We start from the raw sequence: 61,441 nt of genomic DNA, 5'->3' as shown, positions 1-61,441 counted from the left end.
CAAAACTCTCAGCGGTCGCATATTCCCTTGCGGAATAAGAGGATCACAGGGAAAGCAATTCATCCGTGGCTAACTAGAGCAGTTAGGGAAAGCATCAAATTAAAAGAAAAGGCTTATAAAACTGCCAAGAAAAGCGGCAAATCTGAAGATTGGGAGAGTTTTAGAAACCAGCAAAATAAAACTAAAAAACTCATTAAGAGCGAGAAAAAGGAGTATGAGGGTAAGCTAGCTGGGAACATTAAGTCTGATTGTAAAAGTTTTTACAAATATATTAAGAGGAATAGGCTAGTGAGGGTAAATGTAGGTCCACTTCAGTCAGAGACGGGAGAAGTTGTAATGGGGGATAAGGACATGGCAGAGTCCCTAAATGGGTACTTTGCATCTGTCTTCACCCTAGAAGACACAACAAGTCTGCCAACAATAGAGATGCACCAAGGGGATAAGGACAGGGAGCAACTTAGGGAAATGTTCATTAGTAGAGAATTGGTGTTCGGGAAACTGTCAGCACTAAAAAGTGACAAATCAATGGTCCGGATGGCTTGCATTCCAGGGTTTTAAAAGAGGTAGCTTATGAGATAGTGGAGGCCTTATGTCTGATCTTCCAACGTTCCTTGGATTCTGGAACAGTCCCCATGGATTGGAAGATCACAAATGTCACACCACTATTTAAAAAAGGTGGAAAGGAAAAGATGGGGAACTATAGGCCAGTTAGTCTCACATCAGTGATAGGAAACATTTTAGAATCATTGATTAAGGATGTGGTAGTGCGGTATTTAGGGGAGCACAATATAATTAGGCCAAGTCAACATGGCTTTACAAAAGGGAAGTCATGTTTGACAAATCTCATAGAGTTTTTTGAGGATATTTCCAGTAAACTAGATAAGGGTGAATCAGTGGATGTGGTCTATTTGGACTTCCAGAAGGCATTCGATAAGGTGCCGCATAAAAGGTTAGTCCAAAGGATAAGGGCCCATGGAATTGGGGAGAGCATATTAACGTGGATTGGGCAATGGTTAACGGGTAGGAAACAAAGAGTAGGGATAAACGGGATGTGACTAGTGGAGTGCCATAAGGATCAGTCCTTGGGCCTCAGCTATTTACCATCCACATCAACGATCTAGATGAGGACATCAAAGCTAATATATCTAAATTCGCGGATGACACAAAACTAGGAGGAAGTGTCAACACAGAGGACGACATTAAAAAAATGCAGTGAGACATAGATAGGTTAGGTGATTGGGCAGGTAGGTGGGACATGAAGTATAATGTAGGGAAGTGTGAAGTCATCCACCTAGGTAGCAAAAACAGTAGAGTGGGTTATTTTTTAGAACGGGAGAGATTGGAATGTGTTAGCATCCAGAGGGACTTGGGTGTCCTTGTACACCAATCACAGAAAGTTAGTCTGCAGGTGCAGCAGCAATTAGGAAGGCGAACGGTATGTTAGCATTCATTATGAAAGGATTAGAGTATAAGAGTAGGGAAGTCTTGCTGCAACTGTATAGGGCCCTGGTGAGACCACACCTGGAATACTGTGGGCAGTTTTGGTCTCCTTACTTAAGGAAGGATGTACTTGCCTTGGAGGGGGTGCAGCGTAGATTTACTAGGTTACTGCCAGGGATGAAGGGAATGAGTTACGAGGATAGGCTGACCAATTTGGGCCTATATTCTCTAGAATATAGAAGAATTAGAGGGGATCTTATAGAAACCTATAAGATCATCAAAAGGCATGATAGAGTAGATAGTGGGAGATTGTTTCCCCTGGTTGGAGAAACTAAAACCAGGGGTCACAACCTTAAAATCAGAGGCCAGCCCTTTCACACTGATTTGAGAAAGAACTTCTTCACTCAAAGGGTGGTGAATGTATGGAACTCACTACCCCAAAGGGCAGTTGACGCTCAGTCCTTGAACATATTCAAGACTGAGATAGATAGATTTCTTATTGTAAAAGGGATTAAGGGATATGGGGATAAGGCATGATTAGGTTATTAGCTGGAGTTAGATTAGAAGATCAGCCATGATTGAATGGCGGGGCAGGCTCGAGGGGCCGAATGGCCTACTCCTGCTCCTACATGTTATGTTATGTTATGTTATGTTAGAAACCTATAAGATTCTTAAGAGTCTTGACAGGGTAGATGCTGTGAGACTGTTTCCCCTGGTTGGAGAATCTAAAACTAGTGGTCATAGTCTCAAGATTAAGGGTCAGTCTTTTCGAACTGAGTTGAGGAAACATTTCTTCACTCAGGGGGTAGTGAATTTGTTGAATTCTCTACCCCAGAAGGCTGTAGATGCTCAGTCCTTGAACATATTCAAGACTGAGGTTGATAGATTTCTAAAGGATAGAGGGATTAAGGGATATGGGAATAGGGCAGGTAAATGGAATTAGGTTAGAAGATCAGCCATGATCTTATTAAATGGCGGGTCAGGTTCGAGGGGCCAAATGGCCTACTCCTGCTCCTACGTCTTATGATCTAACCTTGGAAGGGTAGTATCTGGTAACCTTCATTTTTTGCAAGTGTGCGGCTGGTATTTATAAGAAAAACGTACTAAACATATCCAACTATTGTCCCTATTTAGTGAATGAGAAAAGTGAATCGAGTGTTTGATACAAAACTTATCAATTGCTGGAGCATGGCTCACATCTTTCGCAGTTTATAACATACACGTATGTTTGAGAGAGCTCTTGCCTTCTGACAATGTGACAATGTGCTGTTCTCAGGGTTTGTGTTAGAGCTTGTACTTTACTGCCATCTGGCAGACATTCCTGTCTATGCATCTTACTGATGCATTGGAACCTCCCTCGCCCTGAATGCATTAATTCCTCGGTAGGTTCACTTGCTTCACCATTAACTTGATTTTAATAATTCAGATATCTGCGAGTTTCTATCATCCACTGATATTAACTCTTTGTGTACCATGTGCAGAATCAATTGGGGGTGCTTAGAAGGGTAACAATTCAGATATCAACAACAACAGCAACAACTTGGATTTATATAGCACCCTCCACGCCGGATGGCGTCTCAGAGTGTTACCTTTAGGGAGGAGAGGTAGACAGGGCATTAAGGGACACAGAGAAAAAACAGGGGAATAGATTGAAAAGATTCTGGCAAACTATGCAGTTTTAGTTGATTAAACTCCTGCCATACTCCAAAGCATACTCAGAGGCCTGCCCAGAATTAGGTAAGGTAGGATGCGTCCTCTAGGGAGACAGTTCACATTCCATTCCATTGGAAAATGTCTTAAAAGTCCGCTTGAGCAGGCAGGTGGACTTTAAGTTGAACATCTCATTTGAAGAACGGCACCTCCAAGAATGCAGCATTCCCCCAGCCCTGCTCTGGAATGTCAGCCTGTATAATAATAATCCTTGCATTTGATATAGCGCTTTTCACGTCGGGAGGACGTCTCAAAGCGCTTCACAGAACACACTGTAAAGTGAATTGACTGTATATTTGTGGGCGAACGCGGCAGCCAATTGCGCACAGCAATGTCCCACAAACAGTCGTAGATTGAAAATGACCAATTTATTATTGTTTTGGGTTTTGGAGGGATTATTATTAGGCTCTGTGTGGAGTAAGGAAACTTGCTCAAGGTTTCGCCCTCTGCCTGGAATTGAACTCAGGTCTCTCGCTTGCAAAGCGAGTGCTCTAACCACTGAGTTACAGGACTCCACAATGAGTTATGTACAATGTATGAGTTATTATTACTATTATTATGATGTGAGTTCAAAGTCCCAACATGGGTCTTGAACCCATAGCCTCTGACTCATAGACAAGAGTGCTACCCAGTGAGCCAGGCTCAGTAATTCTATGCTAAAAGGCATCCGTACGCCTCTGATCTTTCAGAATACAGAGCGATACATCAACATTAATGTATTGACCAGCACTTCATAGACCATCAGCTTCACTAAAACACCATTGGAATTCATAATTACATTTAATCAGAACCATTAATTATTGTTAGCATTAGACATTGCTGGGAATTTGCTTGTGCGGATCACTATAATTTAGCGGTTGGGGCGTGTCAGCATTATTGAGAATGCATCTCTGTCCCACAGCTCAGATTACGATGTATCATGCAGTCTTCAATAAAAGAGCAGTGAAATAAATCTCCAATCCCTCTGATGAATGTAGATTATGTAAGAGACTGAAAAGGGGTAGAAAAATTCTGTCACGTCTATTATTTTGGGAGATAGAACCTCCCCCACAACCTCACCACACACACACATACACACACACATAGACACACTTCTCAACAGCAAATGTCTGAAAATGTGAAGTGGGAAACATAAACCCAAGACAAGGGAGAAAATGTTTCTTCCTAAAGAATTCATTACAAATCCTTTGATCGTTAGTGAAACAATGTTAATCGTGCCATTAATTGCTTCAGTTGACCCTCTCCCCGCAAGAGAGGGCGAATTCCGCTCAATGTAATTATTGTCATTTATTATGCGATTTCCATTTAAATAAGAACCCATCTATAATTTAGTCCAATTATCACACTGACACAGCTCAACCCATTTGGAGCAATGAATGCATGTTCCAATCTGTTTTTTACTATAATTCGCCCCCTCCCGAAAGAGTTTAACTCCTTCTATTGGGCCACAGTTCCATGGGTGCTGATCACTGTTCGTCTAGCACACCCAAGTGGTCATTATTCATCTGTTAGCTTTGACAGTGAGTGTTGCCAATTGAGGCGGGGTAGAGGAGTTGGGGAAAACTTAGCTGAGCTTGAAAAATATATAGAACATTCCTGCATTTGTTATCGCACCTTTCACGGCAAGAGGATGTGTCAAAGCGATTCCCAGAATTTACTGTAAAGTGTATTGATTGTGCATTTATAAGTGGACTCTGCAACCAATTTGCACATATCAATGTCCTACAAACAACCATGAAGTAAATGACCAGTTTTATCTGGGGATTGTTGGTCAGGAACCTTGGTCTATAACATATCAAGTATATTACTGCATCTAACATGATAAATACTATTTACATTTAATAGCTAAAGTGACTTTATTGGAAAACAATGTGGCTCCATTATGGTCTGTTGCTAGTGCAAGATTATTATTATTTGTAATAACTTAAATATTACAACATTTAAATATTTAAAACGACCGTTTGTGGGATACTGCTTTGTGTAATTGGTTGCCACATTTCGCCCACAAAACAATCACTACACTTTACAATATATTCTGTGAAGTGCTTTGAGATGCCTCAACACTGTGATAAGGTGCTATATCAAATGTAAGAATTATTATTTCTATTGATGCATTTTGTATCCACCAGTACAGTGGTGTGCAGGGCTACTGTGATATGCCAGATCAGCAAAGACTGTTCCATGGACAACGTTACTCACATTGCTGCATTTCTGAGGCGTTCACTCGGTATCATTATTTGGCAAACTCGATTTGACTCAAGTGCATTTTCATTAAACCTACTGGAGGAATCAGACAGCCTTGGGACCGTTTTCCAGTTCAGCGACATTAATCTCAATGAAGACTGCTAATATTTACCGTCTGCAGGTTAGCTTGTAACCGAGCAACTCATTTTAGGCGAGCGATGTGATCGGGATACAGCTTCTGATACTAAATGGTTCAAATGAAACCTTTAATACATTTTCAGTTGCATAGCAACACAGTTACAGTTCACATAAAATGGAAATTACTCAGTAACTCCAGAAATTCAACACTTATAAACACATTGATTCCAATTTACATAAAAAAACAACAGAACCATTAGAAAAAACAGCCATTACCTAAACATTTTACATTATATCAGAGTTGAGGATAAAGACATATTTGGCAGACATTTCCAGATAGCTTGATGGAGGATTAAGTGAAATTAGAAAAGTTTACTTTGCCTAGAAGTGAATGATAAAATTACAAAATGGGACACCTTTCACTGGCATCAAAAAGACTAGCGGCCGTTTAAAGTTCATAAAAATTAAGGAATTCAAGTGAGGGCGAATATCGTAACTGACATTTAAGAAAATAATCAATAAGCTTGCAACTGATATAAAATCTTCCTGTCAAAACATCTGACAGCCAGTATGGCAACCAATCTGCACATGGCAAAGAGCCATGAAGGAATGACCAGATGTTATATCATGGTAGACTGTTTGCAAAGACATTGGAAGAAATGCCCTTCTCTTTTCAAACATCTTTAACGTCTACCTAAACAGGTAGGTAGGATCTAAGTTTAATGTCTCAGCCGAAGGACGAGACATTAAGCTGGGGCTTGAACCCTAAGCTTCTGACTCAGAGGTGAGAGTGTGACTAACTGAGCCAAGCTGACGTATAGCATTTGCTATTGAGATTTTGTATCATACAATACATTGGGATGTAATGTATGTCATGTGTAAACAAGTGTGTACTATCTGCCTTGTGCAAACGTGTACAGAGGAAATTTCCCGTAATAATGTGATTAACAACTAATCCTGTCATTACTTGTTAATTATATATTAAAGGTGCCTGTCAACAATAACAACAACATGCAATTGCATTGCACCCTTGAGGTGGCGTAGCATCTCAGAGCGCAGAAGCATTGTCATTCCTTCTCTGGATTTGCATGCATTTACGCATGGTGCACATTAGACCAGTCTATGCCCATTAGAGCCTAAAGAGAACATTGACCCGCTGTAGCACAAAGTGCAACACACTATTAATTGAGATTTAGGTCAGCTTTAATCCATGTTTATGATTACATAGTTGGATGACAATTAAACATTTCATCCCCGCTCTTTGATTAATCCAGTTTGGAGGTTTATGTATCAACAGTCAGATTTTCCCCAATCCAGTGACCATTACTTTTCATTTACATTTCTCTTTTTTTCCACGCTTCAGATCCCGAGCCTTGGAATCATTGAATGATACAATTACAAAATGGTTTCAGCCTTGCAGCCATGGCGACTTGATTGCAAGTTCCTCTCCTTCCCTTGACCTTGGTTTGGGTTCAGGCTTTGGGACATAACATCACTGAGCCTTATGTTGCCACCAGCTGTGGGGCCAAGCTGGTTCTTTGAGACTAATGAGTCATTTTAGAATTCCGCTGTAGAGGAGCATCTGTTCTTCCAAACTGAAAGGACAATCTGTCATAGAAAAGCTCAGGTGGCACAACAAACCAGTGCAAATCTGTTCACTCGCTGCAGCTTTAACTGAAATCAAATTTCAAGCCTCAGCGCAGGTTTAAGTTCTGTCAGCAAGGCTTCCCCAACAAGGTTCAGTTTGTTATTCGGCAGATTTCAGACCTAGTCAAGAAACAAGTACACATATTAAAATACAGGTATTGAATCAGTGCGCATTGCATTGACTGGCAACTGTGTCTGTGCGGTGATCCTCTCTCTTTTAATAGAAGTGAACTTTCCTAGTGTAGTGCCATGTAAAGTGTTGACAATCAACTTTGGTTATAATGGCAAAAGCAGACACTTAGTTTACAAGACAAATGATTAAAGTACGGGAGCGACTGTAGAATGATAATAAGGCAATGTCTGTCTGTTTCTGGGAGCCTGCCAGAGTGTTTTGTATTCCCCAATTGACTCTGGCATGTTAATATGTATTGACACAAGATTCTGCAGCTAACGTCATCTCCAGGTCATAGAGAATTGGCAGTGTTTTGGGTTGGATCCATGGTGCGATTTTCCCATCTGTTGTAACTCGGTCTGTCAATGGTAATTTAATTTTCTATCTGGCAGTACTAATGAAAGTGAGCCACTGCTAGGCTAATGGTTAATTCTTCCACAGCTCTGATTAACAGAGCTTTGGGTTACTACAGCTGTCATTAGTATCTATAGTCCATTGGGACATTCATGGGGAAATCACACACATCTTAATTCACTGCATTCATTGGTCACTGCTCATTGACCACACTTTCATTCATCTTTCCCCTCCCCTCCCTCCTTGGTTCCCACTTCCAGCTCAAGTGCCCAGCCAGCAGTTTCAAGCACTTTGAGACATCCTTCCAACATGAAAGGCTATATAAATGTATTTGTATTGCACTGTAATTTCAGTTTAGGCAAGGTGTGATGCCAAAAAAAATTAATACTGCAAACTACCAAAAAGCTGCTCAATTATTGGGAAAACTATTACTATGATATTAATCACTAAATATCAATCACTAATATAAATATTAAAACAAAGATACAAATCATTTTATAAAATGTTTCTGTAAACTCTCCATCATTGCTTTTTCATATTCTTTTCTTCCTCATTCTCCTTATTTTTTCAAAAAAAATGTGTTCACTGTTCTAACATTTGCTATAAGTAAAACAACAACAACAAAATTACATGTGCATAGCGCCTTTCACATCAGGAGGACGTCCCAAAGCGCTGGACAGTCAGTGTTCGGACCCGAGCTGGCGGTCGGGATTGGGGAGGGCAGGTGGGGAAGGAGGGTGATCCAAAAGCACGGTCGAAGAGGAAGGTCTTGAGATGGGTTTTGAAGGAGGCAAGGGAGGTTTCAATTTCAAAAAGCTTTCAATTGCCCTTTCTATTTCATTCTGCCAGCTTCCACTCTCACAGAATTCACAGTCAATCCGCTTTACAGTGTATCCTGTGAAGTGCCTTGAGACATCTCAATGACGTGGTAAGGCGCTATATCAAATGCAAGGATTATTATTATCACTGGAGGAACTGAAAGCAGGCAATCAAAACATCAAAGGCTGACAATGCATTTTAAACCTTGGCTATGGAAAGGATGAGATTGAATTGGCCAGATGTAACTGCAAAGAGTTAATGGATAGTCTGACTCACATTAAGCCATAAGGACAATGAATAAACCATAACAGTTAGAATCCTCTTATTGACATGTATTGTGTTTCTCAGTAGAAATACCTAATAAGTGGTTCGCCAGATGCTTCAGACTGCTGTTGAGTGATTTGAAGGAATATCAGCAGAATTATCCTAGAACAAAATAAAATAAAACCTGTTTGATTCTACACATAACAAACAAGAATACAAAAATAATCCTTGTGGAGTCCTGTAGCTCAATGGTTAGAGCACTTGCTTTGCAAGTGAGAGACCTGAGTTCAATTCCAGGCAGAGGGCGAAACCTTGGGCAAGTTTCCTTACTCCACACAGAGCCTAATAATAATCCCTCCAAAACCAAAAACAATAATAAATTGGTCATTTTTAATCTACGACTGTTTGTGGGACATTGCTGTGCGCAATTGGCTGCCGCATTCGCCCACAAATATACAGTCAATTCACTTTACAGTGTGTTCTGTGAAGCGCTTTGGGACGTCCTCCCGACATGAAAAGCACTATATCAAATGCAAGGATTATTATTATTATTATTATTTGGTACAACATCTTATCACGTCTTCGAGACTTCTCAAAGTGCTTCACAGGATTCACTGTAAAGTGCGGAGACTCTATTTTGAAGGCACATTTGGCAGCCAATTTGTGCACAGCAATGTCCCACAAACAGTCATGAAGTGAATGATGAATTTTATCTGAGGGACTGGTGGCTAGGACATTAGGAGAGAATCCCTTCTTTTTCAAATAGTTCCATGATATCTTTAACATTCACCTGAACAGGCAGAATCCAATTGTACAAATACATGATAATGATAATTATAATAATCCTTGCATTTTGTCTTTGAGATGTTTCAAAGCACTTACTGTAAAGTGAATTGACTGTGCATTTTGTGGGCGAAACGTGAAATGATGTGCAAGAATATAATAGTGATGCACGTGGCAATCTATCTATGTGCATATACACTCACTCATGCACACCACACACACAAAACCAATGAAGATCAAAGAAAATAGTCTGAAATCTTTGGAGACATTAAGCGCCAATTTTGCACTATTTCTTAACAATATTTGATAATTAAGAAACTCCTTCCCAGAACTGTTACGTTCTGAATTGAAGGAACCCCACTCTGAAAACAGAACACCTTGAAGGGGCAATTCCAAATCTGCATCAAATGCCTCTGAATATCTTGGTTAAGATATAACACAAACTTCACCCCATTGTTTAACAAAACTCAACAGATGAGAATACTGAATTAATTTCTCCATTCTTCTAAATCAACACATGTCATTTAAGATAAGGAAACAACAACAAGTTGCCTTATATATAGGGCCCCTCACGCATGGTACCATCCCAGAGCACTAAGGAAAAAGTGCAAACTGCACAGAATGTTTACTTTCTTCAGGTAATGGCCAAATGGCTGCTCTTCTTTCGATGCTCCAGGGATTGTGAATGGAGATGCACTATGGGAGCACACATCTGAGATGGGTTTGCAGGACGAGGAGCAGAGTGAAGACAACTCGTCTGCGTCTCCTCCAGTGAGAGAAAGGCTGCTGTGCTCCGAGCTGCTAAAGCCACTCATGCTCTCTGCAGAGTTGCACTGGGAAGATGTCTCTGAACTCTCAGCTGCAGACAAAGAAAGCGGGACAGTACTTTACTGGAAGAAAATAAACACAGATTAAGACTTTCAGATACACTGAGGCAGCAGGACAAAATGGCATCAATTAGGGCTATGAAGTATTAGGGCTATGAGACCAGGAAGTATTTCTTCACATAAATCATACTTGCTGTGATTTGTTCACTTACGCCTGTCATCTGGGTCACACTCCAAGTCATCTTCATCAATGCGCATGTGCATATTATAGAAAGCCCCATTGATGAGAGCAGTGCCTCCTGAGGTGGATGGAGAAGAGGCGTAAAGGTGCATGTTGAGGGAACCGAAGCCTGAAGATGAAGAAGAAGCATGGCTGCCCGAAGAGCAGATACTGCCATTGGAGCCAGTGGAATTCGGTCTTTTTGCCTGTTCCAGAACAGCCCCAGCTAGCAGTGTTGGCATTCTGGCGTCTGAAAGATAAAAGGGGGAAAATATGTTATGTTGTCGTTGAAGTTCACTCAACGGTCTAAGTAAAATGCACGTGTGAGTCCTTTTTGCAATCGCTGGGCTGTAAATCAAAGGCATTAAAGATAAAATAATTATTGTGAGAACAAGTTTATTCCATTTAAAGACATTTGTATTTAATGACCAGTAGAGGGGGAGTGTGAGATGAAGGGATAGAAGAAGGACTAAGAGATTAAGGCCATAGTTGCTGAGACACTGATGGTGGTGTGAATGGGCAGCAGACAGGCCCAGGTTAGCCAAGTAGACGGGGGTGAGCAAGTTAGTTGAGTGGAGAGGGCAAGCAGCAGAGGCGGGTGGAAGAAAATCACCAACATGTGGAGGTGCTCGGGCCTGAAGGAACTTTAAGTGAAGACCTTGAGTTGCTGCAGCCTGGCAACCTACTTAATTCCATTGTAAATTAATATCATCCCAGTACTGTAGCATCATATGTTTCGCTAAACATATCATCACATAGTGCATCACACCCACCCCCTTTGTCAATGTGGAAAAGGACAGATCCAATCCCAAATTCCCCTGCAACCTCTCTGACAGAGCACCTGAATCCCAACAAGGTTAGAGCAAGGTCCGCTACACCAGTGTGAGAATCTCATCCGTAACACGTTGTAGCCTCTGAAAGGGGAATAGGAGCAGTTTAAGGACAGGCAAGTTTTTATGTTGAAATCATCTTCTTGATGGAGAGAAAGATTTCACTGTCTGTTTGGCCTGTGCTTAGACTCAGGCCTAAGCGTGAATAAATGCTGGGTGTTCCAGTCCAGTGCAGTCCCTCTTTAGAGGCTTGCTAACCTGGGTGTTAAACTCATACCTTTCCCTTTTGTGACGCAGTCAACCGCTCGGTCATTGATGGCCGCTTCGCTAGGTTTGATGTCCATAAAAGGCTTACAGCCAATTCCCATAAACACCCTCTCCTGCATCCGAAGCTCTAAAGAAGGAATTTCAGAATTGATAGGGACTGCTTTTATATTTGAGAAAAAAAACTAGAAAAAATTACTTAAGCATAATAATGCACTCCATGCCAGTTAGTGAACACCCTGTTATGTTCAAAGAGTTAAGTCAGGCATTGATTCATTACCTGTGTGTTCCGATAGAAAACTTTTTTTGAAAGGCTGTAGACTGTCCTTTTAGCTCAGGCATGATTCTCAGTCAATGCTATATACCTGGTTTATCTCGAGACTAGCAGATAAGACTAGAAAGAACTTGCATTTTTATGGCAGCTTGGTTTGGATACTCTTAAGCATGGTGATGGATTTCTGCACATGTCAGATATCTGACTGCCCCCCACCCAAACCCAAAATAATGGCAGCTTATCACAGCAAAATGTCTCAAACCATTCTGCAATCATTACCAGACAAGGTAGACAGAAAGGCTTCAGCACAGTGAACCTCTGGGATGAATAAAGTCCTGGGATTTTACAATGCTATGTCTTTATTAATGGACAGAGTGACAGCTCCATGCTTTATGGTCAGGTTAACACATTCAAAATAGGCCTGGAGTCATTTTTCTTGCCTTGTCCCTTTTTTCCTGAAGATAGTAAAACACGCAAGTGTGCAGATACAGACACTGGAAACCCTCCAGTCCTCCATTCTTCACGTTAGCTTGGCCAGTTAGAACTGGCACCCCGTTCAACCATGAAGGCATCATGTTAGAGTTTAATTTTGGCTTCCCCAACACCAAACAGACACAGTTGCCGCAACGATGGCTGGGTAGCAATCGAGAATGAGAAAAACTGATCATTTCCCTTTCTCCGCAGACCAGAGATGCCAAGTATAACGCCACCCATGACTGTCTCAACACAGACCAGCTAACTCACCAGAGATAAAATATCAGATATTTAGTCTACGTGGTTCAATACCACATGGTGCATTTATCTTTAAAACCATTGTGGGAATTTGATTCAGAAGATATTAAAGAAAATTTAGAGCCTGTATTTAAACAGAAGGGAGAATATAGTTAATTGCCTGCTCATTACTATTTTGAGACATAAATACAAACACTTTGCTGAGTCAAGGGAGAATATGCCATATATTATTTGCAGGGGAGAAAGGGTTAAATACGATGCAAACTTGCAAACAGAATTTAAAAGTTTCAAAGTGTTGTTAGGTGTCATCCAGATCACTTTCTCACCATAGAGGGTACAAGACACAATGCTTTTTGTTAGCAGTTATTTAAATCGACACGATTTCCTGGTAGATATCATTTTCAGAAGGCAATTGATAAAGAACATCATGTGAGATTAAAATAAACAAAATTACGATTCAGGGAAATACTTGCAAATTTTTTGGGTTGGAAAATCATCTTAGAAAGAGATTGAATTGCAGAGTTGGATTTGCTCCGTTCCCCAGATATAAAGCCACTCTATGACTTGGAAGATAGGTGACAATTATGAGGGTGAATAGACAGCATTCAAGAAGGTTCTGCATTAAGGAGAAAGCCTGAATCCTGTACTCAGTTAATCCAAACACAAGTGCGTCCAAGAAAAATCACCAAACGTATGACACTTTCCCAACAAAGTAAAAAAATGTATACAATGTAAATATTAGAAGTGTACGAGAGTATTGAATCTGAACCCTAGGATTGTTAATGACTTTCTATCTTTAGTATATATTTATTTCAGTGCATCCTTCACATTAGTTTACTGACCTCTGTTCCTCAAGGCTTGGTTCCACAGTATTCTCTCCAAGTCTTCTATCCAGGCTTGCTTCACCTCGGGAGATGGGGAGTGTAATATATAGGTATCCTGGGATTTCTGCCGCCTAAACCAAATTTCAAAGCGCAACCCACTCTCACCGGAGTTGTGCGTTATTCCTATTTCGGATGTCTAAAACATATAAGCAACACAGAGCATGCATTAAATCTAATCCATCAGGGAGAAACAAGCTTTTCATCCAAATCTACTTTGCTTGGGCTTATCCCTGGGAAAATGAAGAATTTTCACGCGAGAACGTCTAACAAATAGAATCAACATTACCTAATCAGATATTTGATGTACAGATATAATTCTATACTACATTAATGCAATTGATGTAAATGTGTTACATTACAGTGTTATCCACTTCAGGTTAGTTCAGCTTTCAGTAGCGGACAATTCTAGATTGAAAAACATTCTTAGTACCTTAAAAGATTGCTTGTAAATGTAGATGTCATTGCTTCCCTCTGTTTTCTTGGTCTTGCTGAAGAGTATAAGGTCTTCAAAGAGAAAGACGTGCCTGTACAATTTCTTTCGTCCGTACCATATGATGAATTCATCTTGACGTAAGAGTTGGCCTTGTTCCTTCAGGTTCACCTGGGAATAGATTTTCTGCCATTAGGATTCGGCTTTTTTCTGTGTTCTATCATACAGGAAGGGTTTAAATTGCAGCATAACAAATTAGAGCCAATCTTGCACATTGAGGGCTTTACAACAAGTGTTTTGTGTAATCTTCGAAATTGAATGGAAGCTCCATGTTTGCTTTTGAGCAATGAATGGAAAAGCCTTGAAAGGGACATCTCAAAGGGAACTATATAGAACTGAGTAAGATTTCAAATGACAGTATCGAAACCAGACTGAAAGGTCAACATGTGCATGGAAACTTCTCTTTGCCTGGAAACAAATGGTCCCTTTCTGTCTCTCCACAGAGGGACACACTGTGCCTACCTAGTCAGAATGGGCGGAAGTGAAGCAACACTTACATCACATTCCTGTATATCGTCCATGGCAAGTAGGTCGTTTCCATGTCGAAGCTGGAAGCGGACGATCTCATGAGCTACGAGAAGTTCCTTTCGCTCCTGGCTCTGGGCTGTCCCACACTCTTTGATCATGTCCTTCAGAAGTAAGTTGTATTTGCTGATTCTCTGGATGGGTTTCAGCAGGTAGGAAGCCAAGTCCATCTTATCTCCCAGCTCCAGCTGTTTAGACTGCCAAGGAAGAAGAAGAAGTGGGGAGGTTAACCATTTCAATGCTGAAGTTAGCCCAGTAACTTTTCAATACAAGTCTCTTGCTTCTTTAAATTCCATGCATCAGGAACCTGAATACATACCTAGTTAACCGGGCGTAATTTGAAATGTTTCACTGTGCATGCCTTCTGTTATCCTAAAGGAACACACAGTGAAACATGGCAAAATACAATTCCTTGTTACCATAAGGAATGGGTTACAAAATGCCACAAACGGTCACCCTGATTTTCTTTCAGCAACAACTTGCATTTATATAGTGTCCTTCACTAGCATCTCAGAGCAGTGGCTTGGAGGGGGTAGGCAGAAGAATGGGGCACAAGAAGATCAGAGAGGTAGGGAGTTACTGGTCGTGAAGGAAGTTATATGAGAGAACTCTGTAAAGTTCCCTTAGCATTGTAGACTTGGAGAGGAAGTGTAAAAGAGGAGCACAGATTCAGTATTCCTTTGTTATTGTTCCAACTCAGCATTTACATCAAAAGGGGTTGAATAGGGGTACGTAAAGGTGGGGGAGGGGTGTGGAGGGCTAAGCTCACAGTCCTCCTCAGGCAACTGGACTAGAGTCCATCTCAGGCTGAAGTGCAAGGGTCATGGAGTGGAAGGGTTGAAGTGAAATAGGTATGAACATCTTCACCTTAATTTGGAAGTTGATTTTCCGCAGTTCTGAAACAAAAATGCTTATAAATTAAGAATGAATTGAAGAATTTTCCGTAACATTTTGTGGAATCTTGAATCCTAAGACAAAACGGCTGTCTGTATGAAATTGGATGGAATTGTGAGCCCTGATAGTGTGATTCCAGTATTTACCCTGAAGAAAGTGTTGCCATGACTGCTGAGCAGGAAATCCGATTGAGGCTTGTTCTTGCTGTACAACGCATACAGGGCAAATTGCTCCTCCTAAGAGCGAGAACAGAGGGAGATCGAAGCACTTGTTAAAAGCACACTTGTTGACCCTTACATTATAATAATAATAATCCTTGAATTTGATATAGGGCCTTATTACATTACTGGATGTTTCAAAGTGTTTCACAGGATTTCACAGTAAGTGTAGTGACTGTATATTTGTATGTGCCACAGCCAATTCTCCACACAAACAATCCTGGAATGAACGATTCATTTTCCTGAGGGTTGTTGGCCTGGACACAGGAGAAACTCTTTTCTCTTTTCTCTTCTCTCATTGAACCATGAATAAGATCTGCAACGCCTGCCTGAGCAGGCAGACGGATCTTTGGTCTGGAGGAAGAAGGCTCTCAGCCCACCCGATCTCATCACTCCAGAACCCCGCTCACCCCCCACCACCATCACAGGATCAAGCTGTTTTGTTAAATGAGCGTGGTAATGGGTTTCCGCGTGCTTCACACACCCAGCTGACCAATAACATCAATAAATAATGATAATAATCCTTGCATTTGATGTAGCACCTTGTCAGGTCTTTGAGATGTCTCAAAGCCCTTCACAGGAAACACCGTAACATAAACTGACTGTATATCAATCTGGAGGGTAACTCACATATCTGAGGAAGCTGTGGCCGACGCTAATGGGATCTTGTACACAGGCCTCCAGCTCCTTCAGAAAGTACTGGCTGTGGAAGTCATGCAGCTTCTCCAGGTTCCCAAAGATGGTCGCTCGCTGGCCCCGGAGGTCTTGGGGCAGATCTGGCCGCTCCATTTCGGGGAAGTAGTGAGCGATGATGTAACCGAGAGAGCGCACGTACTTCCTCTCTGTGATCAGCATCTCCTCCATGATTCGCTGCAGTTTAGTGCTTGAAATGACCAAGAGACAAAGAGGGAGCAAGAATAAGTCTCGATGTGACAGTGACTCAAACACAAAGAGTGTAAACCTAGACTCTCCATCTACAAGTGTATTATTGTGTGTATGTATGTTCTGCTCTCACCAGCAATGTCTTTTTGTTTCTGTCGTTGGTTCCTGGATCGTCCCAAGTAACAAGTTTGGTCCTTGAGTCTGGCTCAGCATTGGGCTGACATGGGGAGAGGGGTAATTATTGTTGTCGACCAGCTTAGTGTTCTTAGGTCCTCCGTCTTCAGAGCAGAAACTCTGGTGCCTTGACAGCTGAAAGCCTTGTGCCGCCTGCATGATCTTTCTGGAAGGAAAGCTTTTGCGTCGGATAGGAGGAGAAAAGATGGCATCTGTGTAAGAGGGCAAAGAACAGAACTGTGTTCCACTATCTCTGTTCAACCCTTGCGATGCACGGAGCCACAGGGGCCAATTAAAGGTTGAAGAGATTATCGGTATTCCACTTGATGAATGAACCACATCTTGCGTACTGGTTGTGTTTTCGTTATAGTTATGAACTCTCTTCATAGGCTGGGGCTGATTGTCTTTCTCTCTCTTCCAACTTACATCCTCTGGAGTTATGGAGTCACCAGAGTTATTAATGGAGTTTGTAGCTGGGTTATCACTGCCCTCTTGGACCTTGTCCCCTGGTGATTTCTTGTCACCAGTGCAATGATCGTTACCATCTCTTAAAGCCTTCCTGCAAATCTCCAGCTTTTCTTCCAGGAGTTGCCTGACCTCCTGACACTTCAGCCAGGTCATGTTCCATACCTTTGTGCCCTTGGTGCTGTTCAGGCCGGAAATCCGGACTTTCGTCTGCTGGAACTTGTCCTCAGAGAATTCTCCAAACCTCTGCTGGTAACCCTCGAGCTGCTGCAGCACGGCCGATCTGGGCACTTTGGGCATCCCGACGTCCAGCTGCCTGAGGTAGTGCTTGCACTCCGCTGCAAACCGTGTCGCCTGAAATAGTATGAGGCGATCCGAAATATTAGCAATGCACTTCCAGAATAAACGTCATCAAAATACCACATGGGAGGTGATCATAATATTCTAAAACATGTAATTATTAACATGCGTTATTATATAATGCTGCCAAGGGGAGTGAGACTGGCAATAAGAGCTAAGACAAATGCTGAGCCCACGTTACCACACGTAGTCAAAGTTATTACATGTGCAGCAAGTAGAATTTCTGACTTTCAGTTCCTTGCGTGTAGACAGTATGTTGTATATCAGCCAACAGACAACAACATCTCCAATGCAAGGATTAACACCTGGGAATGAACATACAGACAGAAAAACAAATGAGCTGTGGTAAAACCCACAATCACTGCAGAGTGTGACTGGGGGAACAATAATGCCCCAGCCAAGCATTACTGTTTGACTCACAATAAATGGAACAATAAACTTTTTATTAGAGACAGTCACAGTCCTGTCTCGTCAATGCTCTTAAAAAAAATTAACCAGAATTCGGCATAGCTTAAAGGAATAATTAGCATTAATTAGCTCCATCTGGAGAGAAACCTCCTCAGATCTGCCTGATTATTGTTGAGATGGCCAGCAACACTGGTGTTTTTATTTAATCGGAATCTCTGATACTAGATCTCTGATCGATCGCTTCCGTGGTATAAAAGCAGCATAAGCTTCCTGCTGAGCACCAGGCCCCAGGTACAGACCTGCTCACAGAAGGCGTACAGATGAACCAGGGCCTCCAACTCCTCTTGACGTCTCTTTGCTCTTGTTTGAAGATTATTCATGCGCACTTTGAAGGTTTCCACCATTTCCCTGAAGGCTGGAAACTCAGGATACGATGAACCGTTCAATTGATCAGCTTCTCGGAGCAGCTCTAAACCCTTGTGGTATTCTTTCTATGGTTTGAATGGTGATAAGGTTGAAGAGAAGTAGACCACATACTGGTGCATTCAAGCCAGAATAAATCAGCTTTATATCAGCAGAAGGATATGGGGGTGACCTGATAGAGGTCTTCAAGGCAAGGAAGGGTTGGGAAACAGTAGGTTATTTCCACTGTTGGGCAAGTCAGTAAAAAAAAAGGCATACATTTCAGATAATAAAAAAAGACAACAAAGAGGGTAGGTTAGAAAACAGAGGGTTGGTTGGAATGTGAAACTTTCTCACTCAGGCGGAATTTCAACCAGTGTATATGGATACAAAGGTAGCACAAAAGCAATTGAATAAGTGAAATTATGATAATAAGCCTTGCATTTGACATGGTGTCTTATCGTGTCTTTGAGACGACTCAAAGTGCTTCACAGAATATACTGTAAAGTGAATTGGCTGTATATTTTGTGGGCAAAATTAAGTGAGCGGCAAAGAATTTGCTTCAAACAAAATCAGTGTTTCATAGAATCTTACAATACAGAAACACATCTGATCCATCAAAACTTCGCCGGAGTTTTTCTCCATTTGAAGAAGGGTCCATCTGTTATTTTAATGGGAAATTTAACAGATGCTTGAAGAAGAGGAAGATTAAGGGTACGAGGATCGTGTAGCAAAATAGCGTGAGAATGGCTCATATGGGTTGAAATTTCACCTGGGTCGAGACTTATTCTATTCCTTGGCATTTCAGAGCATCCAGACTACGACAATTTCTTAAATCCAGTCTTAATTTAAAACTTACACTACTACACCCCGAAACTCTGAAACACTCTACCTGTATCCCTTCACCTTGCTACTCCTTCCCCATTTTCGGTCGCGCCTGGAGACTTTCCTCTACTACAGTACCTAGGGTCACCTTTCACCCTCTCTAGCACCCCAGCTCTGTGTCATGTTCCGCCACTGTCAGGGGCTCCGGTTATGCTACTCTGCATGAGGGGCGCTGATATGAATGCAAGTTATTGTTAATTTTGAAGTTTCTTTTTAGGAAATTGCAGAAAACAGGCTTCATAATTAAGACTGAATTCATCAATTTGCAATATTCTGGACACTCAAGAATACTTTTAAATTTTCTCCCCACTCAGAGTATGAACTTGAGGAGAGATGTGACTGTAGCCCAATAAATGGTAAAAGAGATGACTTACTGTGACCAGCGAAAAGAGGTCACTGAATCTTTGCTGTGTTTGCTGTATGGCATCGAGAGAATCTTCACTGGAGTCAGAGTCCTTCACACAGGATTCACCTTCAGAAAGAATCCAGTCGTTGAGCTGCACAGAAAATGAAGGAGTGATGAAGAATTACCTAGTTATTGAATTTACTGTCAAAGTCTAAATTAAATTAAGTACATTTTAATCAATTTTAATGCACTTTGCTTCTGGTTTTAATAATGTGTGAAATGATAATGAGCAATATTATAATTTAACATCATTATGGGTTGACTTGAAAGAGCAATTCTGGACTATTTTATGCAACAGCAGCACAATTTGGATTAATAAGGTGCAGTCACTGTGAAAGCATATTAGGAGTTGTCAAAGCTCCTTGGCTGATCTGTGCCATGAACTCAAAAAGCCCCTTCTCTCATCCAGCACTTTCAGCCTTCCCTCACTCACCCTCTAAAAACACTGCATTTCTAAACATTTGCTTGGTTATTGTCCCTACACAAAATCAGAAAGAATTCTATTACCCTCACAAAATACACATAGTCCATCGCTTTACAGTAAACTCCCGTGAAGCACTTTGAGACGTCTTGATGGCATAATAAGGGAGCTATATCAAATACAAGGATTATTATATTTATTAGTTTTATTGTTTTTTTAACAGGGATTCATAAAAAAATAATTTTTCCTTTTCACATCTTGGGAGGCGAGCACTCTAATCTCTACGCTACGGGACTCCACACAATTGAATTCTGTATTTCTTGCCACCTTTTTTTCCTATTCATTCTTATCCTTTATAGTCTTTTGATCTATTTACTTGGCTTTCACCTGTAAAATACTATGGTATTTTTTTCCCCCTTCAGTCAATCTGTGTTTAATAAGAGTAGAGATGCTATTTCTACTTCTGCTTTTCGGCTTCCTCATTTTTCAAGCGCAAGAGACAAATGGATTAGAAAAATACTACATCTCTTTGAAATGACAAGCAGTATGTGCGGGCTCCAACCAATCACACAGTCGTGGCCTTGTGGCCTAATCGTGTGTGGTCCTGGGAGTGTGGATATATGGGTGAGTGTCAATCTCCAAACGGGCAAAATTATCAAGACGAGGGATGAGGGTGTTGAGATTGGAACATTTTTCACCCATTGTAACCAGCGAGAGTGTTTCATCAGTCCAGTGTGACACAGGTCAGATGCAATGAAAAGCTCATCTCTCAACATGCCCAAACTTCGACAGAAATCTGATCTGGGTTGTCCTTACTAAACAATCCTTCAGGATGGTTCTGAGAGAAGCAATGTCAGTCAACTGAGTTCTATTCACAGTACTTATCAGTTTCTAAGCCCAAAATGATACACGCTAGAGAAATGTGAACTTTGATGCAGTTGCACTGCTGGCTGCAAAGTGACCTGAGAAAAGTCACTATTGTCGTCAAGACTGTAACCTACATGCATTAACCAGTTATGTTATTCAGAGATTTTTTACTACTGTAGCAATATTTTTGTTGTATCTCAAAGAATAAACAGGAAAGTACAGTCAATTTTTCACAATGCAGATGAATAACTAATGCCAGACCTTTTGGATTTTTTCCTCCAGCGTCCTCAGAACCTTTAAGAACTCTAAGTGCTGCAAACACCAATTGGACTTTGTCACCAGCGTATGGACACCCTCCTCAACCTTGTTGTAGAGAGATGTGACTGAATCCATAGCGTCCCTGAGTTGGAAGAGTGGGTAGTGTTATAGATCCATTCAGAATCCAAGTATGTATGCAAATGCTATATCAGTGTAACTTTTACATAGAATCATACAATTATACAGCACAGAAGGAGGCCATTCGCCCCATTGTGCTGGCTCTTTGAAAACAGCTATCCAAATCAATTCCTCTCCCCCGCTCTCTCCCCATAGCCCTGCAAACTTATCCTCCCCAAATAATTATCTACTTCTCTCTTAAAAGTTGTTATCAAATCAGCTTCCACCACCCTTTCAGGCAATGCATCAATACCTTTACAATGTAATATTGAGACAAGCCAATGTAGTAGGAAGCTTGCCATACAGTTCTCCAACCTGTACCTAATGCATGTCGGAACTAGGTAAGCAAGATATGTCCCTCCAGGCAGAGAGTGTGCATTCCATTCCCGGTACTGGGAAATTTCTGGACACTTGGCTGACTCCCCAAAAGATAGGTTCGTACCTATAGTCCTCAGAGAAGGCAAACCGAGTTTCTTCTCTCTTCAGTCGAGACAGGATTGCTCCACCTTGCAACTGCAAACCAACCAAACGTGAATCTTGTAGGACTTGCCTCATCATCATCTTGTGGTTACTGATACAGTGAAGGACTGCCTGTCAAAACAAAAAAAAACAAAGAACTTTCAGCTCCAGAAGGGAAACCACCACAAAATAATAATCTGGTAAAGTCGCCTGTAGCATTGGCTCCGGAGAGCAGCTGATCAGGGGCTAAACTGCAGACTGGAGTCACTCACACAGCAATGCGAGGGTCAAAAACATGTAATCTGATGATCAATTCTCATCCAAAACATATAAGATTGTTCACAGGTGAAGGGGTGGATACTGACTGCTTATCCATTTTCCCCCATAATGCTGCCTTGAACCACCTACTCAAATCCTCTGGACAGATGATATGATCAATTTAGTGGAATCACATCTGAACGCATAACTGAGAGTCGCTATTGAACTAACATTTCAACTTTAAAATAAAAAGTAAACTTTCCTCCAAAAAAAAACCCTGCACTGCCTCATTCAGACTGACCTGGATCTGTCTCGCTTTAATATACAAATGTATTTCTTCCAAACTTAGGAGGATAAAAGTTACAGCAAACAACATACAACTAGAATAATTGGTGAATTTTTGAGCCAATCTATCTATTGACCACCATTCCTCCCAGTATAGATGCAAATACTTGGTCCATCCCAATATTATCTTCTACAAAATACAGTCAATCACAGAATATCCTGCAAAATGCTCCAAGACATCCTCCCGACATGAAAGCACTCTACAAAATGTAAGGATTATTATTAAGAACATGCAAAATCCTTAAATTAAGTTTTAATTTGGAGTCCGATTCTTTTGAGAACTGTGGGAAAAAGGTCTTCCAAATTACGACTGAATTTAAAAATGTTTGCAAAAACGTTTAAAAAAAAGTCATTGAAGATTATTCCACTTTTTCTGTTCTCTCCTTCATCCTTGCTTGACCTGTACCTGCACACTGATACCAGGTTTAGTGGATTCAAATGTTCTAATGGTCTCCAAAAGTAGGCTGGACGCATCTATGCAGTTTCTAACGAACAGCTCCAATTTCTGCAAAATAAACCACATAGTTTGTATTTAACAAACATCCTTTGTAAAGATTACTCAACGCAACAGTCATGCAAAATTGGTTCAGCATCTTTACACAAATTGCACCTTAGATATGAGAAGCTAACAAATAATTTAACTGCCATCCTGGTTCAGTTCAGAGTATTCACCAGTTAGAAGGTTGTGGGTTCAAGCCACAAGTTGGTACATTTGAACCAGTTTAGGCTGCTTCTAAAATGCAGTACCTGGAGGTTTAGCATTGATAGAAGGGCCATCCTTCGGATGAGACCATGAGACCAAGGTTTAGTCGGCCTATTCAGGTGGGCGTTAGCAATCTCATGGCACTATGGAGTTTCTCCCAGTGTCCTGGCCAACAATCCCCCAAACTTCAGGAGTGTTTGTGGGCCATTCCTGTGTACACATTGGCTGCCAAATTTGCCTACAAAATGCACAGACACTACACTTTACAGGATATCCTGTGAAGGACGTTGAGATATCATCCCAACATGAAAGCTGCCATGTAAATAAAAGCTGAGAATCTCTTGACTGAAATCTGTCTGTAAAACCAGTGAAATTGTGCATGGAATACTCGATGAATGGCCTTTGCATTGGTGCCAATATTCTGTTCCCTCTGCTTAGGGCTGCAATAGGAAGAGAACCCTTGCCAGCTCTGTTCCTTTCAAATTGATTAACATTTGTTCTTGAAGTCGTGACGGATTTGTTCGAACCCAGAAAATGCTTACACGCCACTTTCCCCAGAAAACCATTCTGGGAAACACGTTTGCTTCAGTGCCAAAGAAGCCCCCAATTCAAACTGGTCTTAGCCTTAAGAGCTTTGTGCTTTAACATTTAAGATGCGCAAAAAAATCAGGGAAAAAAATGAATTGAGAAGAAAGGGGATTTTTCGAAGGTTCTTAAGAGAAACCAGATCCAAATTTTAGGATGTTTCTACAATTTTGCACAATTTCAAATTTTAAGGCAAAAGGGTTCTGCAGGCTGAGAGCAGGAGGTATTTAAAGCACACTCGAGATTGCAAGGTCTGGTCTTTGAATCCGACTCAGGGCATCCACTCAACCCTTTACCCTTTGAAGATGAGCAACCTATTCAAGAACAGGTAAAGCTGTGCAGGTTTGCAGGATATCAAAGGTAGACCTTCAAGTGCAGGGATGTCCACAAGCCAAATTCCTAAGGGGTAGAAGGTCCCAAGCTGGACAAGTATCAATTATTCATGACCTTGGTCTGAAATACGAGTTGTAGTGGAAGTTACATCAGGAACTATGCAGTATCTTTCAAAGAAGATTTAAAAGGGATGTTGTGTTAAAGGGAAAGACTTTCTGATTCCAAGAGGCATGCTACAAACATAAAAATGCCTATGCACACAGGAAGGGCTGACAGCTGAAAAAAATAAACATGCTATTGGACACCTCACCAATTATCCTGAAAGCCTGGCAGCAGCTAAAACCATAGGGACCAGTATCTGAGAGCAGGGTAAGCCATGTTGATGGTGGTGGAGCCAATTTATTTGTCCAGCAACTCAGTGAGACACAGTTCTGTATAAACTAAATGGTTCTCACAAACTCCTTTCACAATGGTACACAGCACAAGCCTGTCATCCGGTGGCAAAAATGCAGTATCGCAATGTTGTTTTTTCATTCATTCAGAGGCAAGGGAATATTTAGGCCCCTCGGCCTTTAAGTAGGATTGTGAATTTCGGGGTAGGTAAGAACTGGATCATAGCATAGTCCCACAGCATACAAGCAGTACAGTGAGTCCAGCCCGGGAATCTTGCTTGCAAGGCGAGCACACTGACCCCAATGTTACGGGAGTGTGGATTCATTGTGAGCTGGGCTGTAATTTCAAGTCCTTGCAGGCCCTCCATACAGCAATTTCCACTGGGGAAAAAACTGTAAATCACAGGGAGCAAAGTTATTTCAGAGCCTGGATTACATCAATGGGAGAGCAGATGATCTGTAATTTATACATTATTACTGAAAACGTAATCATATTTTTACAATAAACAGATGTTCCAAAACTAATAGCAATTTCAGACCCTAAATAGGTTGCTCAAAAGTCAAGCAGTATTTTTTTTTGGTCTCTCCGCTCAATTCTCTGTCCCACACAAATTAAATGCAACAACAAAAATGTACATTTATATAGCACACCTAATGCAGGATAGCGTCCCAGAGGGCTTGGTACATTTTACAATTTACTTTAATGCTGTTTAGGATATTTATTAGACCTCAACATTAAATGACAGACAATTAAAAGTGGCACAAATTAATGCTGGATACTGGAATTTCCTGTTATAAACGCATGTGGTAGTAAGTGTAGTAAATGTAACAGCCGGAGATCACTCCAATCTATGAATACGGAATTCTCTATTAAACCAACTAAAGTGCAGTGGCCTGAAATTGTCCTCACCATACGAAACTGAGTCCAGTCAGAGTGGCTGTAAGGAAATGTCCCCTCCAGGTCCTCTGTCAGCTGATTGCTCTCGATGAACTTGTGCAGGGCTTTCAAGGATGTCAAAACCTCCATCTGAATATAGCAAACAATATAGGTCAGACTGTCCCAAATACATCAGACATAACTACTTTCAATTCACTAGGGATTGACTGTCCTTCATCTTCGTTCTGCCAATTGGTTATGTCAGTGTTTTAATGGTGTTTTTAACAGTGTGAAAGGCACTATGCAAATGTAATTTTGCATTGTATTGTTTAAACTATTATTGATAACACAAGGGTTAAGTATCACTCCAATAGTAGAGATGCTATCGGAATCCAAGCATTTAGACCTCAAAATTGTGAGGAAAAGCAGAGGAAATTGCCGAAGAGGCACAAACAGGATTGGGAAAAGCTAGTGAGGTTTCAATGAAAATGTTTAAATTCAATTGGTGCAATTTTATTTTTATTGCAACCAATGTTACAGAGCAAGGCAAACCCACTTCCTGATTCAATCTAATTGTCTAAAAGGTTAGCTAACACTTACCACTGTCCCGGGATATTTCTCCACCTTAAATGATGCCTCTTTATCTACTAGTATTAGGACACAGTGAATGGAGTGAGGGACAGATTCCTGCAGAACGAAACATCAAAGTAGTTCAAACAGATGAATAACAAATCTATACATATATTTATAATAATAATCCATGCATTTGCTATAACGCCTTATCATGTCTTCAAGACGTCTCAAAACAAATCACAGAATATTCTGTAAAGTGAATTGACTGTGTTTTATATATTATATATATCATACAATAACTCCACAAATTGTCCAGAGGACCTTAGAAATCCCATCTTGGAAATAATTAAAGCAATTTGATTTGAAAGACCTCTCCATTATTAGAAATCTAGGTCCATCCATTTCGCCTTCCACCATCCTGGCAGTCGCTTGACATGTCATGTCCCAAATTACATATTGTACCCGAGATAATGAGGATGATCATAGTCTGCCATCATGTTGGATATTCTCATTAGTACTAGTCACGGATTTGAATGTTAAAGTATTATTGCTCTATTGATTCATCCATCTATTCTCTTGAATAGATGTAACATAATGTAATTGTGGATTGTTTAAGATCACTGACTTGTACCCGTTTACATTTAATGAATTTTACCTTGGATAAATGAGTTAAAATGAATTAATTTATTAAGAAATTAATTTACTAACATAGCATTTCAGAGCATCAAGAATTTGGCAAATTCTTAAACATGTTCTGTCATATTGAAGCCATTTTTCTATAAGCTTCTTCCAACAACTACAGAAAACGCGCTTCGAAAGTTAAAACTGAATTCAGCGGTTTGCCAAATTCAGGACGTTCAGAAATGCTGCTTTAATGTAGTAAATCTACACCTGGGTGGAATTCTACCTCCATGAAAGTCCGTGGCTGAACGTAACAATTCTCACCTGCATTGACCCAAAAGCCTTATAAAGTGCGAGAGGAGGTGGGCATCTTCTGGCATCCACAACAACCATCAGCCCCAGTTCCCTAACCTCCTTCCTGTGATAAGAAATATGCACAATGAAAATCAAACAATGCAATTCCTGAGAGCTTAAAGTAAGTCAACCACATTATACTGCTATCTGCTGCTTCAGTGTGAAGCGCTGATTTGCCCACAAAAAACACATTCACTGCACTTTATTGCGTATTTTGTGAAGCGTTTTGAGCCGTCCTCCCAATTTGCACAGAACAACGGCAGTTGTACTCTACAGAATACAGAGTACAACTGTTGAACTCACATTGATTCAATGTGAGAGCTAGTGGAAACGGCAGTTTGACACACGTTCGCTGCATATCAGCTACATATCGATCGCATGCCGTGTTTCTTTAATCACAATGTAAATTATGCTTTTTATCACCAGTAGGGGTCAGCATTAAACAGTCAACTTTGTCAAACATAGCAAACAGTGGTATGGTTTCAAAAAAACAGAAACAGAGGAATGTTGGAAAGCGTATCAATAGGCAACACAATCTATCTCTGGGATTTCCATGTGTAGGTGGGATGCATAGAACCCTCAGCTTGGTTTGGATACTCTTAAACATGGTGATGGGTTTCCGCATGTGTCAGACACCTAACTGACCCCCCACAAAAGTGCCAAAAGCTACAGAACAAAGCACTTCTCAGCCTTCTTACCGACTTTGGTGCATTTTAAATCATTTGCCTTGAGGAAATCCAACCGAGCCTTTACAGAGATCACTTTGTGTGGCATTTGTTAAGAATTGGATGCAAGAAAGAAGACTAGAAGGCTGTGCTAGGAATGAGTACAAGTTGGTGGTTCCACCCTAACCTGACCTCAATCAATTCATTTCATACCCAGATCCAAGCCATTGAAAACATTGAGCCTAAGTCAATAGTGCAAGTGCGAACCCGTGTCATTTCCAAGCTTTGTTGAGTTTCTTGAATAACTCTGAGCTATTTTGCATAAATATCAAAACTATGCTCAAAGCATGTTGCTAAAAGTTTTGCAGATTGGTCTGATCAAGACAGCCAAACAAGAGGAGTCAGCTTTTTTGCTTCAATAATAAATTAACCTCAGGCACCATCATGATTTATTTAAATGCGTTAGCCCCTCTCAACTCACGATGATCAGTTATACGTTGTTTTGCAAAGACATTTTTGTCTCGGTGTCAGAAAATTGTGGGTTCAAGCCCCACATCGGGATTTTGAGACTTACAGTCCAGGCTGATATTCTATGCAATATTAGAGTTGTTATCCCTCATATCCCATGATGCTAAACCAAGAATGTTAAAGATCCCATGGTGCTATTTGAAAAGAGAAAGGAGTTTTATTCTGGTGTCTTGGCCAACAATGCTTCAGACAAAACAATTAATCACTGAGTTCATGGCTGTTTGTGGGACATTGCTGTGTTCAAATCGGCTGCCAGGTTAACCTGCAAATGCAGTCAACCTGCTCAAGCAACCACCTCCATTTAGCAACTACCCCTTATTACCAACCACACCAGAACAGCCTCTTTAGTGTGCATTCACGAACCATTGAACACTTACTCAGAGGCCACCTTTATATAAAGGCCACATTGACCCAGTCCCCTGAGTGGTTGTTGAAGACAGGTTTGACTGTATGCTGTCACTACACTTTACAGAAACCTCTGTGAAGTGTTTTTCGAGGTGATATGGCGGAATGGAGGTATTATTAATTAACAACGTGATGAAAAATCTGTTTGCTCCCTACAAGCTAGTACTGCCTTTCTGTTCTCAATGAAGGGAAGAGTGGGAGTCAATACTCTGAATGTTGATACAATGATGGTCAATATGGTGAATGTGTCTCACCTGGGAACACTGTGGAAATACAGAAACAATCTGGTGAGGTCAGCAATGGTGCAGGTTGGCTTCTGCCACACTCTGTTGTTGGTGCAGACTTGCAACACAGCTCTCCCTGCCTTATCCCTGCTTCCTGAAAAGATCAACAAAAAAAATACCACTCAGTTAGCTCATTGTGCACGAGTCATCCACCTCACTCCATGTTACCGTTGGCTCTCTCAGTGGAGCTCGATAGGAAATATATATTAACAGTGCATGAGCTGGAAACTTCCTGATATATGACCACTCCTTCAGTCAAGACACATCTAATATGAGCCAATCAAATATTTGCAGTATTCCCTTATCTGTTGTAGTGTTTTAGTTACATAGTTTTGCACACTAAGATTCGTAGTGTACGACAACAACTTGCACTTATATAGCACCCTCCACACAGGGCAGCGTCTCAGAGAGCTCAACTGTGGCAGAGCCTGACTCTAAGCTGTGGGCGGGAGGAAGCTTTTCAGGAGGGTCTTAAAAAAAAGGAAGAGAGGGGGGCAAGGCAGAGGGATTGAGGGAGAATGTTCTAGAGTTTTGGGGCATAGTGGCTGAAAGCACGACCACCGATGGTGGGACGAGCAGGTGGTCGGTGCCAGTCGAGCGGAGGCGCTGGGTGGTGGATTGGGGAGTGAGGAGGTCGGAGAGGTGCCAGAGAGTGAAGGGATTTGTGCAATGCACTGATTAACTGAATACAAAACAGTAAACTTGATGTGTTTAATGGGGATGAGGGCCATAATTTGCAAACTAGAGGCCATTGCACGTACTGTGATTTCTGTTTTGTGGCTGAAAGTTCGGAATTCGCATTTAAGAAAAATGGTTAAAAATCATGACCTTGAAGGTTGTTATACTTTTTGAGTTTTCGTTGGACTTTTGGGGAATTTTCCAGGCCAAAGATAAAAGCCAGTGCTGTGACTTCCGGTTCAGAACACCGCTGTTGTCATGGGAAAAATCTTTAGATGGGCACAGTGCAGAAATCCAGCCTCTCCGCCTCCACACAACTCCCTCTACTGTTCGCTATGTTTATTATTATTATTCACTATCTGCTCACTGTGTTTATTATTTATTTTCACATCACCATCTATTTTTTTTTGACTGTTGTTTGCACTTCTTTTTCCGTGTGATTCAGGTGACATAAAGAGACTGCAGGTGCTATTTGAAAGATTTGTGGAGTCTTTCTCCTGCTTATCCTGGCTCACTTACCCCTCCATTTATCTGAGTGCTGTTGAAGGGATTTGCTGGCACAATTTGACTACATAGTAAAATTCACTTTAATTTCTAATCAACATTTTGTAAAGCACCTATTTAAGGCATATATTTAATCTTTAATATATAAATCTAATCGATTATTATTACCGTATTATAAATACCATATAGTTCTCTAAAATCCTTCCACCACAACAAAGTTTTTTTTTAAGAAAAAGGACACATGGTATACAGACCCAAACAAAATGTAATTAAACAATTGATTGTACGATGTCCCTCCAGAAAGAGAGTGCACGTTCCACTCCAACAATCTATCGCTGGAATTTCCATGTACAAATGGGATGCATCGAATTTTCAGTTTGGTTTGGATACTGACAAAAAAACAGCTGTTATTTGAAATGAAATTTTATTGCACTGTAACATTTTCCTCAATCAATACATTCGATCTGCTAATGATGTACAATATTTGCCAAATGACACGTTCTGATAGATCTCAACTGGTTGAGAATTAAAGAGGCATTGAGACTGGCAATGTCTCTCTTACTGGCCAGACATTCCTAGCAAGCTATTCCCTTTAAATCTCTATGCAACACTTTATTCTGCGGATTGACATTGACAGATGGGAGAAGTCATACGTGTGTGTTGTTCAGAACTGAAACCTGGTGATTTACCTGGCAAACAACCAACTTTTGAATTGAGAATATCATTGCTAAAATCCAGCAATCGGGAAGAAAACCTCTTCTGGTTACGTTCTGATAAGAGAAAATCACCAGTTGGCAAGACAACTTCAGCTCCTTGTCCCAATAAGATGGGGATTTCTGACCGAACTCTGATTTCTGGCCTGGAATCTACAGGGAGGGGAAAAAAAGAAACATGTATTATCCTCTTTAACCCTGCTTTTGGTCATCGCTCCCCCATTGTCCCATTAGCGCCCACCCCCACCCCAAGCCAGGAATATAAAGCATCTTGGGACGTACTCCTGACATGAAACACGCCATACAAATGTAAAATTGTATTGCATCTGACCAACTGCAGGTAAAACTGCAGGAAACCAATTCATGAGAGATGGTTGAGTTCAAAGTGTGGAAAGTGAAAGGGCATCAGATCTTCACCTAATGGTATGTGTGGAGGATCAGCAGTCACCGCAAGACAAATAATACAATACAACAGCACACTAGTTCAAATCAACAGGCTGCACTGCAAAAACTCACCACCTATCACTGGCCAATGATAAGACCGTCATCAGCAGAAGGAATCTGGCGAAAAGTAAAATAAGGTCATCTTCACAGTTTGCTTATAACACAACTTCTGAGCTGTTAGACTCAAAGGTCCATGTTATAAAAAGGTTCTATTCCCTTGTGCTATTGCACAGAAAGAGACTGCTAACAAGAAAGAGAATGTTTTTTATTTTCATTCATAGTGTCTTCGATGATTATCAGCAGTAATCAAAGTGCTCCGAGACACTATCCCGTGTGAAGGGCGCTTATATAAATCCAAGTCATTGATCTGCTTGTGAATAATGAAATTCTGCATTATGAGTGAGCCCTGTCTTTAGATCTGACAGTCCCTTTAGGAACATTTAATATATTCCCCGATAGGAATATTTAAATGTTTCTCACTCATTTTCACAGATCTTGGGGTGGGTTCGTTTAATATTTTATTGAGAAACACTGAGCAAAAAAATCCACCCAGTCTTAGTCTGCAAAGCCATTGACCACAACTCCTAAAAAGAAACCAGCTTCCAAATTAAGAATTGTGCATAATTCTGCACGACCTTAAATTTTAAGGCAAAATACCTTACAGGTTAAGACCGGGTGTTATTTTGGGGACTCGGGATTGTGAAGACATTTGTAAGCGTCCGTGACAAGCATTGATGTGCGCTCAGCCTCCGTACTCAGCATGCAGTTAGCTGCCACCTCCACACTGTCGTTCAATGGTGCATATTAGAGAGGAGAATAGACGAGCTTATTACACGCTCCTTAACCTTCATCACTGAATGCTACAGTGACAGTACTCTGGGGATTTATCACGTATAAGAAGTGCATTCATCAGCCCAAAAACCCGCAGGATGGCGAGAAGATCATTGGAAAACTGCCAATATGTGTTATGAATCCTCATTATATCTTTTGCTAAAGATTTCTTTATGTGCCAGCTCAAACAACGAGTAACAGCAGGATATTTGAGTGCAGAGAACATCGCTGCCAAGACTGATCCTATTTTCACATGACTTCCACACACACACACACATTTCCCTCCAGTCATTGGATAATGATCAGCGTTCAGAATCCTGGCCTGGTGTTTTTTCCTCCTAATCCATAGGCTACAAGGCCATTTGCACTACAATTTATTTTCAGGTACAACAAGATGTAGAACAAGAGGGCATAGGATCAGAGTTACAAAGGCAAACACCAGGACGGACATACATAAGAAGGGCAGTTTAAGCCAGGGCTCAGTTAAAAAAAAGTAAGTACATTCATTTGAATAAATAAAAGAAAAGTAAATAAATTTGGTCATTCAATCTACAACTGTTTGTGGACACTGCTCTGCACAATTGGCAGCCAAATTTCGCCCACAAAATACAGTCGATCCACTTTACAATATGCCCTGTGAAGCCCTTTGAGATGTCTCAAAAACATGTGCACAGCAATTATATAGGGATAGTGTATGTGTTCTTGAGCTCCCAGTGTATGTTGCACTATTGGTAATGTAATGCCAACCGTACTGAAAATAATCAAGCACTATTTTTATAGTTGTTTCCATAGAGCTTGAATAACTCCCATTCCTTCTTGTTTGACATAGGAATTTAGAAGCATCTGTAATGGGGATAACATGTCCACAACTACCAAAAATAGCCTAAAATCAGGAGCCACAAAGGTTGGTAAAACTTCTTCTTGGTAAAAAAGTATTTGCTGAATTCAGTGACACACATGGAATAGTTCTCCATGACGCTTCACTGAAATAAACGCTCTGCCCAATAAGGCACCGAGTCTCATGGACCAGGAGGTCCCCAGGTTTGATTTTTGATCTTTTCTGAGCTAATCGATGGGATAATTGGCCACAGCGAGAGAATAGGAAAAATATTAGCGATGGTTCCAGCTTCATTGATCCCTGCTGGACAGCAGACATATGTGGCCATTGAGTGAGGACAGGATCAGGCTTAGCTTCAATGCAAACACTGATCTTCTACAACAACCACAGTTTGCACTTATATTGTGCCTTTCACACAGGGTGAACGTCTTGGTAAAAGGATTTATCACAGGATTTACTGTAAAGTGCAGTGACTATATGACAACTTACATTTTTTATGAATAATTGGATACTTTGGGGGCAAATGCAGCAGCAAATTTGCATACAGCAATGTCCCACAAAGAAGCCATGAAGTGAATGTCTAATTTTATCTAACTATTGGCAACGACAACAACATTGTACCCTAGCACGATTTATTTCCTAGTCTGGAGATACCTGTGCATATTCTGTGAAGTGCTTTGAAACACCTCAATGGCATGATACGGCGCTGTATCAAATGCAAGGATTACTATTATTATTATTATACCTCCACCTGCAATATGTTTAAACCCCATACTTAGATCAGAAGCAAACTAAATCTGTAACTCACAGTTTTTAATCACTGCCCACTCACTGCTAAGATAACCGCACTTCCAGTTTGTACTCCTTTTATGGCTTGAGTCTCATTGATTGAGAAATAGATTAACCTCCGAGGAATCATTTTAGTTATGTTCCTTATCCAATTTCAGAGAAGAGAGACATTGAACTCATCTAATCAAAGCATCTCTTCACCGTGAAATGGGACAGTGTTTTTACTTAACCACTCTGCACTATCTAATTTACTCAGTTTGTTATTAATGTGACATTCCATAGAGTTATAATCGCTTGTAACTGAGCAGATATGTAGCAAAATAAATAGTAATCTATAATCTGCTTAACAGGAGTTGCCTCAGAGCAACTATAATTATTTATCATTGGAATGCTTGGAACATAAACATCATGCTCTGTCTGATAGATCTATGATATCGAGTTAGCTGGGGCAAAGGATGTGTTAACCTCTTATTTATTCTTCATCTTCTTTCTATCTATTACTCAAGGGTGCACTTGAGTGTGTGTGTATGTGTTTGCGTATACATGGGTTTCGGTGTGCACACTTGCAATGCTTTTCTATGTATGTGTGTGCTTGTATGCGCATGTGGGGGTTTGGGAAAAATGGAGCTGATTTGCTCCTAGGCCATCATATCCTTTTTCTTATTGCTTTCTGCTAAAATATATGTTACCCAATGTTACGTGTGGAATGAAATTCTGGACTTTTCTTAACTCTTTTACTTAGTTATTCAATTCTATAGAAGGAAACACTTTGATATGGCCATAAAGACCAAATGGTATGAACATAAAGTGACATCAAAAGGTAACATTCCCGGCAGAGCGAAATGTTGGAGAAAGTTTCCTTAATCCACTCGGCTCTGTTTACCTAGCAGTAAGAAGGAACCCGGTTGTTAGTCGATTGGTGGATCACTTTTCTGGGGGGGTAATAATTCCTTCAATTTTTTTTAAAAAATTAATAAATTGGTACCTCAATCCACGACTGTTTGTGAGACACTGTTGTGCACAATTGGCCGCTGCGTTTTCACCCACAAAATACAGTCAATTCACTTTACAGTATATTCTGTGAAGCGCTTTGAGACGTCTCGAAGACATGAAAAGGTGCTATATCAGTTGCAAGAATTATTATTATTATTATTATCAAAATAACGTGGGACTCACAAGTGCATACAGGTAGAACAGTAATCTGTGATAAACCGAATATCATTTTAAACTAATAGATTGTACATTGATGTGGCCATTCCAAGTGACTGCAAAATACAAAATATCTCAGGAAATATGCTGACCTATGAATTAAGTGTGGACACATGTGGTAGTACAACACAAGCATAGTTCCTATCATCATTGGTGCAACTGGGATGGTTAACAAGACAATTAGGAAATATTTTTACAAGATGTCCACCTCCTGCAGAAAGTAGTTATTTGGGGAAATTTAAAAGAAAAATACGAAAAATAATATCCATTCAAATGTAACGGGGCAGTATTTAGGGTCTGTCTGACCCAACACTGAAAATCACTTAGAAACTACTTCTGTGAAGTTATCTAATCTGAAATAACATTATAATAATTCTTACATTTGATACAGCACCTTTCATGTCAGAAGGACAGCTTAAAGCACTTCACAGGATATACAATAACAACTCTATATTTTTAGTTGATTCGATCTTACCCTCCAGAATACCAAAGTATCTAGGATAAACAATTTTTAGCATATTTACCTTTCAGTTGTGCTCTACGCCTTATTGACCTTGGAGAAACGCAAGCCACTAAACTCTTCTTTGCACATTGAGGAGTTTGTCTGATTGGTACCATTTCTGCTGAAGAGCCAACGTCAATAGGAGGCAAACTTGACCTTTCACCATTGCGATGCAACAAATGATTGGAGTTGATTAAGGACTGTGAACGTATGTGATTTCCCTTCTGAGGCACCGCAGGTGAAATGATAAGTTTGGCTGCAGATTGATGCTGTTCCTTTAACGAAGTAGGAAGTGGACGAAGATATTCCAATAATTCACCTTTCTTTGGTGACTTACTCATTGATGTGTCAACAAATCTGCTGGAATTCTTTGGTTCCTGGCATTGCCTGTGGCTGACAAAGTCCTTTGAGCTGCAAGTGTCTTGCTGTTCAATCACACGCTCTTCCCTTTTCTCTTGAGAATTTTCTGCCATTTCTGCCGCTAAATTGAAATCAAAGTTCACTGGGTTTTGCAGAGCTTCTATATAGGATTCCCGATAACGGCATTTCATCTCCTGGTTTTTGAACTCCTGATTTGATCTTCTACTTAAGCATGGTGAACAAGGCTCTGCAGCAAACCTTATTGTCCTCCCACATGCCCACGTGCTGTTTGCTGAAACAGCTGAGACTGAACCCCCGTTCTTATATAGGGGTTGTGTGATCAGACCAGTGCAATTATCTTTAGAAAACATCATTAGATCCACATAATCTCCCTCCAGATCTTCGTCTGAGACTTTGCAAGGATTCGGCCAGACGTTTTCCAATCTCACAGACTGGTCCTTCGAATATTTTGTACTGTCTTTTGGAGCCAAGTTGCTCAACACACTTTTATCATCCTGCCCAGCCATTTTCGTCTCGCCGTCTTGAACCGAAGGGTTATTCTCTGCGACTACGTCCATTGTCATCCTCACAGCCCCACAGTCATCCTTTGCTGCTTGACTGGAAATATGATTGCACGGAGGTGATACTTTGAGTTTACTTACAAATTCAGGTGTCACTATTTTAGCCCAAGGCAATTTCACAACCCCATTGTCCGTGGCTAGCAGGCAAGCTTGCAATGGCGTTCCAGCGCGCTTACTGTTTATCCGCTCCAGCCATCCCAGTGTGAATATACTGGTGTAGGATATTTCCGGCAATCGCTGCTCCTCCACTGTGCAGAGGTCTCTGCTGAGATATTTCAGCACAATCCGCGCAGATTGTTGTCCGCGAGGTACAATTTGTAGATAAAAGTCACCGGGCCGCAGGAGAAAGACGTTGAAAGAGGACAGTTGGATCACTACTTTCTCATGGAGGCACAGAGGCCAGCCTTCATGGCGGAATAGCAGACTTGAATATCCAGCCTGAGGGCAGAAAACAGACATGCTGTATTAATAGGAAACATAGTGTGAGGCAGTACTTATAAATAAGCTGTTACTGTGTTATTTCAGGAGGTTGGTTCCTAATGGACAAGGAACATTAAAATTGTTTGCTTTTATTAATATTCACTGATAAATACAGGGTATTTTTGCATAAAAGTCAGTCACTTCAAAAATTATTTTCACTGGAATTTCACTCATAGAAAAATAAATGAAATGGCTGATTTTTTCAGTGTCCATGACAGCGCTCACTGCTTCTGAACCTCGCCTCGCTGCACTCCTGTTTCCGGGAATGCACGTGCAGTACGATGCGATCACAATGTGCAATCATTCACAGAACCAGCAGTTCTTGAGGAAGGTTTCAGAATGCAAGCTTCACATTGCCTAGGCTGCTGCTCCAGTTCCCAAATACAAGTGCAATGCTGGGGGTGCTATATTGTCAAGGTTGGACTCTGATGTTAAACCGAGGATTGTCCCATTTGCCTATTCAGGTGGACGTTAATGATCCCATGAAACTATTCAAAAAGAAAAGGGAGTTTCTTCTGGTGTCGTGGTCAACAATGGCCCATATAAAATTGGTCAGTCGATTTATAGCTGTTTGTGAGGCATTGCTGGGTGCAAATTGGCTGTTTTGTTCACCTACAAACTAGGCAGTTGCATCTGTTTATTTCTAACTAAACATGTATATAGGTTATAGTGTTTAAACAAATTCCTAATGTTCTGACTGTTAAAACGGATCATCCTGCATCTGTGGCCTTGGTGCCAGAGCCAGCACTATACGTCTATGTGACAGGCAGGAAAGGTAGGTAAAGGTAAATCTAAGGAGCAGACTTTGTGGATTGAGCAAACCTGCCCTACTTCTGTAAGCAGAAAATAAAATCACAGGGATTCAGAGGACAACTACTAACACACTCTTTGCATCATGTACAATTTCTCGCTTGAAACAGCATTCAGAATTTGAGGCCCTTTCTGCTCATAGAGAGCCCAGTTTAGCAGCTGGGCGGGTGCCAGTGGGTAAATTGGGAATACAGAAGCATGGAATGAATATGTCTGGATCGCAAGGAGGAGGTGAAGTGTCAGCCGGGAGGACAGTGTGACCAGCATTGAAGTAAAGAGGAGGAATCTGTAACAGAGGGCTATACAGCATGAGGATTTAGAATCAGCAAAGTACATGTGCTTTAAGCATGCCTAAGGCTAGCCTGATTTTGACAGACATCAAGTCTACTATAATCAGGATACATTAAATTTATATTGAAAAATGTAAAGAAATTGTACAATAAACCCTGTTCCAAACAACCAGAGATCCTCAGATGAAGATTCAAATAAATGTTTGAGCCCTTAAACTGCACTGACACTCTAATGCAGTACCGGGGGGTGTGGGGGTGCACTGCATTGTCGGAGGAGAGATATTAAATTAAGTCTGCTTATCCAGTTGGATCTTAAAGATCCCGTGGCACTATTGGAAAAGAGAAAGGAGTTTCTCCCAACAATCCTCCAGATAAAATTGGTCACATTTCATCGCTCTTTATGGGATTTTGCTGTGTGCAAACTGGCTACCGTGTTCACCTAGAAATACACAGTCACTACACTTTATGAAAAACTCTGAAGAACTGTTAGGCATTGTCGAGATAAGGCGCTATATAAAATGCAAGGTTTATTATTATTATTGTAATATGCGTGCAAACTGAAAAAGTTGGTAAAGAAAGGAGAAGTTTCTGTTTCAAATTAACAACTGGATAACCTTACCACGCAGGATTATAAAGCAAACTTCAAATTCCTCCAAAAATATACCCTGGATTGCTATTAACATTGAAAACAAATGTTTTTTGTTCCAATTTTATCAATTGTCATTTTTTTTTAAATCATCTGCTGCATGTATCCTATTTCCTATTGCGAAACCCAGCACTCCTGAGAGTCTGAACGATTGTCAGTGACATGTTGCTCCTGATAACCCAATGCCTTTACTGACATAATTAACCTATCCTGCTGCAATTTTCTGCCTTCCTTTCCCGAAGTTGCTGCCTCACATCAGCGTGTAGTTCCGAGGGCTCTTTCCACGCTCCACACAAGTGGCCATTTGCGCTACTTCTTAATAATGCTACTTCTTAACGGAATTCCTTAATAATGAATCCATATCGTGAAATCAGGATTGTGATAATAATAATAATAATCCTTGCATTTGATTTAGTGCCTTATCATGTCAATAAGACATCTCAAGGTGCTTCACAGGATACTATAAAGTGAATTGATTGTGTGTTTTGTGGGTGAAATGCGGCAGCCAGTTGCACACAACAGTGTCCTACAAACAATCATGAATTAAGTGACCATATTTGGGGTGGGGGTGTGGGGCGAAGAACACAAACTGTGTCGCGCAAACCTGTAGGAATTCCAATGCAATCTACTCCTGGAGTGGAGTTGAGTCCTTATGAAAGAACACGACTTCTCAGTAAGTTTACGAAAAAACGATCGAGACACAGAGGAGCCTTCAGAAGAGACCAGTGGCATTTTCTACTTCGGAGACCGTTTTGGGATGTTGCACAATTTTGTGGTACGTGATCAGGAGTAAAAAAAAATCATGTGCATTTTATTCAAATGACCCCCCCCCCCCCACCACCCCCAGAGCAGTGTAGAAATTCATTCTCGAGTGGCTCAGCTGCAAGTCCCACTGCCAACAATGACTGCATTCAGTATTTTCCTGATCACGTGCCAGCACACAAGTGCTTTCCCAACAGACCCTCACCTTCTACAAAAAAGAAATCAGTAGGTGCGGGACCTAATAAATATGTAGGCTGTTTGCTTTTGAGCTGACTGTTTTTCCCTCTGAAAGTTATTAAGAGCCTTAACGATGAATTTACTTTCCACAATCTATATCTAACTCCCAGTGGAGAGGGGAGGAGGGGTGGGGCATTGAGTTCACAGTACAAGGAAAATTCAAATCTGGTAGTAATTTGAAAATTATGCTCAGAGATCAGAAAGAGAAACCGTGGGAAAAGGAAGCAGATATACTGCTGGAGTGAAAATGCTGGTATGAGAGTCATCGGGATAATGTAAGCAAGTATTTATTTAAAAAAGATTCAGTGCATCCAATTAATCTCTGCTCTGGTTGCCCTCAGGTACCCGGCCAAAATGAGCTCTGGCAACGACTGCATAAGACCAGCCAAGCCGCCACAAGCACATTCCTCTTCTCATCCTGGATGCTACACATGCACACCACCTATAGAGGGTGCTCAAGAGGGACAAGGAGCAGTGAAATGGGCTGACTTCAACCTCCTTGACCCTGGAAAGAGACAATTTAACATTCCCACGCAATTGAGACCGGCAATCTCAGCAGGATTTAAACAAGCAAGCTCCCTGTCTGTCTGCTGCAACTCTATCCATTGCACCATTTGGGCTGCCTATGTACATGCGTTGCATTTGACTTTCAATGGTGTGATGAGGCACTGTATGAAATGCAAGGATTATTTTTTATCATTTGAATTGAGAGTTTGATACTCTGGTGCGAAGTAGGTTGTAAACAGAGCTCTGAAACTACAATGACTCGATGGCTTCTTTCAAACATGGATTCAATTTTTCAAGTGTCACATTGTGGCAGTACAACTTTCCCGTTGAGAGTGACATGATGCATTTTCACCAATGACAACTGCCACCTAACCAAATCTCACCCTTGTGATAACTTTTCTCCCCACCTCTTCTGAAAGCTCTGACCCATTCCAGAGTACAGTTCCACAGGCATCAGTCATCCTGCCAGCAGCTCAGCAAAAGGTTATTCTTTATGTGGGTGTTTAGACAGTGTACTTTGGCAGGCTATCCAACCATAGGGTGGGACATCGCAACCACGCCTGAACCTGAACTTATCTGAGACCCACAATTCCTACCTCGTCTCAACATTACAGAACGCATAGAACTGTGGACAATTCTTAAATGTAGTCTTAATTTGAAAGCTGTTTATCTGCAATCCTTAAAAAGAACCAACGTTAGACCAGATTAATAATAATCTTTACATTTGATGTAATAATAATAATAATTCTTGCATTTGATAGCGCGTTTCACGTCTTCTAGACGTCTCAAAGCGCTTCACCAAATATACTGTAAAGTGAATTGACTGTATAATTGGGGGCGAAATGCGGCAGCCAATTGCACACAGCAGTGTCCCACAAACAGTCGTGGATTGAAAATGACCAATTTATTATTGTTTTTTTTGGAGGGATTATTATTAAGCGTGTGGAGTAAGGAAACTTGCCCAAGGTTTCGCCTCCTGCCTGGAATTGAACCCAGGTGTCTCGCTTGCAAGGCGAGTGCTCTAACCACTGAGCTACAGGACTCCACAAATAGCGCCTTATCACATCTTCGAGATGTCTCAATGTGCTTCACAGAACATACTGTAAAGTGAACTGACTGTATATTTTGTGGGCGAGTGAATTAAGAGCGAATTTAAGAATTTTTCGCAATTTTATCAAACTTAAATTTCAAGACAAGAAATTTGGGGCCTCAGATACACCCATTTGTGCACTTTCCAGCAGGTATTATTGAATCGTAATCAGGAAGATCAGAGGCAGGAATTTCAGTGGGTGATCCTTAGGAAATTGAGCAGATATAGGGGATTATGAAGAATAAAGCCAAGGTAGGGAAAAGAAGCAGAAAATGACGGAGAAGTAGAGATCACAGAGATGTAAGGACTATGAAAGGGGGAAAAGATAGGAATAAAAATGTAGTAAAAGAAAATGTTAGAAAGTGAAGAATAAAGGAAATGGAGAGAAATAACAGGGCAGAAATCACAACAGTTAATAATGTTATAAATATTGTTGGTGATAAATGTGATATTGAATATCATGTTTTTCACCCAAAGTGTAATACAAACACAATACAGGTTTACATTTATCTAGCACCTTTCATATTAGGAGGACGTCCCAAGGTGCTTAATAATGCTCGCTTGGCACCCAAGCTGGAGGTGGGAGAGGGGGAGGCAGAAGGGGAGGGTTTGGAGGGGAAGGATGACCAAAACCAAGGTCAAGGAGGTAGGCCTTGAGACAGTCCTTGAACAAGGTGAGGGATACAATGAGTCAGAGACTGGAGGATGAAGTTCCACACAGGGGGGCAGTTGTTATCAGTATATAATGAACACAAATAAAAAGAACGTAATTAAAAGTAACAAAAATAACAGGGACCAAAATTACAAAGGCAAGGCGAGGAAGAAGAAGGAAAATAGGGACCTATTTTTGCATTATAAAAGACTGCAGACTGGCTGAATTCCAGTTCATTTCCTCGTGTTTTCCTACTTTTCTCTACTTTTTAGCTTTGGTTCATTCTACATCTCTGTCCACATACTGGAGGTACAAGGGGGCCTAAAAATAATGCAACCTCACAACAATAAACTAGTAACTATAAATTATTTCAGGTCAGGAAGTAAGGATTGACCTGGTTCAGCGAGCAATCATCTGATTTAAAAGAGTCAAGTGCTTCGCTTTATTGTTTCTAGTGACACTTCCAATAAAAAATACATCACGAAAAGCAGTCAGCTGTGAACTCGTAATTAAATCTGTCTGTGTTCGCTGGCGAATGATTTAGGAGACCGACAATTTGAGCAGATTCCATTGTAACTAATTATGAAAAGTTTTGAAATATCCATCCATCAGACAATAATAGTAATAACCTTTCACTTCCATCTGCCTACTTCGGGTGATAAATTGCATTTCAGTGGAAAACACCGAAAACCAGGTTTTTCTTCAACATTTTGTTCCTGCACTAAACTTCAGTCCTCTACTCTTGATAGTACAGTAAAACTCGTTTTAGTCTGAACTGTATAAATCGCCTAAGTCATACATCTGCCCAAATCCGGGTCAAGAGTTTATATTTTATGCAAGTTTGACATAACTCATACTGTACATAAGTCATATTAAATGTATGGTCCACACTTGTGAGGTTTACTGTAATCACAAAGAGAGGGAGCAGCATTCTGGAAACCTGCTTTGTGGATCAGACGATAGCTCACCAAAGACTCATCAAGTGGGAAATGCCTAGATTTTTTCCATAATGGGAAGTCTTAAATTGAGGGATTAATAACCCCGGAAAGCGATCCACCAATTGACCAACAACCAGGTCCCTATTTACTGCTAGATAAACAGAGGCGTGTGGAGTAAGGAAACTTGCCTAAGGCTTTGCCCTGCCTCAGGTCCTCTGGTGAGTACCTACAGGACTCCACTTTGTTAATGTGCCTGGGTCTGGACCCATCCAATTGTTATCTGTTTCTACTGCGAGTATTTCCTAGATTTCCTGCTTCTATGCACAAAAGGATTGAATTTCAAAAAAACTTTCATGGATGTCAACAGATTAATTTTCTCCTGTTTATTTATGGCCATTAGCATACCAATAAATCATAAGGTTCTCCAATATTTTGAAGATCACTTGTATTGTATTTTTTTTACCTGCTGCACCTTCTGTCAACAACAGACTCAATCTTTGATTGATTTCCACTGTGGTGCAGGTACATAATGCAGAGACTATTACAGACATGAGGCATTTCCTGTTATCCATTGTCACATTTCTTTGGGTTTTTATCACAATGATCAATCACTACTTAACCAAATGAAGTGGTTTTGGCTGCCGATCATTTCCAATATAGTGCTAAAAATCTTTATTTTTAAAAAATATTTTTCTCTCCCCCACATAGTAAAGTATAATAATAATAATCTTTGCATTTGATATAGTGTCTTATTACATCATCAAGAAGTCTCAAAGCGCTTCACAGGATATACTGTAAAGTGGATTGACTGAGAATTTTGTGGACAATGTCCCACAAACAGCCATGGAGGAAGGGATCAATTTTATTTGGGGGATTTTTGGCCAGGACACCAGGAGAAACTGCCTTCTCTTTTCGAATAGTGCCATGGGATCTTTAACATCCACCTGAACGGGCAGACGGGACCTTAGCTTAACGTCTCATCCAAAGGATACCACCTCCAACAATGCAACACATCCCCAGCACTGCAATGGAATATCATCTTAGACAATGTGATTCCCAGTTCCGATGTGGGGCTTGAACCCCACCCGATGTGAGAGTGCTACCACTGCGCCAGGATGATCTGCAGTTGCTGGGCTTTAGGCCAACCCAAATGGCAGAGGGAGTCCCAGCACCTTGGGACGTCCTCCCGACGTGAAAGGCGCTCTATAAATGAAATCTTGTTGTTGTTGTTGTTGTTGAGTGGTGCCTGACCCTGAGGCTGATGTCAAAAGTCACTACTTCTGCTGTCAATGGCCACCCAGGGGAGAGAAATGGGTGGGGAGATGGGGCAGGGGCTGAATGACTGGTACTGAACCTATAGTTCTACTCAAATGCAGGAACCAATCCAGGAATTTAAACAGCAAACTCAGGTGACACAAAGAGCATCACTCAAGTGCCAGTACTACCGCTTAAGCATTGGTCTTTAAGCAGGAGGTGGCATAACTTAAACCCAGTATGAGCTAAAATAAATGTGCTGCAGTATATCTTGTGCAGATATATGCCTTTCAAGTACAGATTGTTTGACAGCCAAATTCCTCCCTAATTACCTCTATGGGAGTCTGTTTTGCCGTTTGTAGTAGTAGGAACTGTTCCTTTAAGAAACTAGTTTACTCATAGTTATCTTGGCTTATATTCTGTCCTCCTTCAATTTCACCCTAACTATTCTAAATAACTCACTTCTCTCTTATGTTTGTAGGACATGGCTTCTGCAAATTGCTGCTACATTTGCTTCCATAACAGCACTCACTTCATGTCTAATTAATGTCGTTTTTTAATGTACATTTGAGACAACCTTTTTATGTTGGAGGGGCTATGTTGCATTCACAAAGTTACCATATCGGTTTGGATGCATAAGCTCATTTGGTCCTTTCAATCTCATCCCTCCAGAATATTCACCCTCCCATCATAGCAACAAGCTGCTTTTAGAATGAGTCCAGTGTCCTGGGCTGAACCTTCCTGGCAACTGTTCCAGTTTTAATTACTATCTGAGTAAAGGAAATCTTCCTGGTATCTGTCCTGAAATTGCCCTTTACAATTTTTGGGAGGTAAGCCTTCTGAACCTATGTCCTATTGTATTGCTACAACAAAAGCAGATTTGTGTCCTCAATTTTCACCTTTATAAGTACTTCTGACTTCTCAATTATTCAGCCACATGTCAGTTTAAGAGCTCATTAATGAAAATCTATCAAAATCTAATGTTGCTGTCAATTGTTGCGGTGCATGGACTGCCGAGAAAAGTTAGCATTTAGACAGAGAATGTCATTGCAGATTGAGATCTTCTACATGTTAACCACAATATATTAATTGTTTGGTGTTGTGGTGAGTGAATATATACCCAAGGAGCATTTTTAGATAAGATTCGGGAGAACACTTTGGTGAAAATGTGATATTTGATAACAGATTTAATATTTAGGATCATAGAACTCATGTAGCGGGAGTCATAATTTGACAATTATCATATCTGTGTTGAAACAAAACATTTTCACACTAATATGGGCAAAGCCAGTGCATTACATGGAGGTCTACATTAAAGCAAATTTCCAAAAGCCAAATCATAGCTGGAAAGCATCAGGTTTATTCAGACTGTCAGAATTCTTGCTCATCCCCTTGCCTTATTAACATAACCTATTTCAGACAAATGTCTGTCTGTGTGTAGAAAACAGACAGACATTTGATCGTGGTATTTAAGTCTGAGTGGGTGACTCGATGCTTAATCACACTTACGCAAGCGTCTTGTTGCACAGTCTCCAGGATGCGTTTCGCAGGGATTAAGAAATCCAGTAAACAGCGGAGCCCATCTCCCTTATAAAATGTCTCGATGAGACGGAAGATCTGACTGAGGACTGTGGGAGCAGTGGCTTCGAATGGAGGGTACAGAGCCGAGAGAGTGCTCTGAATGCAGGTGTCCAGTGATTGTGAATTCTGCGTAGCACAAGAAATATATATCAGCACTTTTTAGCAATATCCCGGCAGAGCTGCAAAATCAAAACCTGAGCAACAGTTGAGAAGCAGAGGAGGTTATCACAGAAAGCTCACAAACTAGGTTCTATGTGGGGCCTTTAAAGAGTCTTTGTCATCACCACAATTGTTTGTAAAGCAGGAAAAAAAGGTAGAAGAAACAGAAATGGTGTCAGAGGGTAATTCAGTGATGCAATTAGACTCAACTAACTAATGACATTTGGTTGAAGGAAAAGGAGCAAAAGAAAATATTGCCAAATCGTTTTTCAATGAGGATAATATACTTTTGTAGAAAAAAAACATGTGAACAATAAGGATATTTAGGCTTAAAAACTAAACTGCTGGCAGAGAGAGCTGTATTGTCGGAAGTGTTGTCCTTCACATCAGATGGCAAACCAAGGTCCTGTCAGAGACCAGTGTGGTGTCTGTCCTGAGATTACCGTTTCCAACTCTAAAACTACTATCTTGATGCATCCTAAAGTATCGATCTGAGTTTACTTTTTCAATCCCATTTAAAATCCTATACACAGTCTGCTGGACTGACCTCGACATTGGCTTTGCTGCATTGATTCCATGAGCTTTTACTGTGTCCTTTCTCACAAACCCCGTTGCACTTGAGCATGCAAAGTGAACTAGCAAAAAGATCGCAATCCCCAGCCGTTCACTGGGGGGGGGATCTTGACATCCTTACGATGGTTCATGCGAATATTACAGAATGTTACAGAATTTAAAGGTACACACACGCTCTCTGGTCAGTGATGATTGCTGCAGGAAAATTACTTTTACTCAGTGCGGTTGAATCACAATTCGCAATAAATTCCTATCATCAAACGAGTTGCCCTCAAATTACTAAAGTGGCATCAAGCAGGACCACAAAAATGCTTTGAATCACTGTGGATTCTGTCATTGTCTTTCATAAGCCTGGTGTTAGGATGACAGAGCTCAGACACACACATTCTTTGAATACATGAAAAAACACGTACACCTGTCTTCACCCACACCAACCTACTGTTGAAAATAATTTCCAAGAGATAAATTACAAGGGATATTAAACAATACAGCACAGAATCAGGCCATTCAGCCAAACTAGTCCATGTTAATGGTTATTCTCCATGTGAGTCTGTAACCCTGCTTCTACAACAACAACAACTTGCACTTATATGGCGCCCTCCACACAGGGTAGCGTCTCAGAGCGCTTAGGAATATTAAGGACAGCTTTTTCCTCTGGTAGGCAATCAGAAAAAGGGGGCACGTATTTTGCAAATTAGAGGTCTACCAATTAAAAGTAAATCCAGAAAGCACTTCTTCACTCAAAGGGTTGTGAGAATGTGGAGTACACTAACCACGTAATAAAGCTATCAATGCAGAATTCATTCCATCTTGGTCCAGACTTAAACTATTGAATGCAACATTTTGAAGCCGTTTTTTCCATAGGTTCTTTTAAAATTGCAGAACACAACAACGTTTAAAGAACGACTTCACAGTTTAAGAATTTAAGAATAACCAGAATTTATTCTGCACAATGTCAAAATGTTGCAAACGATAGCCTTATACCTCAAACTAGGTGGAATTAATGGCCCCTGAAGTTTGAAACGGAGATAAATGGTCACTCGGAAAGCAAGGAAATTGGGGACCGATATGTGTTTATTTCTAGCAGATTCCAATATTTTGCTCACAAAATACACACACTTTGAGATATCTTAATGACATGATCAGGCGCTATATCAAATGCAACAATTATTATTATTATTGTTATGTGATAAGGAAACTAAGTTGTCCTTCCACCATGGGAACAACCAAAAGACACCTACAGAAATGCAGAGCTCCCCCAGCAATGCATTGGAATGTGAGCCGAGACTGTGCGAGTCAAAAGTCTTGGCATCGGGCTCCACCATCTCTGCTAATAAAACCCTGATTGGATTTCGACTGCAAGAAACACCCCCTCCCCAGTTTCTATGGTTCATGGGGTGTTTCATCACATGATCACAAAGAGAGCTTCAGTAAAGTTTCATATTATACAAACTGCACTTTGCAGAAATATAGCAGAAATTTGGCTGAAGAAAGGCTTATTTGACATTTTAATCAGTAACTAATGTGCATTCTTGCAGAATCAGGTCAGGTCTCATATGCTGCATGTCAATAGTCTGTTTAGTGAGAGCATTTTGTGCTAGTGATTATATTTTAGAGCATCTCTGAAAGCCCTCATTGTTGTCACAGTCTGGGTTGTGGGTTAGAGATTGTTTTACATTCCAGTCTTGAGTGTCTGGCCTGTTCTTTTCAAGCTAAATCATACTTGCCCTGAAAACTCCAGTTATTACTGAGGATAAAACAATGAATGACTGCCAAGCTTTAACTCAGAATGGATTGTCCCTGGTCATCATTGGATTCAAAATTCCATTTATTTGAAGTCATTCTGAATTAGTTGCATTGATGAATAATTGTGATTACTTTCTGAATGCTTACCGCTTTAATTTAAAAAAAATGAATGTGCGCACCCACAGTGACTGGACCTAGATTAACAAACACACCTAGTAACATTTAGCAGATAGTTGCTGAGTGAGATCAATCAACTTCATTACCTAACAGCTGTCTACCTGCAAAGTGATAAATGCCTTCTGTTCAGACTTGGGGAAAGTTTTTAATGACTGAGCCTTATAAAGTCAATCTAAGAGCAGCTCAACAAATCCAAGTGTGTCAGTCTAGCTCAGGTGGGATTTCATGAGTGTTTTGTGGCACATTGCTGTGAATAAATTGGCTGCCACATTTGCCTATAGAATAGGCACTCCACTTTATAGTAAACACTGTGAAATGCTTTGCGATATCTCAAAGATGTGATGAAAGTAAGTTCTTGGGGATACAGTCCTTCCTTTACTGTGTATTGACTTCCATTCTCTTGTCAATAGTATCACCAGGATTTAATAGCTTACCTATTAATGTGAAGTAAATTAGTTCTGTACTTTACCCTCCTTTATCACAACCAATATAACAAATCTGCACCTGAGAGAATAGGGCGGCTTTTTAAAAAGGACCAGCTGTTTGCATTGGATTCCACACGATTACATACCGTCAATAGGTCAGAGGTTAATCTGCTTGATTGCCCTATGTGTCCTTCTTAGGGTTTGGCATTCCTAAAATCATCAGCTGACAAAGTGGCACTTTACTATTAGTCCATTAGCAGCTCTTCCATAAAGAGGAATCGATCACAAGCTTAGCTCATTAAAGATAAAAGTTTAGTCCCTGAATTCAGGCAGCTGTGAACTTATCTAGCCAAATAACAAACCAAGTACTAACTACAAAAGTAAAGGTGTATATGGTTTCAATGCAAAATCAGGCGTTCAGTCTTTCCCAGACTCATTCACAATGATACACTTGTTAAATAAGATATGCTGTGTTTGCTGGTACTTTGCCTCTTTGTTACTTCTATCTGGAAGATTCAATGCAGATTCCATGCACATTATAGGAAAAAAAAGCTCAACATGTCTTAAACAAGATCCAGATGAATGTTTCTATAAGCCATAGTTGTGGCAATTATCAGACACAGCAATGAAAATGGTTTGAGAGAGTAGTGAAGAAAATTGTCACAAATGTTAATGTCATCCTGATCATCGAGGATAGGTTGCCTGTTGATTTTTATTTCTACTGGTGCATATTTTCTTTCAGGCTTTAACAAATCATGAAATAAATAATCAAGACCTTCTTGTAGACATATCTAGATTTGCAAAAAAATGTCTGCAGACATTCACAAGCATAGCTCATTAAAGATAAAAGTCTAGTCCCTGAAGATATTTGTGCAAACATAATTATGAATCACATAGATTCAAAACAAATGTTATTTCACAAAGCCTTTTAATAAAATGATTTTCAATGGGCGAATTAGGCCAATTTTTTGCCAAATCTAAAGTGAAACTAACTGCCCAGGAGTTTCACACTTGATCCCTTATCGTGTCACCTGAAAGATCAATGGTGAACACAGTGTTGTTCCATTTCCAGTGTGAAAGACAGCACCACCATTGAGCCAGGCTGCCACCATTTGAAAGTGAAGTCCTCATTTGTATCAATCAGCATATGACCAATGAAACAGCACATCACCTAAACCCATCATAACATTGGTCTGTTGTAAAATGTTGTCCGCCACATGGCATACAAAGTAAATGCAAAATGTTGGCTGTCATAACGAGGCAGCGGTTTGTGGTTTGCGGCAACGTCAAGATTGCAACCCAAAATGTTCTAAAATGTAGCATTGACTGTGAGCTCAAGAACGGATGTGAGACTTGAACCCACAACCTCCTAGAGTGATTTAGCAAACGGATGAACAAAACAAAAAAGCAGGGTTTGGCAGCCATGAGTCTGGGTTTGGCTTGATATGTTAACTACTTTATTCATGAGTCTGCATGCTACCTCAGCAGTTTGACTTTTGAATTGAGTTGCTCTATTTTGCAAAACTGCTTGAATGTAAACAAAGCAGGCAAAGGGATGTGTTTCTGTCACCACATAACTAAATATCTGGCTGCATTGCACATAGGTTACTGGATACTACAATACAATACAAAATTATATTTGTATAGCGTCTTTCACGTCGAGAGGATGTCCCGAGGTGCTGATTACTATTGATAGTTTTGTTACGCCAAGAGACTGGAACATGTTGCTTGGAGGAAAAGAGATGCGGACAATCAAAATGTTGGGACTGAAGAAGGAATAAATCAACTTATTTCACCACAGTGCTACGCAGTGATCTGCTAACCGCAGTCTAATATGCGCTGCATCTGGTTTCAGATCAAAAGATTATAACCATGTTTGTGGGACGGATGGACGGACGGACGGGTGAGGGGGAAGAAATGGAACGGGGGGGAGAAAAGGTCCACTCTTGGCCAATTCAACAACAACAACTTGAAGGGCACAATTTATATAGTGCCGTTCACACAGGGTAGCATCTCAAATCGCTTCAATAAATTAAATCAATGTAATGACTGGCCATTTTTTTTGACACATCATAAGTCACAATTCGCACTACACATTTCACACTGGACTCCTCCCCACCAATAAAACAAGCAGGGTAATAAATTTATTTTGACAAATATCTGGGGGTAGAGGGTCTTATACTGTATTAACAATTCCTGCTGTCAGGGGAATGAGTGCTCACAGACTGCAATTGCATGTTTGCTCCCTGTAGAAATAAAGTGCAGTGTAAACAGGAAGTAAACTACATTAAGGAGACTTTGAAATAAGCCAGCAAGCAGAGATTCCAATGTCAACATTGGAGTTTCATTCAGTCAGAACAGAACAGAATGAAAACGTGAGCTGATGATGATCCAATGTAAACTCTTGTACTGCAGTGGAAAAGTTTAGCTTTATAATTAATGGCATTGTACAGAGAAACCCAATGTAGACTTCAGGAGAGTAAATCTACAGAGTAAATAAAACGACCCCTTGCAGAATTGTTGGGAACTATTACGCTTTTCATACAAAAAAATTTACCTCTGCAGAACAGACACTGATGGCTTTGTTCAGCAAGTGCCGCTCAAGGTCTGTCAAACCTGGTACCAAACTTTTTTTCCGTTAAAGCTGGTAACTGTGTAACCTGTTCCATTAAGGAGAGTATCAAAAACTATAGTGAATTCAGCCCCCATAAACAAGGTATGCGGTCAATTCACTTTGCAATGCAATCTGCGAAGCATTTTGAGACGTCTCGAAGGTGTGATAATGCCTTAATAATAATCCTTGCATTTGATATAAGCCACTGTATCAAATGCAAGGATTATTATTAAGGCTAGATTGTGGATTTTATTTTTAAATTATGATTTAAAAGGGTAACGTGTTTCTATTTATCTTCTTAAAAATAGTGTAGATTAACAGACATGAATTTGTCGACTAGGAGTTTTTTTTATATCCAGGAAGGAATGGTTACATCCAGAAACTTTAATTCCTGTCCAATTTCCTAACTAAACTCTGGCCCCAAGCCTCTCACAATGAAGAATGCTGGCTGCCAGACCAAAGCATTGAACTATTTTTAAATGTCAGGAGACTACAAGCTCATATTTTCTACAGAAAGTATATTAAAATATTTATTTCATGCGTATTTTCAACTGGTTTGGGTTGACAAATGCAATAAATTTTCATGAACCAAAACAAAATGCAGGGCTTTTTTTTTTACAGATACATTGGGAGACCCATCACAGTGCTTAAGCATATCCAAACCAAACTGAGAGTTCCACATCCGTACACTACCACGCATGTAAATTACACTGTGTCCAGAATAGAATGTGCACTCTCTCCCAGGAGAGATGTACCCTGCTTACCTAATTCTGGAGAGTATGTAGCAGAGATTTATTTGTAAGAGCCAAGACCGCAGAGTGTGTGTTAAGCATAACTGCTACATTTAACCAGCTATAACCACATAGCTTGCCATTGAAAGCGCTGTCTGGCAAACTTCCCACTGCTTGCCCAGCCAGGACCATCCATTAGGGATTTGGCTTGCAGGGTTAACAGAAGCTGAGAGGGAAGCGTCACTGTCCCATTGACTGTTCTGCCCTGCTAAGTTCTGCCAATGGGTCTGTGAGCTCAGCTCTGAGGAGACCCTGGCTTACATGTCTCCCCCAAGAGGTTAGACACTAGTTAGTTAGATGGATGAAGATAACAGTTGTGGAATCTGAAAAGACTAGAATGAGATTGGAAGGCTGAGTCATCCACTTTCTAAAAGATTTGACCACAACCTGGTATTTCTCCAGCTAAGACTTGGTAAATATATAGTTTTAATCAAAATACAACAACTTACATATGCATAGCACATTTTATGTTTAAAACAAAGTCAAAGTGCTTGGCAAGTATAGCAGCCAGCCCCAGGCAGGATATTAAAAAGATTTAAATAGTGGGCCTGGGATAGGCTCAGGGAAGAAGGAAAGGAATTTTCACTCCTCACTAAGGGGCCTGTAGTTGTAGGGCATCGACTGTTTTTTGCATTTGTGGAGACCAACTGCTATTTGCAGACAATGTTACACTGGAAGGTTATGTGATTGAATTGCCACATAATCATAAATGTCCACAGGTTTACAAGCCTCTTGCAATACATTAAGCCTGAGATTAAGTCTCTGCCATGGGAATTGTGATATTTGGAATCTATAATAAAGGGACGCATAAAATAGGCAATTAGGCCACTTGAGGGGCTGACTAACTCTCCATTATTGGGTGTTACTGTATGTATACACAAAGTGGTTCTTTTTTTTCCTTGGCGGGAGTTAACTTAAAGGAGACTCGGATTGTTCAGAAATAGTGAATACTTGGTATGAGAAATCACAAAAACAACAATTTAATGTCATCTGACATCGGCACAGCTACCTTCTGATATAAATCTGTTCAGCCATCTCATGTCATCCTTCCACAATACCCAACCTAGCTTTCCCATTACATCATCACGGTGTTTCTACAATGAGTCCAGAGTCCTTGGCTCAACCGTACTTCCTTATTACCCATTCTGTTTTTTTAAATAACCTCTGGGTAAATAAATACTTCTTGTTGTCTGTCCTGAAGTTGCCCTTTACAACCCTGAATCTGTGTCTTCTTATATTTCTGTTTTGGCGTTTCTGAAAGTACTGTTCTGTGTTTACAGGAGTCTTGCAGCTCAGTGGTTAGAGCACTCGCTTTGCAAGCGAGAGACCTGAGTTCAATTCCAGGCGAAACCTTGGGCAAGTTTCCTTACTCCACACGTTTAATAATAATCCCTCCAAAACAAAAAACAATAATAAATTGGTCATTTTCAATCTACGACTGTTTGTGGGACATTGCTGTGCGCAATTGGCTGCCGCGTTCGCCCACAAATATACAGTCAATTCACTTTACAGTATATTTTGTGAAGCGCTTTGGGACGTCTAGAAGACGTGAAAAGCGCTATATCAAATGCAAGGATTATTATTATTATTACTTTCTCAACTCCATTTCGAATCTTAAATGCCTTCATATTGTCTTCTCTAAGATATCTTTTTCCAAGGCTTAAAACCCCTGGCTTATCTAAGATCTTCTCACAGTTCAAACCTTGAACTCTGAACATCAGCCTTTACCCTATGGTACACAGGGATATCATCCTCAGAAATTATAGGTTGTTCAGCTCTCAAGATTGAATATACATTATTTGCCATCCATGACTGCTGACTAACACTGCCCAACACATCTGCAGATGAGTGCTGGAAAAGCAACACAAACCAGATTGTTTAACATGATTTGACCCAATTGGCTGTGAGGTTGTTTTTAAATTAAAGAATTAAAGAAATTAAAGTGTTTACTCCGAAACCTCTGAGTAATAACTGCACACTATTTATGCACCACATTTTTGCAAAAAATGTTTATAGCTTTATTGTTGCTAAACTGTTGTTTTTGTTGCTGAATAATGGGTATATTTTGAGCTGCACATCCATGTCCACTATCAATTGACCAAGACTGGGAAAACCTAGATTTTTTTAAGTGTAATTCTAGTCCGCTCTGGCTGTTTTAAATGTGAACAGGAGAATGCTAAAGTGGGAAAATGAAATTTATTTTTTGGTCAGCTCATGCAGAAACCCATCACCATGCGTAAGAGTGCCCAAACCAGACAGAGTTCCATGCATCCCATCTTCACTCTCTCCCTGGAGGGATACATCCTGCTTACCTAATTCCAGAAAGTCTATGGTGAGGGTTCACAAGAGACAGAGCTTGGGGACAATGGAGTATGTGTTGGGTGTTGCTAGAGTTTAACCAGATAAAACCGCATTGCTTCCTGTAGAAAGCACTATGTGGCAAGGTTTCCCTCTGGTTGTCCAGCTAAAACTACCATACCATTTGGGGCTTTCGTTTGCAAGGTTAACAGGAGCTAACTAGGAAGAATCCCTGCTTCCAGTGACCAGTCTGCCCTTCAAATTCCTACTGATGAGCCAGGTTGGCTGGGCTGTCGTCACCAGTGCCATGGACTACTATGGAGACGTCAGGCTCGGGAAGGAACTGGACAGCTGAGACAGCCATGGATGGTTGGCTCGAGTCTGACATTCCGTTGCCACGCAGCTTAGTTCCAAGGAGACACCACTTACCTCCCCTCCCCCAAATAGTCTCAATCGGGTTCATGGATGGACCCAATCATACCACCATCAACTTTGTTTGCCTCACATTGCTGAAGCTGTATCCCTAGCATTTATTTATTTGTTTATCTATTTGCACATTTATTTATGTGTTTGTTTATTTGTGCATTTATTGACATTTGTTTGCGTGTTTCAAATAATCCATTTATTGCTTCATTCATTTTTGTTTCAGTCAACTTGGACTTGGCTGTCCTTCATATGTGGACATCCATCACCGTGCTTGAGAGAATCCAAACCAAGCTGAGAATTCTGTGCACTCCAACTACACATGGAAATTGTAGAGATAGATTGTTGAAATGGAATGCGCACTCTCTCCCTGGAGGTAACGCATCTTACTTACCTAATTCTGGAAAGTATTAGGCATGGGTTGGCAAGAGTCAAGGCTTGGGGACCCCAGAGTGTGCGTTGGGCTACCCCTGGAGTCTTACCAGCTAAAACCGCATAGCTTGTCATCAATAGCAGTGTCTAGCAAGCTTTCGCGCTGCTTGTCTAGCTGGGATTCCACCCATTAAGGCTTTGACTTGCAGGGTTAACAGGAGCTAAGTGGGAAGAATCTCTGGCCTTTCAAGTCCTACTGATGAGACGAGCTGGCTGGGAGAATACCCTGCCTCCAGGGCCGGTCTGTTACTCATTTATTTATCATTTCTAGATTATCATCCTCTTCAATCGGGTCATTAAGTTAGATCCTGCCTACCTTATGATTCAGTGGACGTGAATTGTTAACTCTCGAGCAATCCCCCACCCCCCACACATTGCTATTTCAAAGAAAAGTTAATTTTCCTTCCAGTAATTAGCCACTCAAATCATTGTTGTTTGTGGGACGTCACTGGTGCAGATTAGCTACCATGCTTTTTTCCATAATAGGAATCACTTAATTTCTAATTAATTTTATTCCGCAAAACACTTTGAGACGTTTCTATTATGTGAAACGTGCCAGATAAATGTAACCTGTTGTAAACTTCTGTACACAAACCCTTCAGCTAAATCCAGATTCCCTGCGTTGCATGACAATGATTATGTTACCAACTCAACATTTGAAGGAATTGCTGGTAAATTTGTATTCAGTGCGAGACTTTCCTTAGGTTTCTAAGTTACCATTATCCCGTTCAGCACAAAGCATCTCTTCACATCTCCCATACTAAGTCCCTTTAGCAGTTCAGAAACATTGAACCACATTTGGCTCAACATCTCTGCCAACAAGAACAGATGTAACTCCATCTCCTCCCTTCAGAGCTCACTTATGAAAACAGTTTGCTTACAGTCAAGAGATCAATTTGGATGAAGACCTTCGACCCATTTGATCTCAATCTACAGAATCGCCAACCCACTATCCTCCCATCACAAAGTTGAGCTGTTCTTTAAACATGTCCCAATGTCCTGGCCTCAACCATCCTTTCTGGCAACCTGTTCTAGTTCACAATTACTCTGGGTAAATAAATACTTCCTGATATCTGTCCTAAGAATGCCCTTTGCAACTGAAACCTGTGTCTGATTTGTCCATGACCTTTGGTCCACAACAATTTCCTAAATTCCAGATGACCTAAGGCTGCAGAATAGAGTAAGTCTGGACCAAGGTGGAATTTCTATCTAATTTCTCATGTTCTTGAACCTTTTTCACTCCCTCTGTTTAGGCACAATGATCACAATAGGAAGACAACACTACAACTGTGGTTTCGCCAATCCTTCACTTTTATGATGAAACAATAACTCTTGCCCGCTTCCCACTCATCCACTCCATAGCTGTTTTGTTTGAGAACCTTTGAAACTGAGAGCTGACCTGCCAGACTTCATCTCTGTCTAAGCAATATTTGCTGGTGGATATCAATACGGCCAACCCTTTCCTTCAATGTGTGTGCCATAGGAATTCTACCATTATTCACTTCCTTCACTGTGATGTGACATACAGCTGTTTCAGTTAAAGTTGCCAACAGCAGCTGGATTGCTGATCCTAACAGTTTATAGACTTCATGTTCTTCGAATTCACTGAATATTTCTGTGCAGTATGTTTACATTAAATGGAAGAGATGTCATTTGGTGTAGATGTTAAACTGTTTAATATCTTTGGGACATCAATGTACAGTGACTCTTAGTCGACAGAGGTCACGAATATTTACAGTTCCAAACTGTACTTTTTTGTTTTCCTGCCCAGTTGCATTGTAGGTCAGTGGGTTTGCGGGAGGCAGAGCCAGCTGCCCAAATAAGCAGTAAACAGGGAGCTAATGGAAGCATGTAAAAATAAAAGTGTAGTGATGTGAGCAGCGCTCCCTTTTAAACCTCCCAAGCTCAGCATTTATTGGGATATCATTGGAGGATCGCTTCCCAATCGTTAAAAATAGCCATAATTTTGGTACTTGTTCGTAACCTTTTATGTGTAACTGTGTCAAAGATATTGTGTACTAATTACTTCACTCCCTTTTAATTATAAGCCAGTAAGATTACTCTTTCAATGATAAAAGCATGATGGACCCCCCATTGTTGAAGAATATGAAAACATAAAAGCAAACAAACTTTCAAAGTCACATACGCATGATGTCAAATATGTTTTAATATGTTCAGCGCCCTTGCTCTTACTTTGTCACAGCTTTCATTGGGTTTGCTATCGTGACTTTTCTCGATAACTAATCAATCATGTCTTTGTTGCACGAGAGTGATCTGTGGGCATTGATGGTAAGCTTAACTCGAATTCTGCATGTGCAGTTCCGTACTATGTTCAAACCCACATTTTTCCATTGTGTGCCACCCAATGCCTTGACCTTGAACACTTATCTGGGAGCAAAAGTAGCCCACAAACCTCTTTAAGATAGAATGGGAAATATTACATTAAAATGAGCAATTCAATTGAGGTTAGAGTTGTTTCCAATAGATGCATGAAGGCTGTATCAAAGCTTACTCTTGCATCACTTCATGTGCTAAAAATGCAGTTCAAATGATAGGAAGGTCCAGGCAACAGAGAGTGTAATATTAAAACTCAACCAGCTGCAATAATATTCATTTCAAGACAATTTAGACTTCTTAAAATGACCGTAAGACCATAAGACGGAGGAGCAGGAGTAGGCCATTCGGCCCCTCGAGCCTGCCTCACCATTTAATAAGATCATAGCTGATCTTCTAACCTAATTCCATTTACCCGCCCTATCCCCATATCCCTTAATCATTCCGGACCCAAATGGAATGGAAGACTTTAATTAAGTAATGTTTCTGATCTATATTTGCACACGCACTGCTTCCCTGGGAGAAGAAAATATGCCTGGGTCTACACTGTTGAGATTTTTTTTTATTATTTAGAGCTAGCAAACTTTGAAGAATTCTGAATAAAATTTACGTTTTTAAGCTGTTTTTCTGTAACTACTTTTTAAGGAACCTTAGCTGAGTTTCCCCCTTCTCTAGTCCAGTGAGTTGAAATTCCGGTGAGTGTTACATGAATGTCTTCGACAGTGTCACCAGCTAATGGGATTTCGTTGTTAGAATCTCACATCACTAAAGGCACTACGTGTAATGCTGATTGGAATTTCAGCCAACTAGAATTCTGAGACCGATAGTAGCACTTCCACTAGTTCTCTATCTGAGGTTAACTATCTCTGCACTGTCAGGAGGACATCTCAGAGCATTTGACGCTGTTGGCTGGGCACCCAATTAGGGTTAGACCTGAGATTTTCTTGGTTTACATTGCGCTGTACCGTACCCTGAGGTGCTATCTGTAGCCTAGCCCACATCATAAAGCACCAAATAAACTAATAATGATAATGCTTGCATTTGATATAACAAGTTATCACTTTGTTGAGACGTCTTAAAGCGCTTCACAGAACATATTGTAAAGTGGATTGACTGTGTATTTTGTAGGCGAAAGACGGCAGCCAATTGTGCATAGCAATGTCTCACAAATAGTCATGGAGTGAGTGACCACATTTTTTTTGGAGGCAATTATTACCACCAGAAAGCAATCCAACAATCAACTGACAACCTGGTTCCTACTTACTGCTAGGTAAACAGAGGTGTGCGGAGTAAGGAAACTTGCCTGAGGTCTCACTGCACCCAGGAATTGAACGCGGGTCCTCTCGCTTGCGAAGTGAGTGCATTAACCACTTGGCAGCAGGACTCTGGAAACAATAGAGGTGCAGTTCACTAGATGTAGATCTGCTGACCTAGTACAGTTCCAGGGAAGTGGATAACTTGAAGCTTGCCCACTCCAATGCACAAGAGCCAGTATTTGCAGTCTCTTTGGAGACTGTGTATTGTTTTCTCAGTCGCTGCTGAGTTTTATCTAACACAGGGATGACTAAGAAAAATATTTAAATCGAGTTGGCTTGGGGGTCTTTCTATATTTTTGCAGCTGCTTAAGATTTTCTGGTACAGTCTCCACTGACTGCTCCCTACCATTAATAACATTGCANTTTTTTTCAAGTAGTGTATAAAAACACATTCAAAATGAGAATTTGTGTCCATCTGCTTCTAGTGAACTGCACATTTATTGTTTAGCTCCAACTATTGTACGAACAGTATAGAAAGATGCATTCAAGAGAAAGCTAGACCTTTACATGAGGGCGAGGGGAATAGAAAAGTGTGGGAGGGAGTGAGGTATGTGTGAAGACTCATGTTCAGAAAAAACTGGCATACACTTGTTGGGTCGAATGCTCTGTTTCCGTGCTGCACATTCTTTGTAAATTTTTGAAAAAAAGTTAAATTGCAATGTTTCTGCATTGTCAGGGTAAAATGTATTACTCTTCCTTAACACATTCTGCATGTAAATTAAGACAAGGAATGCACCAAAGAACACCGCAAATTTGACCCGTTTGTATCTAAGAAAGATTGACTATGTACTCTGATCCTAGTGTTGTAGCCCGTCCCATCTTACATCACTTTAAGATTTCCAATAATTTTGCTAACCCAGCCATGGGTATGTAACAAAACATATTAGATATTAAACCACATAGGTGGAGGAGGTGCACAGTGATAATTTTGTTCACCTTACCATGTCGTCAAAATGTCTCAAAGAGCTTCACAGGACTTTACTGTGGAGTGTAGTAACTGTATCTGTAGGTGTTTGAGACCGGGTTTTTATTAAACAATTGATAATAATATTAATAATCCTTGCCTTTTATACAGTGCTTTATCATATTGTTGAGACATCTCAAAGCACTTCACAGGATATATTGTAAAGTGGATTGACTGTGTATTTTGTGGGCAAAACACAGCAGCCAGTTGTGACCACCAATATCCCATAAACAGCCACAATTGACTAATTTTATTTTGGGGGGATTTTTGGCCAGTACACTAGGAGAAACTCTCTTCTCTTTTCGAATAGTATCATGGGATCTTTAACATCCATCTGAGTGGCAGATGGGACCTCGGCTTAACATCTCATCCGAAGGACGGCACCTCCAACATTGAAACACACCCCCAGCACTGCATTGGAGTATCAGCTTAGACTATGTGATTCCAAATCTCAACGAGGGATTGAACCCACAACCTTCTGATTCAGAGGTGAGAGTGCTAACACTACGCCAGACGTAAACACAAACCATTTCCCCCAGGAAGCGATCGGCAATCAACTAACAACTGGGTTCCTACTTACCGCTTGGTAACCATAGGCATTTTGAGTAAAGACACCTGCCTAAAGTTTCGCCCCGCCAGAGAATCAAACCCAGATCCTCTCGCTTGCGAGGCGAGCACTCCAACCATTATGCTACAGGACTCCACACTACGCTACGGGAATCCATAAATTACCTAACTGAGTGATGCCAAAGCACAAAGGCTGTCACTTTGTATGCTGAGAATACAGAGATGTTAGCACATTCAATGTATCTGACGCTGTGTGTTTTGTATGCCTTTAAAATTCATGTTTAACGTGTTCCAAGCAATGGTCCCTAACATGGCACAGAGTGCTGGACTGGTTCATGCTATTGGTGTGGAAATACATTACACAAAATCTTCTCTCATCAGTGAAACTCATCTTTCAATGTAACCTTGGAGCAGGACATTAAACTGAATTTTACACAAAACATTCTTTTCTGTGTGGTATGCATAAGATGCTGTGGGCAGGCAGCACTGTCTAACCCCACTGCTATTCCTGGTCTCGTGTTGTTCATAGCCTAAATAATCACCTAAGAAGCATTGTTTTTCAACTAATCTTCAGAATCATCACTTCAAGTTTTATTCCCTCTGATGCTGGACAAAAAATGTTGAATATATGTATATACAAAAATATAAAATATCCACAGCTTTTGGAGAGAGCTCTCCAGTTAACCCTCTGAGTGCTGAAAGATGTTTTAAGCTTTCGAAAAGGGCATTTCACAAAGAAAACAATTTTCTAAGCTTGAATAACAAAGCAGAAAACATAGAATAAGTTTGTGGCATTTGATTTGATGAACACAAGATGCAATGTGAACATAGAATAAGTTTGTGGCATTTGTGGCATAAATCAGTATAGTATGGTATACTTTTTACCAAACTAATTAGTATGGTTCCTGGGAATAAATTAGCAAGTTATTGGAATCAGATTTTAGTCCTTCTATGTTTCAGAAGAAACATATGTTGTACTGAATAAGTAACTCTAAATAGATATATCAGAAGCAGTAAAATATACGTTACCATCTTCCTCAGAGTTTACGAGATATCCAATTGAATAGTTTCATCTCTTCAGCACGTATAATCCTCCTACACTTTCTGTATTCAGAGGAACGAGCCTGTGATAAGGGTCAGCACTCCCATCTCGTAACAATCAAAGTCCAC

At 40.6% G+C, this 61,441-nt stretch overlaps 1 protein-coding gene across 1 annotated transcript; it reads right to left on the bottom strand.

The window, feature by feature from the left end:
• Positions 1–6,249: 6,249 nt before the first annotated feature.
• Positions 6,250–36,264, bottom strand: LOC103191199 (pleckstrin homology domain-containing family G member 4B). Its single transcript, XM_042341858.1, has 20 exons — positions 35,287–36,264; positions 30,628–30,804; positions 28,727–28,850; positions 26,845–26,938; positions 25,927–26,013; positions 25,360–25,476; positions 22,843–22,941; positions 21,817–21,965; positions 21,201–21,339; positions 19,620–19,742; positions 18,258–18,449; positions 16,685–17,544; positions 16,300–16,552; positions 15,598–15,687; positions 14,530–14,754; positions 13,973–14,143; positions 13,501–13,678; positions 10,551–10,808; positions 10,141–10,370; positions 6,250–7,239 (listed from the first exon to the last, which is right to left on the bottom strand). The coding sequence occupies exons 1-20, from the start codon at positions 36,206–36,208 to the stop codon at positions 7,234–7,236; spliced, it is 4,494 nt and encodes a 1,497-aa protein (XP_042197792.1). The 5' UTR covers positions 36,209–36,264; the 3' UTR covers positions 6,250–7,233.
• Between the last annotated feature and the right edge of the window lie 25,177 nt (positions 36,265–61,441).

This window comes from Callorhinchus milii, unplaced genomic scaffold, assembly GCF_018977255.1.
Source record: "Callorhinchus milii isolate IMCB2004 unplaced genomic scaffold, IMCB_Cmil_1.0 Scaffold18, whole genome shotgun sequence".
Taxonomy (NCBI): domain Eukaryota; kingdom Metazoa; phylum Chordata; class Chondrichthyes; order Chimaeriformes; family Callorhinchidae; genus Callorhinchus; species Callorhinchus milii.
The sequence above is the reverse complement of the archived record's forward strand: the minus strand, read 5'-3'. Positions and strand labels throughout refer to the sequence as shown.

Excerpts from the sequence above, each read along its gene's own strand:
- LOC103191199 (XM_042341858.1), bottom strand. The coding sequence starts at position 36,208 with ATGACAATGGACGTAGTCGCAGAGAATAACCCTTCGGTTCAAGACGGC. Across the intron at positions 26,939-28,726 it reads TATTTCCACAGTGTTCCCAG|GAAGGAGGTTAGGGAACTGG; the intron begins GTGAGACACATT and ends TTCTTATCACAG. Across the intron at positions 14,755-15,597 it reads ATGGCAACACTTTCTTCAGG|TCTAAACAGCTGGAGCTGGG; the intron begins GTAAATACTGGA and ends CTTCCTTGGCAG.